Source organism: Urocitellus parryii, chromosome 11 (assembly GCF_045843805.1).
Source record: "Urocitellus parryii isolate mUroPar1 chromosome 11, mUroPar1.hap1, whole genome shotgun sequence".
NCBI lineage: Eukaryota > Metazoa > Chordata > Mammalia > Rodentia > Sciuridae > Urocitellus > Urocitellus parryii.
In genome coordinates this window covers 68782557-68840173 of record NC_135541.1, presented here as the reverse complement: position 1 = coordinate 68840173, position 57617 = coordinate 68782557, and the positions used below count along the sequence as shown (strand labels likewise).

Genomic DNA, 57617 nt, shown 5'->3' with positions numbered 1-57617 from the left:
GGACTTCTATGCACTGAGACCTCTAAAACTGTGAGCCCTCAAAAAAAGTTTCCTCCTCTACAATTGTGCTGGTCTGGTCTTTCACTCCCAGCAGTGAAAAAGCTGACTAAAACACTAAGTCAAGAGGATGCAAGTTCAAGGCCAGCCTCAGCAATTAGTAAGACCCATCTCAAAATAAAGTACTCCTGGGTTCAATCCCTAATACCAAAAGGAAAAAAAAAAGAAATCCTTTTAATCTTGGATGTATCAAATAAGCAGATTAAAAATTGACATTCTAACAACTCTATGTACAGAATTTTGACAATTCAAATACATGAAACAATTCTTCAAAAAGCATCTAGTACTAAGACCAACTCAAGATAAAACAGATAAGATGAATTACCCTATAACTTCTCAAGAAATTGGATTCATAGTTTTAAAAAATCTGAAAAATAATTTTCCAGATCCTGATGGCTTCTCTTACTGGCAAGATTTACTAAACATTTAAAGAAATAAGTTCTATACAACTTTCTTTCAGAAAATACAAGAGGAGGGAGCATTTCCCAGTTCTTCTATGAGGACAGCATTATCCTAGTATCAAAATCAGACAAATAAAAAATCTACAGACCAAAATCCCTCAGGATTATAGATGCAAAACTCCCCAACAAAATTGTTGGCAAAAATCACGCTGGACATGGTGGTACATGCCTGTAATCCCAGCTGCTGGGGAGGTTGAGGCGGGAGGATCTTAAGTTCAAAGCCAGCCTCAGCAATTTAGCAAGGCCCTAAGCAATTCAGCGAGATCCTGTCTCCAAATGAAATATAAAAAAGAGCTGGAGATGTGACTCAGAGGATTTTGAAAAGGGTTTAATCCCTGGTTAACCCCTCCAACCCCCCAAAAATGTTGGCAAACCAAATCCAGCAGCATACAAAAATAATATAGCTCAGTTGAGTGGGATCTTGCTGATATCTTGCTGAATACCACTCAATATCTTGCTGAATGAATTTAACAAAATCATACTATATGCATCTATAAATATACCACAGTGAATTCCACCTTTATGTATATGCAGAGAGCACCAATCAAAAACAAATAAATAAATCAGTAAAAGGAAGATTAGTGGAGTATAGAAAGGAGAATAGGGGGATGGAGGAGGAAGGAAAGGTGAGGGGAATGGGGATTGATATAAAGTACACAATTCCGTGAGTATATGATTTTGTCAAAATGAATCCAAACTACTTTATATAACTATAATGCTCTAATTTTTCTTTTAAAGTGGCTTTTATCCCAAATGCAAGGCTGGTTCAAAAATTAATATAATTCATCATACTATAAAAGCCTAAGAAGAAGAAAAGTATTTAAAAACCACACAATTATATAAATAACTGTTGGGAGCTGCAGGTGCCATTAAGTCCTGATGCACCAGGTTCTGAACAATTATTGCCTTCAGTCTGGCATGGTAGTGCCAGATTCCAGCAACTTCGGTGTTACCCCAGCTTGGATAACAAAGTGTGGCTCCAGGAATAGGTGTTACCCGCTGGGGTTGAGTTACACTCACCTGTTCCCTTGTACTCCTACCTCTTTGCCCTTTTTGGGATAGAATGTTCCATGGAGCTCCCCTCATGTGTCCCCTATAGAAGAATAAATAATTCCAGTGGCCAACTCTCTTCCCACAGACCCTTAAGGTGAGAGAGCCATCATGGATTTTGAAAAGTTACGTCTGTGTGTTTTCGTGCTTTCTTTGTTATTTTCTTAAGTTATTGGAACAGTCAGGTTTTGTGAACCCAGCGTTAGGTCACCAGCTAGGATAGATGGCGATAAGTAACCACATGAAAGCCTGAGAAAATATGACGCCATTCATAGTAAGAAATTCAGTATGTAGAAGTCAAAGTAAACTTCCTTAAGCTGAAAAAAAGGTATCTACCAAAAAAACCCCTACAGCTAATATCATATTTGATAAGAGACTGAATGTGAGCGACTGAATGTTTGCCCCTCAGATCCAGGAACACTAGGAGGTCCTGTGAAGAAGCCAGCTCAAGACCCTCTTTCTAGAGTTAGCCCTGGTAAAGGCATGTGTCTCGCATTGCTTAAGTTCCAGTGGGCAATTAAATATTAAATAAACCTGATGTGTGTCAGGCTTTTTTACAAATAGAAAGAGGAAAAAATATAGCCCAGAATGAAGAATGTAAAACACGGTGCCTGTCAAGCCCACACGTATCCCACTTTCTCCATCCTTTGGGACATCTTTCATAGAAAGGAAGGCATAGAAGACAGGTGTAGGTATTCTGACCGTGGAAATGTACAGGGTGAAGTGTTCCTCTGGTGAGCAAACTCCCAGAAGGTGAGGGAGTGAGGGAGGCGGGGTAACTGGCACTCTGTTTCCTACACTTGGAATGCTTGGCAGTTTCTCCTTGAAGCTAGTAAGATAATATAGGCACAGTATCTAGTTGCTATGGTACTGTCCTTGGAGAAGAGGCTCTGTGTCTTATCAGCCTAGGCTTTGATCTCAGATATTCAACACCTGGGATTAAAGGAATACTAAATAATAATGTAGTCATGGCGCTAATGGCCTAATGTAACTTTTTGATATAAATAAACATGGCTGCTTGGAGGGGCCATTCTTTTCCTGTCTCTGCATATTGTCTCTGCGTCTCCTTTTATTTTCCACAGACAGGCAAACTCTCCTGTTTTTAATTATAGAAATCTTTTTCCTGTATTAATTCCAAAATTGTCCCCCTAGGAAGTTTAATAGGATTTTAAAAATTCACACAAAAATACCCCAAACAAACACAAAACCAGTAATTGCTTAGGCTTAGGGATCCATTCATTCAAGAGACTTGGTTGAATATCTACATGGTACTCTGTCAAGGACTGTGAAACACAGTTGTGGTCCCCCTCATAAGGAGCTAACAGTCTAGTGGTGAGTACAGATTTTAAACTAATAAATACAGAACATTAAATACCCAAGAAATTGGGGTAAGAGAATAGCTCTGATCTAGGAAGGGCTACATCACACTGCATCACTACAACTCCTTAATGTGTGTCAACCATATTTCTGTTTATCAGTTAGAAGAAAAGGAATACAAATCGGGAGGGGAGAGAGAGAATATGAGAGAGAACCTACCAACTCCATCCAAATACAACTTTAATAATATATCATTCACTCAACATCCCTGCCTGGTTGAGTACAGCAAGTACATGAAAGAAATTAAGAAAGCAAAGAGTTCCGTCTACTGGCTAGCCTTTTTTTTTTTTAATCTTTCTTTGCAAAATCTACCACTCCCTTATATTACCCATGAGTGTGTTCATACTTACTCCAGATCTCCCCCAGCAGACTACAAGTCCCAGTAGGCAGGGAGGGTGTTTTGTTTTGTTTTAATCACAGCATCAACATAGTCTAAAAAGGCACCAGGCACATAGTAAACACTTCATACAAATAAATGCTTCTTAACTAATGAACATCTCATATACACGGTTATATAATCCCAAATCCATTCCTAATGCTTATTTCCTAAAGTTTGCCATTTGATTATAAAACATCATATTGAATATTTCAGCAAGTTGATAATAACTTATATTGTCTTTTCCTCTCCCTCTACTCTCCAGAAAACTTTCATCATTATCCCCTCTTTAAGGACCTAAAGAAGCTGGTGTTGGGGGCTGGGGATGTGGCTCAAGCGGTAGCGCGCTTGCCTGGCATGCGTGGGCCAGTCGATCCTCAGTACCACATACAAACAAAGATGTTGTGTCCGCCGAAAACTAAAAAATAAATACTAAAAGAATTCTCTCTATCTCTCTCTCTCTCTTAAAAAAAAAAAAAAAAAAGCTGGTGCTGACTTATACTCCTGACACTGCTTTAGGGATGTACTTGGCATGAAGCATGAAGCATGTAGCAATAATTTTGTTCCTTCATTAATGCCAAAAGGACACTGCTCACTATGACAAATTGAGGGAGCAAAAGGGAAGTCCCCATAGAAACTCTCCAGGAGTTTCCGTAGTTTGCAAACCTACAGAAACCTGTGAGAGAGACCTGAGAGCTGAGAGCTCCATTATGAATGTGGACCAGGAAATCCAGAAGCAGTCATACTGAGAAAGAAACCTGGTACTTTCCTTAGAATAACAATTGTACCAGGTTCTAACCCCACAATGCTCACCTATGTGTTGACATTTTCTGACACTATTAGCCAGAAGCTCTACACCTAGAGTTTTTGCCAAGGACACTTTTTACAATTATAGTTTACATATAGGGCCCATATTTTGAATGCCATTTTCTTACCAAACTGTCTTTCCCTTTTAAAAAATTGTTCTAAGACTACAAAGACAAACTGATTGGTTCAAATAACAAATGCTAATCATTAAGTTGCTATAAATCTACTCTAACATATATGTGGATAAACAAACAGATACTAAATAGACCTTACTTACCCTGACCAGAATTTCTTTTTTTTATATATATATATTTTTTAGTTGTAGTTGGACACAATACCTTTATTTTGTTATTCTTATTTTTATGTGGTGTTGAGGATCGAACCCAGGGCCTCACACGTGCTAGATGAGTGCTCTACCGCTGAGCCACAACCCCAGCCCCCCTGACCAGAATTTCTATGGGGAAATCTACTGAGGTTTTGAAATATTTAAACTAATGTTTATATAGCTATTATTTCCTGGCTATATAAAAGCATTAATTTAATATTCTAATACACACACACAAATACTTTCACTTAACTTACTTACATAAGGTGAAAATCAAATATAATTTTTTAGCGGTATATAACATTTAGATATTCAAATGCAAAAATAAAAATTAACTTTGACAAAAGAACTCACAACTTAAACTAAAATTAAACCAATATAAATTTAAACATAATTCCTTAGGGAATGTTTTACTTAGCTTTTTAGCCACTGGGGCCAAAAAGATCTGAGAGAAACAATTAGAGGAATAAAAGTTTATTGTGGGTCTCCTGGTTTCAGAGGTCTCAGTTCATAGATGGCCTGAGATGAGGTAGAACACCATGGCCCAAGTGTGTGGAGGAAGAAAACAGTTGGGGACATGGCCCCAGGAAGTAGAGACTTCACAAAAACACATCCCCCAAAGGCAAGTCACCAATGACTTACCTCCTCCTGCCATTCCCTGATTGCCTATTGCTACTGCCCAGTTAATCCTTATGCAGATCAATTCACCAATTGAGTTAAAGGGCTCACAACCCAAACATTTCACCTCTAAACCTTCTTGCATTGTCTCACTAGTGAACTTTTGGTGGACACCTAATATTTAAACCATACCAGGGATGAAAGGTGGAAACTGCTTTAGTTTGCCTAGGCTGACCTGGAACTTGCCACCCTTCTGCTTCACTGGCCAAAGTCCCTGGGATTCCAGGCATGTGCCAAAATGCTTACTAAAAACAGTTTTAACTGTCTTTAGACAGTTTAACAGACAGCCTGTTTTAACTGTCTTTCTAGAATGGGTCTCTCTTAGCCCTATTCTAGGGTTATGAGGTAAAGGAAAAGATAGGTTTGCCTGCCTCATTCTTTGAGCCAGAAGTCACAGATAACCCCTGAGAAGCATTTCCAGATAATGAGGCTTGCTAAAATCTTTTATTTTGTTCTCAAGGGAACTGAACAACCTAATGTTGTTGGGCACTTGTCACAGTGTTTCTGGTGAAACAGAGCAATCTCAACAGAATACCAACATCTGATAAAGTCATTCTGTGACCAGGATAAAGTGACAACAAGCAAGATCATTTTTATAATCTTACCTCAACACAGAAAAAAAAAAATCATTGTGCCATCTACAGGACATTCCTTCCAACAAAGATTATTGTCGCTCTTTCCTCTAGGCCTAAGTAACAATGCTGATGCTACCCCCTCTATCATCTAGACTTCTTACAATTAAAGAGAAAGATAGCCAGGGCGTTGTGGCACATGCCTGGAATCCCAGGGACTTTGGCGGCTGAAGCAGAAGGATGGCAAATTCCAGGTCAGCCCAGGCAACTTCGTGAGACCTTATTTCAAAATGAAAAATATAAAAGTCTGGGGATGTTGCTCAGTGGTAGAGCACCCCGATCTTCAATCCCCAGTACAGAAAGAAAAATAAATATATGCATATACATGAAAGAAAATCTAAACATGCAACTTGAAACTTCACAGAAACTCACCTTTCGCTAGCATTGCCCACCCCAAAGAAGTGACCCATGACGTCCTTTTCTTTTTTCCTAGTCCATTTTCGTTCTTAATTTTTTCAAGAGTCGTATATCTGCCTCCTTAAGTATCACGTCCTTCTTTATTCTCAGGTCTTTGATGAAACTCATTGTTCAAAAAGGTAAAAGTTCCTAGTCCCTCATCCCATCGCAGATGACAAACACCTCTACATCTCCAACCCTTTTTCTCACAGTGTTCAGGCTTGTTTATTCTCTCGGCACTTTCCAAACCTAAATCCACTCCGTGACCAAGTTGTGGGGGCAGGAGCCAACCCTCCTTCTAAACCAGCCTTTGTCTTACAGCCCTGCGCAACCGGTCCTGGTCTGCAGCCCTCCCTCTTCAGTCAACCATATCCAATCCGAGCACCGGGCCTTTGGCATTCCTTATCCAATCTTCACGCGTACCCCAGTCCACGCCCCCACCCCGCCCCCTAACTCGGGTCCCCTGCCCCGCGGCCCCATTCCGGAGCCGGGCGGATCTCGCAGCCAATCTGTACCTTCGGTCCAGACCCCGGAGCCAATCCCGGGCCACATCCAGGCCCGCCTCCGCCCCGCCCCCGCCCTCCCAGTAGCTCCGCGACCTCCACCCCCATCTTGAGCTATCCGGCGACTCTAGTCCGGGATCCGCCAACCTTGCAGCCAATCCGGGACCCGAGTTTATCCCTCCTGCCTCCTCCGGGACGTTCAAATCGTTTCCAATATTCCTCACTCCGCTGCGGGATTGGAGCCCCGGGAAGCTAGGTAAGTGTGCTGGATGCGGCCACGCGGTGCGCGGTGGCGGGGCGGCACCGGCTTGCAGAGGGCAAGGTGGGAGCTGGATGTCCATCTACTCGAACTCGCCCTGCAGAACCGAGGCACCAGCGGGCGACTGGACCCTGGGCCCGGATTTGGCTGACTGCCAGGGCGGCCTCAGAGGGTCCGCCCTGGGATTGACCCTTTTCTCTAGAGAAGGAATAATGCCAAGATGAGTGACCTCGCAGTGGGGGTACCCCTGGACCCAGCCAATGTCTTGAACCTTTTACCCTTGATGTTGCCATTCGGGCATTTGGAAAAGCAGTCTGGAAGTACAACACGGACTCCAACTCATTCTTAACCGAATTCTAAAATTTTGAAAAGGGAAACAAAGGCCGTTGACTTGCTACATAAGTGAATCTTAGTGAAATCCAGAGTTTGGAAAGGAGAAAAGCAGACAACCAATCTTGTTGCTTCTGGGGTCCGAACCATTCTAGAGTTCTGAACCTCTGACTATTGCGAAACACCTGCCTCCCACCCCGTGATCTCCTAGGCTGTGTCTAAGAGAGAATTGGGACATCTTGCTCACTGTTTAGAGAATTTTACCTAATGTCTAAAACCTGATGCTTGCTAACTTTCACCAGTCAGCCATGCTTTTTACCTTTGAAGAACTTCATAATTATACGAATCCCATTTCATATAACAGCATTTCAGCAACTTCTGTATGATGCCCCTTAAATCCGTGCCAATTAGCTTTAAATTAAAGTTCCACTCTTGCTGTAATGACATGGCTTTGAGACTTCTTTCCACTGTATTTCTGCAGCCAGCACCTTGTTCACCCTCTGCAGCACCTTGGTCACCTCTGTCGCAATCTGTAAGCCTTATAAGCATTTTAAAAGCAGACTAACAGGTAGAGCACGAAGTAAAAACAATCTCTCTTGGCCAGACTTTTGTTAACATTCTGTACTGTGCTTTAACACTAGTCCTTTCTGCAGTTGCCTCTTGTTACTATTCCTTGAGGTTGTAGTTAGCCTGAGCATTCTGGACTTGGTCAAATTAACTAAGTTTCTTCCTTCCTACCCCATATGCAGTTATAATGTCATAATTTGAATTTAAATCCAGAGCATTAACAACTTTTTTCAAATTTATTTTGATTGTTTGCCTATCTTTGAGCCTTCTCAGCCTTCTCAGCCTTGGATCACCTCTAAATCTACACCTTCTGCCTTTAAACAGTCTATTCCAGTGATAATAAATTGACTGTTTGACTTTTCTATTGACCATGTGTATTCGAAGGTGCAGTTTACCTTATGTACAATACATCATGATAAGGTTGACTAGTTTAGAACAAATAAATAAATAAATAAAATTTTTTTTAAAAGATTGACTCGATCACTCTGATTCACATTTGCCTTGTTTTCTTCATAGAATATTGGTTTTGGGGAGAAACTAGAAAAATGAACTGAAAATATTACTAAGAATTAGACGTCAGGTTCCTTTTGATTTTTTTCTGACTTTTGATGACATTCAAATTTGTTTATTTTGCTTATTGGAGACTAGATAGATAGCAAAATAAGCTAATATATTATATGTATATATATATATATATGTACACATGCACATATGTGTGTATATATATATATTATATATCACATATATGTTTATATATATCCATATATATATATATATATATCCTTTTTTAGTATAAAAGTATAGCCTATAAAATATAGTAGAAATGCTGGAAAGTGTTGAGGGCCAATTTGAGACTGATGACCATATGAATTTGTGGTGTAACCAGAAAATCTATCCATGAGGTTTTCTTCAGCAGTCCACAGCTGAATGGATTATGGGAAAACAGACACTGGTTGAGTTCAACCAGTGCTAGGTTTTTACAAACATGAATGAAAACCAAAAGGACTTAGAGCATTATCAAGAGCCTTGTTAATGTGGAGAAATTGTCATGTAAACTGGGAAATAAAGGAAGGTGAGGCTGATTGGAAAAAAGGAGAGGAAACTTCCTGAAGATGTTGGTGATAGTGAAGAATACTGAAAGTTGGAATAATTAGGCAAGTTGAAGGATAAGGAGTTTATGGTTGTTGTGGTTTAGATGTGAGGTATCCCCCAAAAGCTCACATGAAACAATGCAAGAAGGTGTAGAGAATAAATGATTGGGTTATGAGAGCCTTAACCCAGTCAGTGAATTAATCCCCTCATAGGGATTAACTGAGTGGTAGCTGAAGGCAGGTAGGGTGTGGCTGGAGGAGGTGAGTATGGGGTATGGCTTTGGGGTATTTATTTTGTATCTGGCGAGTAGAGTCTCTCTCTCTCTCTCTCTCTCTCTCTCTCTCTCTCTCTGTCTCTGATATCTGATCATCATGTGAGCTGTTTCCTTCTACCCATACTCTTCTGCCATGATGTTCAGCCTAACCTAGAACCCGGAGGAATGTAGCCAGCTGCTTTGGACTGAGATCTCTGAAATTTTGAGCCACAAAATAAACTTTTCCTCCCCTAAAATTGTCCTAGTCACAGCAGCAAAAAGGCTGACTAAAACAATGGTTGAGGAGAAAAATGCTTCAATTAATTATTTTAAAATTAAATGTATTGGGGTGGCAAGGTACAGAGTATGGTTGTAGGAACGAGTGACCAAAGTGGAACAGAGGACAAGAGCAACAGACAAGGGGAGTGTCAGTTGTTTAATGGGTCATCTCTGAAGGCATTAGAATTACCTAGAATAATCACAGTTCTTGGGGTTGAGAAGAAAACGGTTGCTTAAAGACATCTCCTTAATGAATGATAGGAAGTATCAGCAGGTCAGGAGATAACATTAGTAAAGCCATCCAGAGAATGGTGTCAATGGCCAAACAGCAGGAAAGAGGTAGTTGACTATGGTTAATATGAATGTTTTATAAAATTGAAAATTGCTAAGAGTAGACTTTAGGTATTCTTGTTATAAAGAACTAGTAAGTTCTTGTTTAATGGGTCATCTCTGAAGGCATTAGAATTAATAGTGAGATAATGAGAAAAAAAAAAGCACATAGAGCCTATAAAAAGGCAATGCTGAGAACATAGACTTGGTGTTTTGGGGAAACAATAAAATTCGAGTTAAAGCAAAGAGGTGGAATACTCTAAGAACAAAAATACAATTGAATATGCTGATTATGGTTCAGCTGTTCCAAATATACAATGAAAGGTTTGGAAAGTGAAAGAAAATGAAGAGACAGGTCAGTTAAGCAAGGGGTACATCCGATTATGGAGGTGATGTGCTGTAGAAGAGTAAGGGAGAGGGATGCAGGGTTTTGGCTTTGAAATTTCTAGATTAAAACAGATAGATGGAGTGGCAACTTCCTAAGATGGTTACTGAGACCTGGAGGTTCAAGGTCATGGTGCACCCTACCTGGGGAGAAATCTCATCTTCTGAGCAGCAGCCTGAACCCACAGGTGACCAACCAGTGTGACTTAACAGTATCTTCTGAGATTACCTTTGAGCCAGGGATTCATTGATTGATCTGTTTTGGGGAAAATAAATAAATAAATAACATCAGTGAGGGAGAAGATTGATTTATTTAGCTATTTTGAAGAGGGGGAAAGAATATGAAAAACAGACATCAGGTTCAGCAAGTCAGTGACTTGTGCAGGGACAGAAGCCTTTTTTTTTTTTGAGAGAGAGAAAAAGAGATAATTCTTTAATATTTATTTTTTAGTTTTTGGTGGACACAACATCTTTATGTGGTGTTGAGGATCGAACCCAGCGCTCCGCTCATGCCAGGCAAGCACATTACCACTTGAGCCACATCCCCAGCCCAAGACAGAAACCTTTTTTGAATAGAAGTTGTCCCAATAATCTTAGTCCTTTTCTCCCCCTTTGTTTATCTCAAGAAGTTAAAACATTTTTCTCTCATTTTTCTACTTGCAAGAAAATATTTTGTTTATACTTTGTTTATTTTTTTTTAATTTTTTTATTATTAGTTGTTCAAAACATTACAAAGCTCTTGACATATCATATTTCATTATACTTTGTTTAAATACCAAAGAAATCAGGCTGAACTCAAATGGGCATTTATTTGCTGAAAAAAATTATTGTCCTAAAATTAATCTTATACTGATGATTGTTCCACATAGTTCCTGTTTTTTGGTAATATCTTTCCTGTACAGTCTAGTCCAATTAATATCTTTTTTCCATGCCTCTAATCCCAGATTCTCTGGAGGCTGAGGTAAGAGGATGTAAATTCAAGACCACTCTTGACAATTTAGCAAGACCCTGTCTCAAAATTAGTTTCTTTTTCTTTTGGTACCAGAGATTGAAGCCAGGAGCACTTTTCTACTGAGCCACATTCTCAGCCCTTTTTATTTTTTATTTTAAGATAGAGTCTCACTAAATTGCTGAGGCTAACTTTGAACTTGCAATTTTCCTGTCTCAGCATCCCAAGTGGCTTGGCACCATGGTGCCTAGCTCAAAATACAATTTTAAAAGGGCTGGGGATGTAGCTCAGTGGTATAGCACTTGTCTAGCATGTACCACACACACACATACACAAAATATTTTTAACTTTTTTCCAAACAGCTAGTGTCACAAGAATAATCATGTCTAGATTCATGAAACCTTGCCTTAGTCTTGAAAGACATAAAATGTAATGGGCAACTGTTTACAAAAAGGTAATATTTCAAAAAGAATTTTCTCATAAATAGCTACCTTAAATCATTGATTTTCAATGTGATTTCACAGGTTGATGTAATCATCCAACAATTATTTAGTTGAATGCATAGTGTGATACATAATAAAGTAGTGAATTTTTTTTTCTTTTTGTACCTGGGATTAAACCCAAGGGCACTTAGCCACTGAGCCACATCCGCAGCCAGTGTTATTTAAAGACTGGGTCTTGCTAAATTGCTCAGGCTGGCTTTGAACTTGCAATCCTCCTGCCTCAGCCTCCCCCTCTGCTGGATTATAGGTATGAGCCACCATGTCCTACTCCTCAGTGGTGAATTTAACACACCAGGTCCTTCCTGATGGATTTAGTTTATGTTCTAAATTGGTCAATGAGTAAATTAGTAACCAGCCAAACGATAAATGCTCTACAGAGAATTATTAATATGCTTGTGTAACGCAAAATAGCTGACAGGCTATGACAGGTTACATGGGCAGAAGACCTTTATAGAAGCAATCTTTTAAGTTGAGATTTTATTGATGAGAGCAGGATTTTAGATTCTACTTTTTTTTTTTTTTTTGATGGTGGTAGGGCACCTAGAGCTTCATGCATGGTAAGCACATACTGTGCCACTGAGCTACACCCTCCATTTCTAAGAAACATCTACTGTATTATTTTACACAGCTCAAGCTTCTGTACCCTTAGCTTCAGTGGACCCTCCCTTGTGTAAGGTTTGATTAACTATGAGAAATAGAGGAATGCCATCCACTGGCACAGCAGTCTAATATACTTGAGAGAATAATCTCTGAGTAAAATCTTTTTTCCATCCCCCATATGGGGATTTCAGCCAGGGATGTGCTCTATCACTGAGCTACATCCTCAGCCCCAGCCTTTTTTTCTTTTTTCTTTCTTTCTTTTTTTTTTTTTGGGGGGGGGGTGGTAGAAAGGGTCTTGCTAAATTGCCCAAGCTGGCCTTGAATTTGATCCTTCTGCCTCAGCCTCCCAACTAGCTGGGATTACAGGTGTGTGTCACCACGCCAGCATTTTTTTAAAATATTTTTTTAGATGCTGATGGTTCTTTGATCCTTCTGCCTCAGCCTCCCAACTAGCTGGGATTACAGGTGTGTGTCACCATGCCAGCATTTTTTTAAAATATTTTTTTAGATGCTGATGGTTCTTTATTTTGTTCATTTATTTATGTGCAGTGCTAAGAATCGAATGCAGCGCCTCGCATATGATTTTAATTTGCATTTCCCTGATGACTAACAATATAGAGCATCCTCTAATATGATTTTTGGCCAGTTTTATATCTTCGGTGAAGAAGATGTCAAATTTTCTGCCCATTTTAGATTGGACTGTCTTCTCACTAAGTTATAAAAGTTGTTTGTATATTCTGTATGAAAGTCTCTTGTAAGGTATAAGATTATGTGATTGTAAATATTTTCTCCCATTCTGGGACTCAACTGAAAAAATATCTTTGAGCCCATCAAATGATATCGTACTAAGTTTTTTTTTTTTTTTTTTTTTTTTTACCAGGGATTGAACCTGTGTGGGGCAGAGGGTGGAGTTCACCACTAAGCCACATCCCAGCCCTTTTCTTTTTTTTTTTTATTTTGAGACAGGGTCTTATTGAGTTGCGTAGGGCCTCAATTATTTGCTGAGGCTGGCTTTGAACTTTCAATCCTCCTGCCTCAGCCTCCAGAGCCACTGGGATTACAGGCATGTACTATTATACCCTGTTTGATAGATTTTTTTTAAGTGAAGCAATAATGGTAACTTTTAAAAAAAATTGTTCAACTCTCAGTCCTTGTGGAATAGTAAAGTGGGAATTGCAACTGCTTCATCTATTATGAGGAAGAGTAAACAGAAAGTGTATAAAACAGACATGCAACAAAGCCCCCTAGTGCTCAAGCTCCTGGTCACGGTTTCACATTCATCTGTGAGTCTGACCACATCTCTGCTCTTCCCATGTAACATGAGCTTTCTAATAAAGCCATTTCTTTCTTAAGCTGTTCCAGATTGAGTTTCTGACTCATGCAAAGAGATCTGATTAGTGTAGCGTGGAGCTTCAAAGGAATGGATGTGCACTGTTTCTTCCCCTGCCTTTAGGTAGTCACAGCGCTCACCTGAGAAGTCACAGAATCTCATGGAAACTCGAGCAGCCAACACAGTTATGCTGCACAAAAGAAACACAAAGTAGGAAAGAGTATACCAAAGTTACTTTTTAAAATCGATATCCTTTTTAAATCAAAAAAGACATTTAGGAAGTGATGTAAATGCTAAGGATGAAGAATACTAAGTGTCACTATGGTTGTTAAAACATCAAAATATTCATACATATCCATTTTAAATACCTTGTTGTTTGTATTGTGGCCTTTTCTTGTCCTCCTTATCATTATTAGTTGCCATTGATGGGGGAAGTGGTGTTGTGGTTTTGATCTCTTTGGATAAATATTTGATTTATAGCTCATATTATATAGATATTAATAACTTGATTTCTCCAGCTTCAGTCCAGCATTTGAGAAGTTTTTTTCCAGCACCTCTCCCATCCTATATACCTTCTTCAGGTCTTATGAACGTAGTCCTCAAAATATGTACAGTTTAAACTTAGGTGTACTAGGCTCTCAGGATCATGGGTAATTTTTTTCATTTTTCTAGCACCTTTACAGAAACCAATTTAAAGCTTTTCCTGACCTTTGCCAATTTTGCCACCTAGTGGAGAATCTCTAAAACTACATTTTCAGCTTCAAGTTAATAAAAGTCTTATTAAGGTCCTAGGATGCACTGGCAGCTTGTGTTAATAATATAGCAGTGTGGTCTATAACCATGCCAGGCCTATAATCTCTCTGACAGCAAAAGTTACTTCACAGGGTTTTCTGGGTCCAAAAATGATACAAGCCTTTCAGATGTCCCTTATGTCCGTAGGATTCACACCTACTTATCCCTTGGGTTCCAGGTTCAATTTAATTTCCTGAAACTGGGTTGACTCTAGCAAATAGTTCTCAGCCAGTGAGCATTTGCCTCTACTGCTGAATCTTGGTGTCTTTGAACTTTGCAAGTTGTCTTGTAGACTTTCACCAGTGAATTAATTCCCCTCGGATGTTTTCAAGGACCACAAACTAAGTGATTTAAACAACAGAAATTTATTCCTTTACAGTTTTGGAGGCTGAAAGCCAAAGATCAAAGGTTAAGCAGAGTCGGTTCTTCCCAAGGGCTGCGAGGAAGAATCTGTTTGACGTCTCTCCTGTCTTCTGGGCATTTCGTAGCAGTCTTTGGTATTCCTTGGTTTGTCAGAAGCATCACCCCACCCCTGCCTTTGCCTCACCTAAGTTTCTTAGGGTGAGTACCTGAGTCCAGGCTTCCTCCATAAAGATACCAGCCACAGTGGCTGAGCACCCGCCTCATGACCTCATCTTAACTAACTGCATCTTCAGTGAGCCTGTTTCTAGACCAGGACACATTTTGAGGTACTGGGAATTAAAGAAATTGAAGAGGAAACTGTTCAACCTGTGATCGACACCTATCTCTTAGACCTCCAGACTTCATTCTTGTCTTGGGTTTTTTAAATTATTTGCTACTTTTTACTCTCTGTAGCTTTGCCATGAAATCTCTTTGGAAAATAAAATAGGAGTTGAAATGATGTATATATATATATATATATATATATATATATATATATATATATATATATCAAGCAGAAACTTTTAAGAGGTTTTGTCCTCAAAATGGGTTGTATTCCAGATAGAGGCTATTTCACTAGCCGTGTCTCAGAACAACAGTGACAAGGAATAGCAGCAGCTGAATTTCAGTGTATATCTAGTGTGAACAAGGAAGCAATCTTTGAGATTTTAAGCTACCAAGACTTTGGAGTCATTTGTTACTGCAGCATAAATTAACTTAAGCTGACTGACAAAAGAACTAACTTAACTTGAATGACACCATATATTCAACTGACTTGAGTGATATTTTTTCATACTTATCAAATATATGTTGAATACATGACCTAGGTATAGTAGCACCTGTTGGACACTGTGATGAGATTATACGGGGATGTATAGATGAGAATGGTGGGAACATGAGGTTAAGAGAATAATCCTATAAAATGATCCCACATGCTGACCAACATGCTTTCTTAGCCAAAAAGCAATCTGCCTGCAGCCCCACACAGCCTAAGTGGAAAGGGTAGGTCACACTCCTCAGCAAACTAAGGCAGGGGCAAAGGTCAGGCAGTCAGTATAGGATCCAGAGAGGCTGATGACTGATTATCAGAGAGAACCATGGATTACTAACAGTTAACCTCTGTGCTCCTGCTCCTTCCTATCTTCAGACACATACATGGGAAAAAAAGAGAAGACAATAGTTAAAAGGAGGTGGGTTCCTAGGATGTGTAAGAGAGACAGGCCACTCCCTCCCATGGACACCCAGCTCTGGCGGCCCTTCTCTTCAGTGAAGTCTGTCTCTGTCCCTTTTTAAAATACAACTTGCTTTCTGTACTTGGATCGGCATTTCTCAGAATTTTAATCTTCAACACCTGGGAACAAAGACCAGTTCCAGATCTCCGATGCATTGGTATCAATGTCAACCGGTTAAGGTCACAGCCCAGATATCTGTTTAAACACCAGTCTAGGTGTTGTCACAGAGTTATTTTTTAGAAGAGATTAACATTCAAGTGGGGAGAAATCAGAATACCCATAATGTGAGGAGCCTCATTCAGTCCAAGGCCTTAGGAGGAAAAAAGACACCCCACCTGCTCTCTGGGAGAGAGAATTCTGCCTTCAGACTCAATTTGAGCTGCATCCTCACCATCCCGAGTCCCCACCTGGGGCCTGCACTGCAGATTTCAGACTTGTCAGCCCATACATTTTACTGGTTCTATTTCTCTAGAGAACCTTGACTGATACTGACACACATCAGTGAACAAGTTGTTCTAACAATCTAAGGGCAGATAGAAATAAGCAGAAAATTAGAATATGTAAAAAAAAAAAATGCTGGAAATTACTGAATTTAATGGGAACACATGGGAGGGGCATGTGCTCCTGACTTGGGGAATCTGAGAAGGACTTGCAGGAAACAAAGATTAACTTGAGACTGAAGGTGGCAGGAGGAAGTAGGAGTTTGCCAACTGCAGGGACAGGAAAGTGGGGACAGGGATTGGCTTGAGTAGGAAACCTGCCTTCTCAGCAGAGGCATTATTACCCTTAAGGAAATGGGTGCTTTGCAGAGAGAATAAATTTTAGTTGTGACAGTGTTTTGTAGCCATCCAAAGCTCAACCCTGTCTGACAAGATTTTATTCCTTAATATTTACTTATGTGAAGGGAAGATGATTAGGAAATTTATTGCAAAAATGCTGTCAATCATTTTTTTATACTCACTAGCTTGTGAACAGTGAACTCAAAGTTAAAGAGTCTCCTTAGGGGAGCAAGGGTGAAAAAGAGGTTGAGAAACATTGGTAGAGAATGACGTTTGGGGCAGAGGAAAGATCACATGCAGAAGGGAGAAAATATAGACTACAAAATAGAGGGGCTTAGACGTGGAGTTGGGAAGGAGAGATAGGCAACGGCAGCCGACAGAGGAAAGACTTGCCTAGATACAAATGTTAACGAAAATTAAATCTGAAAGTGCCTTTTGAGTTCAATTATCAAAATTGTACTTAGTGTCTAAAATTATCTATTTGAATCTACTTTGTGTTTGCAGTCACATACTGAATGAATCATTAAGCTCTCGACATTGTTACAGAGATAGCAAAGGGCATTTGTTAAAATATCTTTTTCTCTCTATCATGCTGGGACTCTTTAGTTATATAATTAGAGTCTCCAGAGTAGCATCCTGTTCAGCTGGGACTTCATCGTAATCTATTCTAGAAGACCCTGTAACCTCTGGAGAATTTGTGAGTGATTTACTTCACTGGAGGATCAAAGATTAAAAATGGGAGACTGAGCAAGGTATTTTTTAGTCCCATTATTGGGACTAGAATGAGAACAATGGTCTATTTAATAACCATTATCATTATCTCCCCCCCTGATTGAATTAAAATTGCTTTAATATTCTATTATAAAATTCTTTGGAAAGATGCTGTCAATCATTCTTTTATATCTACCAGCTTGTTAACAATGAACTCAAAGCTAATTTGTTACTTTTGAGAGATAGCATAAACTTAATTTTAGAATTTAAAGAACTAAAAAAGGCATGCTGTATGATAATTATAATTCCTAATATTTTTCTACCATAGCTTTAGCTCGCTTGGCATGAGTAGACCTGAACTAAATTACCAATATACTTTTAAGAGGCAACAGCATCCCAATAATATTTTTAGGAGTTCTTATGTAAAAGACAGGTGGAAGTTGACAGTTCTGAGTACAGAACTGGAGTCAGGGCATGGGTTCAAATCCTGGGCTGAACTATTTGAATGTGAATGTTACTGCTTCTGGCTTGGGCAGATGTGAAAAGTTGTGTAAACTTTATCCTCCCTGTGCCTCCTGTTCCTCATATGTAAATGTGCTCATAATGAAAGGGCAGATGTGAATATTAACCAAGATAATTATGTGAAGCATGAGATCTGTGCCTGGTGCACATGCAGTACTTAATGTTAACTGTTATTAAATTGGAAGCCTTTATTGAGTAGTTTGAGACCACTTGTTGAGTGCTTCCTGGATGACAAACAATTCCTGTCTTGTGGAACTCTTGATGTATCCTATGAAAAACAATCTGATATGCCTCAAAATACTTTTTAAATGGGTTGGTTTTTGTTTTTGTTTTTGTTTTTTACTGCTAAGGATTTAACCCCGGAACAATTTACCCCTGAGATACATTCCCAGCCATTTTATTTTTTTATTTTGAGACAGGGTCTTGCTAAGTTGCTTAGGGCCTTGGTAAGTTGCTTAGGCTGTCCTTAAACTTGTGATACTCAACTTTTTGAGTCACTGGGATGATAGGTATGTGCCACTGTGCCCAGCTAAACTCTCTCTCTCTTTTTTGTTTTTAAAGAATTATTGTTCTCTTTAATGCATTTCAGGCCTTTAAAGTGATTAGCTTTTTAGACTAGGATGATATTTTCTCTTTAGAGTAGGATGATTGTAGGTACTAAAAGCACTCTAGAATGTAGGTAGGAGATGAAATGTTCAGCATCTTGGGTTGTGTTCTAGAACTCTCTGTGGTGGTACTATTGACACAGAGACAATACAGAAAGGGAAGAGTAACACATGATTCGCTGACCTCAAATTTTGATTAAAAAAGTAAAAGATCCTTTCAATGTTTATGCCTTTCAGAAAATGTCTCTGAAATTCAAAAATTCGAAAAGAATTGAAGGACTTGACCGTAATGTATGGTGAGTATCTTAGAATAAACAATAGTAATTTGATGAGATTTTCCAGGGTTTTTTTTTTTAATTATTTGAGGATTTTTACCTACATCCATAGTTGAAAATTTAAGTCATTCATTTAATTCATTCATCAGATAGAAATGAAAGGAAGTTAGCCATCTATGCCTTAATGTGTTCATTTAGCAAATGAAGCGAGCTCTGCTAGGCACTAGGCACAGGGCACCAAAAAAACCTAATTTAATGGATGCCCTCATCGAACTTTCCTTCAAAACCATGAACTTTTCTTTTTTTTTTTTTTCATGAACTTTTCTTATTCATTCTCTCTCTCTCCCTCTCCCTCTCCCTCCCTCCCCCTGCCTTTTTTGAAATAGGGTCTCATTCACTAAGTTGCTGAGGTTGGCCTCAAACTTGGATACTCCTGCCTCAGCCTCCTGAGTTACTGGAATTTCAGGCATGTGACACTGCACCCAGAATTAGTTCTGTTTGCTAACAATTGATAACCTAGCAGCAGTTAGGAATGGTTGAGGGGGAAAAAAAAAACAAAGGAATACACACACACACACGTATTTGTGTTTATATGTGTGTATTTAAAATATGGGAATCTTGGAGTTGGGGTCTGTAATGAACATTAAGTTCATTAATTCAGCCATCATTTTATTAGGTAAACTCAGTTTGTGGGTGATAAAATTGTTGTATGAAACTTGCAATTTGAGTGTCTAAATTTAAGTCTTATTGTTTTAATCTTAGGATTGAATTTACTAAATTGGCTGCTGATCCCTCTGTCGTGAATCTTGGCCAAGGCCTTCCAGATATCTCCCCTCCTTCATATGTAAAAGAAGAGTTATCAAAGGTCGCTTTGATCGATAGCCTGAATCAGTACACACGGGGCTTTGTAAGTGCATAGGGACCCTAAAGGCATATGTTTTGTATTGTGCCATAGGTGTGTGGACTTCTGTCATGTGGCTTTCTGGGATGCCCTGTCCCAAACCAGGGCCCACAGATACTTTCCCCCTTGCCTTTATCTCCTAGGAGAGTCCTTTTAGTCTGGGCCTTTATTTTTCTACTTTCCAATTCTGTATATTAGGGCAACAACAGAAGGAAGAATATTTCATATATATATATATATATAGTTGTTGATGGATTTTTATTTTATTCATTTATTTATATGTGATGCTGAGAAGTGAACCCAGTACCTCACACATGTGAGGTAAGTGCTCTACCACTCAGCCTGGGAGAATATTTCCTTGAAATGTGTGTGTGTGTGTGTGTGTGTGTGTGTGTTTTAATGTCATTAACATTCGTGCACCCTCACCTTTGACCTTAATTAATATCCTATTTCTAATTGGTTACTTTCTTCCTTTCTATCCTCCCTTTTCTTCATTCTTCTGTGGTAAAATGCCTGGAATTTCCACATTTTCTAGATTAAAATGAACCTCTGAACTATAGCTTCTTATCTGTTGTGCTAAAAGCAGTAGAGTCACACAGCTGGACATTTGTTTTCGCCTTTTATGACGGTGTAGAAATGGGAAAAGACAAGATATGGAGGAAGTCATTCTGTGTCTTGTCTCTACTCGTCTATGTCACAGGGTTGAGAGGGTGGGATCCCTGCTCCCCGTAGATCCTCCTCAGACCTGCTCCACATACCTCCTCCCCAGCCACATTCAACTCCATGATGAACATCTAGAGGTGAGGTGAGCAGCCGTAGAGAAAATCAGTTAAACTGGAAGATGGTTCTTTGAAAAGATCAACAAGTGTGACTTTTACCTAGATTCATCAATTTAAAAAGTGCCTTATGAGGAATGAAAAAAGGGATTCAAATATTTAAAAAATGATAAGGAGATGGAAATGCTAATTACCCTTTGATCTTTGTACATTGTATACTTATATCAAATTATCACACTGTTCCCTGTAATTGTTAATTACATGTTAATTAAAAAGAAAATTTTACCATGTTAATTAGAAAATTTTAAACAAGGGAATTTCTACATGCCTCAGACTTTGTACATTTATAATCCTTTCTTTCTCGCTTATGAAAGTGGTTATTGCCAAGCGAAGTAGCGCATGCCTGTGATCCCAGCAGCTCAGGAGGCTGAGGCAGGGGGGTTTCGAGTTCAAACCCAGCCTTAGCAACTTAGCAAAGCACTAAACAACTCAGTAAGACCCTGTCTCTAAGTAAAATACAAAAAAGGACTGGGATGTGACTAAGTGCCCCTGAGTTCAATGCCAGGAAGGAAAGAAGGAAGGGAGGGAGGGAGGAAAAAGAAAAGAAAGAGGGGGGGGATCCAACATGGCGGCCGGCGAGGAAGCAGCGACTCCAACGTCTCCACTTTAAAGGGATAAGAAAGACCCACCTGGACAGCTGCAGCCTACACACGGAGGAACTCCTAGCATAATTCCCTTTAGAGGAGAGCAGCCGTGATCTGGTAGGTTTATTGGAAGTGACAGTTTGTCCCAGAGAAGTGGATCTTGGGCGGCCACTCGGGCACAGAGGTCTAGTCCGCAGACATTAGCCACTCCGGCAAGGGGCTCCCCCGGGAGGCCTAGCTCTCGCTTTGCAAGCAGCCACCCCACCTGTCCGGTTCCTAACGACGCGGCCATAGCTAACCGGCTCCACAGGTGGCAACGCGGCGGGTGCAGAAGTCAAGTCCCGGAGCTAGCAATCGTTTTTGCAGCGGCGGTTACCCTGAGCGGCTAGGGCCGCCCCGCCCGAACCCGAAGTCGGCCTCCGCCATCCGGGCTCTCCCGGAAGGTATAGCACTCACTCTGGGAGCAGCTGCTTCTCCCTCCGGGTCCCTAAACACGCGGCCACAGATAACCGGCCCCTCAGGTGGCACCGCGGCGGGTGCTGAAGTCAAGTCCCGGAGCCACCAATCACTTTGGCAAGCGGCGGTTACCCTGAGCGGCTTGGGCCGCCCCGCCCGAACCCGCGGTCGGCCTCCGCCATCCGGGCTCCCCCGGAAGGCATAGCGCTCACTCTGGGAGCAGCTACTTCTCCCTCCGGGTCCCTAACCACGCGGCCACAGATAACCGGCTCCACAGGTGGCAACTCGGCCGGTGCAGAGGTCAGGTCCCGGAACCAGCAATCGCTTTTGCAAGCGGCGGTTACCCTGAGCGGCTTGGGCCGCCCCGCCTGAACCCGCAGTCGGCCTCCGCCATCCGGGCTCCCCCGGAAGGCACAGCGCTCACTCTGGGAGCAGCTGCTTCTCCCTCCGGGTCCCTAAACACGCGGCCACAGATAACCGGCTCCTCAGGTGGCACCACGGCGGGTGCTGAAGTCAAGTCCCGGAGCCACCAATCGCTTTTGCAAGCGGCGGTTACCCTGAGCAGCTTGGGCCGCCCCGCCTGAACCCGCAGTCGGCCTCCGCCATCCGGGCTCCCCCGGAAGGCACAGCGCTCACTCTGGGAGCAGCTGCTTCTCCCTCCGGGTCCCTAAACACGCGGCCACAGATAACCGGCTCCACAGGTGGCAAAGCGGCGGGTGCAGAGGTCAGGTCCCGGAGCCAGCAATCGCTTTTGTAAGCGGCGGTTACCATGAGTGGCTTGGGCCGCCCCGCACGAACCCGCAGTGGGCCTCTGCCATCCGGGCTCCCCCGGAGGGCATAGTGCTCACTCTGGGAGCAGCTGTTTCTCCATCCCGGTCCCTAACCACGCGGCCACAGATAACCGGCTCCACAGGTGGCAACGCGGCTGGTACAGAAGTCAAGTCCCGGAGCCAGCAATCGCTTTTGCAAACCGCGGTTACCCTGAGCAGCTTGGGCCGCCCCGCCCGAACCCGCAGTGGGCTTCCGCCATCCGGGCTCCCCCGGAAGGCATAGTGCTCGCTCTGGGAGCAGCTGTTTCTCCATCCCGGTCCCTAACCACGTGGCCACAGATAACCGGCTCCACAGGTGGCAACGCGGCGGGTGCAGAGGTCAGGTCCCGGAGCCAGCAATCGCTTTGGCAAGCGGCGGTTACCCTGAGTGGCTTGGGCCGCCCCGCCCGAACCCGCGGTCGGCCTCCGCCACCCGGGCTCCCTCGGAAGGCATAGCGCTCACTCTGGGAGCAGCTACTTCTCCCTCCGGGTCCCTAACCACGCGGCCACAGATAACCGGCTCCACAGGTGGCAACGCGGCGGGTGCAGAGGTCAGGTCCCGGAACCAGCAATCGCTTTTGCAAGCAGCGTTTACCCTGAGCGGCTTGGGCCGCCCCGCCCGAACCCGCAGTGGGCCTCTGCCACCCGGGCTCCCCCGGAAGGCAGAGTGCTCGCTCTGGGAGCAGCTGTTTCTCCATCCCGGTCCCTAACCAAGCGGCCACAGCTAACCGGCTCCACAGGTGGCAACACGGCGGGTGCAGAAGTCAAGTCCCGGAGCCAGCAATTGCTTTTGCAAGTGGTGTTCACCCTGAGCGGCTTGGGCCGCCCCGCCCGAACCCGCAGTGGGCCCCCGCCATCCGGGCTCCCCCGGAAGGCATAGTGCTCGCTCTGGGAACAGCTGCTTCTCCATCCGGGTCCCTAACCACGCGGCCACAGCTAACCGGCTCCACAGGTGGCACTGCGGCGGGTGCAGAAGTCAAATCCCGGAGCCAGCAACCGCTTTTGCAAGCTGCGGTCACCCTGAGCGGCTTGGGCTGCCCCGCCCGAACCCGTAGTCGGCCGCCACCAATTTCCAGCGAAATCGAGGGGCTCCAGACAGATTTCCATCGTGCAAAGTTCGACTGCGGGAGCTCCTTTTCTCCGCACGGAGGGGAGCATAGCCTGATAGGCAATCGCCCTGCGGCTGGAGTCGGTGGCGTGCACTGGGGAGCGGCAAGGTGCCGGAGCGGGGGGAGCAAAGATACCTGCGGCCCACTGGAAAGAAAGGCCAGGGGGTAAATTTCAAAAACACAACAGTTGCACCAAGCAGAAAGAAACTCGAGCAGTATGAAAAGACAAGGAAAGAAAGGACTACAAGCTATGCAGGTCAACTCATCATTAGAAGAGGTAATAGCTGCAACTGATGGAATGTCAGATAAAGAGTTCAAGATATACATGCTTCAGATTATCTGGAGTCTCAAGGAAGACATGAGACAGCAAAATCAGACAATGAAAGATCACATTGACAAACAAATCCAGGAAGTAAAAGATCAATTTCACAGGGAGATAGAGGTAATAAAAAACAAACAAATAGAAATCCTAGAAATGCAGGAAACAATAAACCAACTTAAAAACTCAATTGAGAATACTACCAGCAGAGTAGATCACTTAGAAGAGAGAACATCAGACAATGAAGACAAAGTATTTCAACTGGAAAAGATCATAGACAGCTCAGCAAGTCTACTAAGAAGCCATGAGCAGAACATCCAAGAAATATGGGACAATATCAAAAGACCAAATTTAAGAGTCATTGGGATACAAGAAGGCACAGAACTCCAAACCAAAGGAATAAACAGTTTATTCAGTGAAATAATACGAGAAAACTTCCCAGACCTGAAGAATGAGGCAGAATCCCAAATCCTAGAAGCCTACAGGACGCCGAATATGCAAAATCATAAGAGATCCACACCTAGACACATTATAATGAAGATGTCCAACATACAGAATAAGGAGAGAATTTTAAAAGCTGCAAGAGAAAGAAAGCAGATTACATTTAGGGGTAAACCAATCAGGATAACAGCTGATCTCTCGACACAGACTCTGAAAGCTAGAAGATCCTGGAATAACATATTTCAAACACTGAAAGAAAATGGGTTCCAACCAAGAATCGTGTATCCGGCGAAATTAAGCTTCAGGATAGAAGATGAAATTAAAACCTTCCACGATAAACAAAAATTAAAAGAATTCGCAGCTAGAAAACCATCTCTTCAAAAAATCCTTGGCAAAACATTACAGGAAGAGGAAATGGAAAACAACATTGAAAACCAACAATGGGAGGTAGGACAGTAAAGGGGGGAAAGTAGTCATAGAGGATAACAAATCAGGTTTAGTAACATCAATAAATAAATATGGCTAGAAGAACAAACCATATCTCAATAATAACCCTAAATGTTAATGGCTTAAACTCACCAATCAAGAGACACAGGCTAGCAGAATGGATCACAAAACAAGACCCAACAATATGCTGCCTACAGGAGACGCATCTGATAGGAAAAGATATTCATAGACTGAAGGTGAAAGGTTGGGAAAAATCATACCACTCATATGGACTGCGGAAACAAGCAGGAGTGGCCATACTCATGTCTAATAAAATAGATTTCAAACCAAAGTTAATCAAAAGGGATAAAGAAGGACACGTCATACTGCTCAAGGGAACCATACACCAACAAGACATAACAATCATAAATATATATGCCCCAAATAATGGCGCAGCTGTGTTCATCAAGCAAACTCTTCTCAAGTTTAAGAGTCTAATAGACCACCATACAATAATCATGGGAGACTTCAACACACCTCTCTCACCACTGGACAGATCTTCCAAACAAAAGTTAAATAAGGAAACTATAGAACTCAATAACACAATTAATAATCTAGACTTAATTGACATATATAGACTATACCACCCAACATCAAGTAGTTACACTTTTTTCTCAGCAGCACATGGAACCTTCTCAAAAATAGACCATATATTATGTCACAGGGCAACTCTTAGACAATATAAAGGGGTAGAGATATCACCATGCATCTTATCTGATCACAATGGAATGAAACTGAAATTCAATGATAAAAGTAGGAAGGAAAAATCAAGCATCACTTGGAGAATGAACAATAGGTTGCTGAATGATCAATGGGTTTTAGAAGACATCAAGGAGGAAATTAAAAACTTCCTAGAGTTAAATGAAAACACAGACACAACACATCGGAACCTATGGGACACATTGAAAGCAGTTCTAAGAGGAAAATTCATTGCTTGGAGTTCATTCCTCAAAAAAAGAAAAAACCAACAAATAAATGATCTCATACTTCATCTCAAAATCCTAGAAAAAGAAGAGCAAAACAACAGCAAAAGAAGTAGAAGGCAAGAAATTATTAAAATCAGAGCTGAAATTAATGAAATTGAAACAAAAGAAACAATTGAAAAAATCGACAAAACTAAAAGTTGGTTCTTTGAAAAAATAAATAAAATTGACAGACCCTTGGCCATGCTAACAAAGAGAAGAAGAGAGAGTACCCAAATTACTAGCATACGGGATGAAAAAGGCAATATCACAACAGACACTTCAGAAATACAGAAGATAATCAGAAATTATTTTGAATCCTTATACTCCAATAAAATAGAAGATAGTGAAGGCATAGATAAATTCCTTAAGTCTTATGATCTGCCCAGATTGAGTCAGGAGGATATAGACAACCTAAACAGACCAATAACAATAGAGGAAATAGAAGAAACCATCAAAAGATTACCAACTAAGAAAAGCCCAGGACTGGACGGGTATACAGCAGAGTTTTACAAAACCTTTAAAGAGGAACTAACACCAATACTTTTCAAGCTATTTCAGGAAATAGAAAAAGAGGGAGAACTTCCAAATTCATTCTACGAGGCTAACATCACCCTGATTCCGAAACCAGACAAAGACACCTCAAAGAAAGAAAACTACAGACCAATATCTCTAATGAACCTTGATGCAAAAATCCTCAATAAAATTCTGGCGAATCGGATTCAAATACATATCAAAAAAATTATACACCATGATCAAGTAGGATTCATCCCTGGTATGCAAGGTTGGTTCAATATACGGAAATCAATAAATGTTATCCACCACATCAATAGACTTAAAAATAAGAACCATATGATCATCTCGATAGATGCAGAAAAAGCATTCGACAAAGTACAGCATCCCTTTATGTTCAAAACTCTAGAAAAATTAGGGATAACTGGATCATACCTCAACATTGTAAAAGCAATCTATGATAAGCCACAGGCCAGCATCATTCTGAATGGAGATGCTCTAAGATCTGGTACAAGACAGGGATGCCCTCTCTCACCACTTCTGTTCAACATAGTCCTCGAAACACTGGCCAGAGCAATTAGGCAGACGAAAGAAATTAAAGGCATAAAAATAGGAAAAGAAGAACTTAAATTATCACTATTTGCAGATGATATGATTCTATACCTAGCAGACCCAAAAGGGTCTACAAAGATACTATTAGAGCTAATAAATGAATTCAGCAAAGTGGCAGGATATAAGATCAACACGCATAAATCTAAGGCATTCCTGTATATCAGCGACAAATCCTCTGAAACGGAAATGAGGACAACTACTCCATTCACAATATCCCCCCAAAAAATAAAATACTTGGGAATCAACCTAACAAAAGAGGTGAAAGACTTATACAATGAAAATTACAGAACCCTAAAGAAAGACATAGAAGAAGACCTTAGAAGATGGAAAAATATACCCTGCTCATGGATAGGCAGAACTAACATCATCAAAATGGCGATATTACCAAAAGTCCTATATAAGTTCAATGCAATGCCAATCAAAATCCCAACAGCATATCTTGTAGAAATTGATAAAAGAATCATGAAATTCATATGGAATAATAAAAGACCCAGAATAGCAAAAACAATACTAAGCAGGAAGTGTGAATCAGGTGGTATAGCGATACCAGACTTCAAACTATACTACAGAGCAATAGTAACAAAAACAGCATGGTACTGGTACCAAAACAGGAGGGTGGACCAATGGTACAGAATAGAGGACACAGTAACCAATCCACAAAACTACAACTATCTTATTTTTGATAAAGGGGCTAAAAGCATGCAATGGAGGAAGGATAGCATCTTCAACAAATGGTGCTGGGAAAACTGGAAATCCATTTGCACCAAAATGAATCTGAATCCATATCTCTCGCCGTGCACAAAAGTTAACTCAAAATGGATCAAGGAGCTTGATATTAAATCAGAGACATGGCATCTGATAGAAGAAAAAGTTGGTTATGATCTACACGCTGTGGGATCGGGCTCCAAATTCCTCAATAGGACACCCATAGCGCTAGAGTTAACAAATAGAATCAACAAATGGGACTTACTCAAACTAAAAAGTTTTTTCTCAGCAAAAGAAACAATAAGAGAGATAAACAGGGAGCCTACATCCTGGGAACAAATCTTTACTCCACACACTTCAGATAGAGCCCTAATAACCAGAATATACAAAGAACTCAAAAAATTAGACAATAAGATAACAAATAACCCAATCAATAAATGGGCCAAGGACCTGAACAGACACTTCTCAGAGGAGGACATACAATCAATCAACAAGTACATGAAAAAATGCTCACCATCGCTAGCAGTCAGAGAAATGCAAATCAAAACTACCCTAAGATACCATCTCACTCCAGTAAGACTGGCAGCCATTAGGAAGTCAAACAACAATAAGTGCTGGAGAGGATGCGGGGAAAAGGGCACTCTTGTTCATTGCTGGTGGGACTGCAAATTGGTGCAGCCAATTTGGAAAGCAGTATGGAGATTTCTTGGAAAGCTGGGAATGGAACCACCATTCGACCCAGCTATTCCCCTTCTCGGTCTATTCCCTAAAGCCCTAACAAGAGCATGCTACAGGGACACTGCTACATCGATGTTCATAGCAGCTCAATTCACGATAGCAAGATTGTGGAATCAGCCTAGATGCCCTTCAATAGATGAATGGATAAAAAAAATGTGGCATTTATATACTATGGAGTATTACTCTGCATTAAAAAATGACAAAATCATAGAATTTGGAGGGAAATGGATGGCATTAGAGCAGATTATGCTAAGTGAAGCTAGTCAATCTTTAAAAAACAAATACCAAATGACTCCTTTGATATAAGGGGAGTAAACAAGGACAGGGTAGGGACGAAGAGCTTGAGAAGAAGATCTACATTAAACAGGGATGAGAGGTGGGAGGGAAAGGGAGTGAGAAGGGAAATTGCATGGAAATGGAAGGCGATCCTCAGGGTTATACAAAATGTCATATAAGAGGAAAGGAGGGGTAAGACAAGATAATACAAATGGAAGAAATGACTTACAGTAGAAGGGGTAGAGAGAGAAAAGGGGAGGGGAGGGGAGGGGAGGGGAGGGGAGGGGGGATAGTAGAGAATAGGACAGACAGCAGAATACATCAGACACTAGAAAGGCAATATGTCAATCAATGGAAGGGAAACTGATGTGATACAGCAATTTGTATACGGGAAACTGATGTGATACAGCAATTTGTATACGGGGTAAATGCGGGAGTTCATAATCCACGTGAATCAACCGTGTAATATGATGTATCAAGAACTATGTAATGTTATGAACGACCAAAAAAAAAAAAAAAAAAAAAAGAAAAGAAAGAGGAGGGCTGGGGATATAGCTCAGTTGGTAGAGTGCTTGCCTCACATGCCCTGGGTTCAATCCCCAGCACCACACACACAAAAAGAAAGAAAGTGGTTATTACTGATAACTCCTGCTGTTTTGTTTTTGTTTTGGTTTGGTTTTTGGTACTGGGGATTGAGCCCAGGGCACTTAAACATTGAGCCACATTACCAGCCCTCTTTTGTATTTTATTTAGAGCAGGGTCTCACTGAGTTGCTTAGCACCTTTCTAAGTTGCTGAGGCTGGCTTTAAATTCCCAGTTCTCCTGCCTCAGCCTCCTGAGCTGCTGGGATTATAGGTGTGTGCCACCTTGACTGGCAACTCCTGCTGTCTTGACAATCAATATGAGTAATACTCTGTTTTCCTCCTAACATTTGCTATCACATCAACAGTAGTGTGCATGTCTTTACCACAAGTAATTAGGTTCCTTAATCAAATTCAAGGTTTTTTCTTATTTTGTAATCTCACAGGGTCATCCGCCACTTGTGAAAGCTCTGTCCTCCCTATATGAAAAGTTTTATCAAAAAGAAATCAATCCGAATAAAGAAATCCTTGTGACAGTAGGAGCATACGGGTCTCTTTTTAATGCTATTCAAGGGTTAATTGATGAAGGAGATGAAGTAAGTATATCAACATTGTAATACTGTATTAATCATTTTCTTTTGTCCCACCTTTGAATCTTTTACTTACTCTGCCTTCTCTTCTATTTTAAATTACTTTTAAAGTCTAGTGCCCACATAGTGAAGTTCACATTATCCTGAATGTGGAGCTGGGTAAATTTCCCCATAACTACAACCTAGAGAAAGACAACCTGCATTCTCAGCAGCCCAGAAACTTCTTCCTGCCCCTTCTTAGTCTGTATTCTCCTGGAGAATCTTCTATCACAACAGGTTCACTCTGGTTCCTCTTTTATCTAGCATAAATAGAATTATACAGCATGTACTTGTTTATAGTTATATCTGAGAGATTCATCCATTTAATTGCATTAGTTTTTTTCTTATTTTTATAACCTACTTAGATAAGAGTGGGTGGAAAAGGCTAGCAATGATGAGGGAAAAGAATCCTTTGTTTTTATTGTTAAAAATGACCTTTAATCTGAACTCATTCAGCGAGTATTTATTTGGTCTTCTTTTTTGTGTTCAGAATCAAGGTCGCAGTGCAGTGTGAAGATAAATAAATCAGGATGTTCTAGTGCTTTCTGCCGTTAGTACCATGATGCAAGATCAACATGGGGGCCCCTGTCTCCCACTGCCTCCCTGATGTTCTTCTAATATTCCTTGCTTTCATGTTTCTTGACCTCTTTCACGTATTCAGAAATTACCTAGAATCTCCTATGTGTTAGGCATTGTGAGAAAGAACATTTTAAAAGACAGTTCTTACCTAAAAGGGATTCACTATGTGTAGAGGAGACAGATTTGGAAATGGATTAAGAGGAATGCTGTGTTAGTCAGTGGTGGAGAATGTATAATTTATAGTAGCGACAAAAGGGAGAAGCCATCAACCCGGGTAATAAAGATCTAGAACGCTCCACAGTAGCATTGCGTAAGCTGGTCTGAAGTATGAATATTTATTCTGCTCTATATTGTTAACTTTCTTTGAACTCTGATAGCTCTTCATCATATCACCTTTATACAAGATACCACTCCCTGTCTTGAATTGTTATTTTGCAACTGAAATTCTCTCCACTGAGCCAGACAATGTGATACTTCAAGAAACAAGTTGAGGACCGCAGTCACACTCTCATATACACAATCTCTTTTAACCTTTAATGTAGGGGAAAGTCTCATCTCGTGTCTTGATGCTGTTGATCCTTGGTTGCTTTTTCAGACTCTGTGTTGGAGTAGCCACAGGTCAGCTCTGGGACTTCTTTTCTCTCTTTCTTCCTTCATCACTTTATCTAATATTTTGAAACCACATTTATGCCCTTCTCTATTAAACTAACCTATTTTATTTTCTTTATAGTGTATTGCTATCTAAAATTATCTCGTTTATTGACTTGCCTTCTCATTCATTGTAAGTCTGTCTTAGTGGATATAAGTTCTGGGAGAACTTGGCCATTGCTGTGCTGCCAGCACCCATGATAACGAGTGCTCAATGTGCACTTTCCAAAAAAGGGAATTAGTCCATCAGAAAGGTAAAGGACATGAGGTGCACCCTGTCCGCTCTACCTCCCTTCTTCCTGGTTTATTTTCTTTCATGGAGCTCTCACCTTGTATTGAGCACTGAGTTTCGCACCAGGGTTGCACAGGTGATCATCTTAGTTCCTGAGAACCTCATGGATGGACAAAGAGTTTATTGTCCACTTGGAGGAGGATTCATTCCTGCTCCGTTTCTTTTTCCTCCTTTGTTCCTGACACCAAGCTTATCCCACTGTACTTGGCAGGCTGTACTTAGCCTGAGTTGACTAACGCCAAGGAGCTTTTAGGATATATGACTCCCATGTGAAAGGCACACAGCACAAGAAATACAGACAGTAAAATGTGCATATTTAAAACAGCAACTGGGTACCATTACATTTAATCAGCAAAAAGTTAAATGAGATAAGTTATAGATTTGTGAAATTATACATTATTGTCAGGTTTTTCAAAAATAATTTGTCTACATTTTTATCCATAAAAATATTTTTACTCTTTATTCCAAAGATAACAATTATTTGAATTTATGCAACATATTAAATAGGGAAACTATAATAAGATGAAATTTTCATGAAATAGGGCTGGGTTTTTAAAAGGTAAAAAGAAAAGTTGAATGTAATGATGGTTATAAATTATGCATTCGGATTCTCCTTATAAAAAGTCAAAAAGTTAGGGGTGCTGGCAGGTGGGCCACTCAACCTGGGAGCCCAGCCAGGAGTGACTGGGAGAAAGCTTGTAGGAGCGGAGGGTAAGGAATATTCTAAAGGACGAGGAGAAAAAGACTCCAGATACTGTGTCCCTGAATGGAAATCGTGGGTATCAGACAGGAACAATAGCATTCTGACTGATCTCCCTGCATCTGCTCTTTGCTACAAGATACTTTTGAGAAGAAAGAACATCTTTACTCTCAAGGTAATGTTTGTAAATCAGCAGTCCAGGCCAGACAGCATTGCAGTGTTCTCTTTCCTTATGATCCCATCACTATCTAATATATCAATTATATTCTGGATTGTATTTTTTATCTTGAAATATAAAGAAACTCTTGGCACTGTCTGTCATCCCAGCACTCTGACAGCTGGGCAGAAGGATCCCAAGTTCAAGGACAGTTTTAGCAACTTTGTAAGACCCTCAGTAACTTAGTGAGACCCTGTCTCATAATAAAAATATAAAAAGGACTGAGTATATAGCTTAGTGGGTAAGGACCCTTGGTTCAATCCACAATTACAAAAAATAAAATTAACAAAGAAAGAAACTCTTAACAGTTTTTCTTAGAATAAATATCCCTTTAAAAAATGTAATGAGAGGTATGGTACTTTTCCCCTGATAAACCTACCTATGTACATGTAAATTTTATATACATCTTAATTGTCCCCACTGCAAGCCCATGTATAGGTTTCCCAGAAATACTGAGGACAGCAACTTAGACTCCATGAATGAGTTTATATCAAAGTCTTTTGCCCTTACACATTCGTTTCCTAAAGGCAAATCTCACCCTTTTCACTCTACATCTTAGAATATAGTATAGTGCCTTGTAAGTACACAATATTTGTACCATGAACTAAGGATTCGCATGTTGTGTTCTTATTTGCTTTTATTTCAGGTCATAATAATGATCCCTTTCTATGACTGCTATGAGCCCATGGTGAGAATGGCTGGAGCAACACCTGTATTTATTCCCCTACGATCTGTAAGTTTGCCATTCAGCTCATATGCTTTAAGAATTCTTGAAAATAGGGCTGGGATGTGGCTCAAGCGGTAGCACGCTCGCCTGGCATGTGTGCGGGCTGGGTTCAATCCTCAGCACCAATAAAGATGTTGTGTCTGCCGAAAACTAAAAAATAAAATATATATAAAAAAAATCTTGAAAATACCAATTACTTTGTCAAAAGGAACTATGAAGTTTCTAAGTCTTTTCAAATAATTAATACACTAAGAGGAATCACAGAATTTCCATTAGCCTTGTAGTATCACACATTAACCTTAGTTACGGCTGGTCCCTGGGGAAGAAAACAGGCATGTTAACAGCTGTTAATGTTGACAGGTTCATTTTTCCTTTAACAGGTGTGCACATAAGACTCTGGTCCTCTTGAGTTCTCAAGGCAGAACTAAAGCCCTGTTATTTCTATTTATGTTCTTTGTTAGTCATGTAGTCAGTTATCTTGACCAGGCCTTTCTCTGATTTTTTCCTTATTAGAATATTTATTTGTAAGATAGCAACATGAATTCATTACATTAAATCACATCTTTATTCTTCGTGCTTAGAAACCTGTTGATGGAAAAAAATGGTCTAGTTCTGACTGGACATTAGATCCTCAAGAATTGGAAAGTAAATTTAATTCTAAAACCAAAGCCATTATACTAAATACTCCACACAACCCCATTGGCAAGGTAAGCGAGTCTCTCAACTCTGTACAGTCTTTGACCTGTTGTTTTCCCACATGTGGAATAATAATTGGCTGCGCTCTTTCCTTTAATATGTGTAGGTGTACACCAAAGAGGAACTCCAAGTAATTGCTGACCTTTGCATCAAATATGACACACTCTGCATCAGTGATGAAGTTTATGAATGGCTTGTATATACTGGAAATAAGCATTTAAAAATAGGTACTGATGATGACACAGAGTCACAAATCTAAATGTGTTTGGGCACATGTAGAGCAACTGATGGGAAAGGATCCCATGCCAGCTTTAAAATAGACCTTGTAGTGGACATCTGCCTGAGCCCTTAAAAATAGCTATTTGAATGACTCTTCTCTCCTGAATTAATGAACCGCATGACAGACTAACAGTACAAACTTAAACTTAGGGAAAGAGATTTCACATCACAATGAAAAGCTGAGAAGACAACAGAGTAGTGCTCTTTGGCTTCTTAGCAAGAATCCTGCTGTTCCTCAGTATCACAGTACATTAGACAGAAGGGGCACAATTGTTCCTGAATGGTTCTATACTCAGTGCTGTGCAAGATGCCAAATGCCAAGGCAACCAGAAGGAATTATGGGACAGTAAGTCACTGCCTCTCTGTCCTTGCCTGGGATGCTGCCATTGCTACTGGGCCATCTCACAAATGCCCGTGTTTTCTGGGGCCTAAACTTGTAAGCTAAGCTGCAACATTTTTGAGTGTTTGCACTTGCCCTTCCTTTGCCTAGAAACACTTTCTCCCAATTATTCCCTCCTTCAGGTCTTTGCTCTGATGTCACTTTTCATGACCTTCACATTTAAGATAGTGACCCTTCTCTCCTTGGACTTTGCTTTGTCCATTTTCTGCCTTATTTTGCTTTTCCCCCCTTTATTGTAAATATCAGAATCTACGTATGTTACTTGAAAACTACAAGATGGTAGAGATTATTGTTTACATTGGTTTCTCAATCTCCACTTTCCAGAATAGGATCTTTCAGGTGGTAGACATGAGAAAGTAGTTGTTGAATAAATGAATAGGAAATAGAAAAAGAACAAGGAAAGGAAGATTCAAAGATTCTGTGAGAGAAATAAATTAAGTTTAAAAATTAGTGCACGTGTATATAACGAGTCGTGGCACGAGTTGTGACTGTTTCTAACATATATTCCAAACAGATGTAAAGGTGGGAGGAAACCACAACTCCTGGAGTGAATCAGAAAAGCAGTGGGCAAAAGATGGAATGAAATAGATGAGAAATGAAAACTAAATTCCTATCAGATAATGAGCACATCCTTAGACAAGGAGGCATGAAAGATCAATATAGACTTAGAAAGATAAATGATTTGATTTATAAGGGTGTGCTACAGTGGCTGGCACCAATGAGGATAGGGAAGAAGGGCATCCTGAAGGACTTTTATATGAGAATAAAGAGTATAAACTTGGTTGCAGAGATCATGTGTTCTAAAACATTCCTCGGATAGCACCTTGAAACCACAGCATTCTGTGCATCATAAAATAGTGACATGATGAAATTAGGAGCAGTTCTGTCTTGAAATTAGAAGTGATTCTTCCTGACAGAAATCTGACAATTAAAAATCAATATGAAAATCACAGTGCTATTCATACTTGTCAGTAACAAAGACCTATTGAAACCGACACATTCGAGATTTTCTGATTTTGCCATTAAGATCCATTCACCAAGATTCATTTATTCCACAGCACATAGCATTCACTGTCAGATAAATCGCAGCAATTGCCAAAAGCTTCAAAAAATTGTGTGGAAGAAAACAAAATTGATTTTTTTAAAGTCCTGTACATTGACATGATCACCAGGGTGTCAGTTAGCATACTTTGAGAACTATTGCAAAATGTATGACAAGGCAGATGAATTGGTTCCATGGTTGGATTTTTTTAAGTAAAAGAGTCAGGTGCAGATGAGGGCCCCTGTGGGGGTTAATTGCTAATACATATCTGAGGGCTGAACGAATAAATAAATGAATGATTTTTAAAGATTTTATCAACTTGAAAACCTTTGCACAGTTGATTCTCATTATAAATTCTTTATTTGCAAATTCATCCAGTCCCTAAAATACATTTGCAACCTCGTAATTGATACTCACAGCACTTCATTCAAAGAAGGACCAGAAATTTGCCTCACCCAACACATGCATTCCCAGTCGAGGCTGAACAAGGTGATACTCTTCTTGCTTTAGCTCATCTATAAGAAGCATCCTACATGGTGATTTTGCTGTTTAAAATTGCCCAAAAGCATAGTGCAAAAGTGCTGGCTAGTGTTCCTAAGCACAAAAAGGCTGTCATGTGCCTTTCAGAGAAAATGTGTGTATTTGATAAACTCAGGTACAGCTTCTGTTGTTGGTGGCATTGGAGTTATTAGAGGGTGAAGCTAAAGAGTACAGAGCTCCCTCTGAGGTGGAAAAGATGTTTTAAAATTGATTATAGTGATGGTTGCACAACTCTGTGGGTATATTGAAAACAACTGAATTGTACACTTTAAGTGAGCAAATTATATGATGTGGAGTTTATCTCTCAATCCATGAGACATAAGCAGAACACATACACATAGATTAATAGGCCCACCCTCAGAGTGTCTGATTCAGTGGTGTGGAATGAAGCCAAACAAAATGCCTTTCTTACAGTGATGCTGGTATTGCTGGTGTGGGGCCACGTTTTAAGAATCATTGCTCTGAGAAGCTTAGAGAAACAAACTCAGAAAATGAGCAGAATAAAGGGAGGCTGTGCAGTAATCAGGACTCGATCTCAACTAAAACCATGCCAAAGGATCATTGTGTTTGACATACAGCTTCTCCTAGCACTGAGCACTGGTTGCCACAACTCGTATGACAGCTGCCACTTGGCCTGGCCTGGATTGCTGCCTACTGATATCCCTGCCACTCCTGCCCATGGGAATAATTTTGCCACTTAAAATTATTAAATCTATTTACATGTTATTTTGGTACAACATTGTATATTCTAAAGCATTGCAACATTTTCAGCTGAGTTTGGACTATCTGAAAAAAACCTATTGATATAACTATATTAACTTCTCTGTAATTAATATATTTGTTTTCATTGAATTCGTGTACCTTTGTTTTTAGATTCTACTAAATGTAGATTGATTGGAAAGCAGTTTTTTTTAACCTTTTTTTTTTTCCAGCCACATTTCCAGGTATGTGGGAAAGAACAGTCACAATAGGAAGTGCTGGGAAAACTTTCAGTGTGACCGGCTGGAAGGTAAGAGGAATAAGAATTTAGGGATGTAACTCATGGTACAGCATGTGCTTAGCATGTGAGAGGCCCTGGGTTTGATGCCAAGCAGCCCCAGATTTTTTTAAATTTATTAAAAATAGTCATGTATTATATTTTTGTAGTGGTTTTTGTGTTAAATGTATATATATTCACATTACATAGGTTTTTATACTTAATCATCTTTTGTTTATTGATTTACTCAACTTTCATGTTGAACTTCATTCTGTTTTGGTACTGGGGATTGAACCTAGGAGTTCTTAGCCACTGAGCACATCCACAGGCCTTTTTATGTTTTATTTTGAGACAGGGTCTCACTAAGTAGCCTAGGGCCTCAATAAGTGGCTGAGGCTGGCTTTGAACTTGCCATCCTCCTGCCTTAGATTCCCCAGCCACTGGGATTATAGACCGGCGCCACTGTACCTGACTTTGAGCTTCATTCTTATTGAGATCCAATAACATCTTTAAAAGTAAGAAAAATTAGGTAATTTTTTATTTTATAAGTGATCAACTGATGCTATTTTTTCTTTGCAAAGGAAGTTCAGCATAAAAGAAGAAAAATAATAATGATGAATATTTTGGCATTTACATGTACCAGACTCTAAAGTGTTTTACATGTACTAATTCTTTTCATTCTTATGAGTACAATTATTATCCCTGTTTTACAGATGATAAAATAAAACACAGAAAAGTTAAAATATCTTGCCTGAGATTATACTGCTGATGAATTCAAGCCATGGCAGACTTGAATTCAGAATTCATGTACTTAACCACCATACTGTTTATTAAAAAATAAATGCATCCAATTGAAACTCAGTTCTCTTCCAGCCTCATCCCTACTGAACATGGCCAAGATGCAGGGAGCATCAAAAGGAGGCCTCCAGAATCAAAGGCTTTGATGTTTTGATGATGTGAGAGTCCTCTAGGCCCTCCTTCAGAGTTACATGTATCTATAATTCACACAAGCTTTCCCACTGGAAATACCAGAAGACACAAATTAGTAGAGGGAGGGAAGGTTAATAATGATTACAGGCTTTGTTTACCTTCCAAAGGCAGAGCTCAGTGAAGAAGGCATTGCTTAGAGACTCCAGTTGGAAACTCACACCAAAAGGATGGTGTTGAAATTTTAAGTATGAATGCCTGCTTTCATAGTGTGAACATTTCTTTCTTTTCTTTTTAATTTATTCTGTGTATATGTATGTATACAGATGCAGTACAAGGGATGGAACTTAGGGGTGCTCTACTACTGAGCTACATCACCAGCCCAATTTTGGAGCTGGGGGCAGAGGGTCTCAGGAAGTTCTAAGCCTGGCCTTTAACTTGTCATCCTTCTGTCTTAGCCTCCTGAGCTGCCAGGAATTATAGGCATGTTCCACTGTGCCTGGCTTTAACATGAACATTTCTGAATTGCCTGTATTTAACAATTGCATTAACTGCTGTCTCCAATTTGATACACATTATTAGACAAATTTTTGAAACCTGTTTTTATTTTTTTCTTTCCCAGCTTGGCTGGACCATTGGTCCCAATCATTTGATAAAACATTTACAGACGGTTCAACAAAACACTGTTTATACTTGTGCAACTCCTTTACAGGTAGGTGTTAGAGCAACAGGGGGTTGAAACATGGATTGTTGGTGGAGGTGTCACTTTTATTTGCATGTTTGAATTGACTTTATTCTTCCCTCCAGGTCCTTCCTGAGCAGGGCCTTCTAATATAATCTGGGAATTGAGGAGCAGATGCATAGTCACTGTTATGGGGCTAGCTTTGTTTTGTTTCTTTTGTTTTGTTTCTTTGAACACATGTACATTGCTGTGGGGAATACAAAGTGCTACCAACTCTCTGAAGGATGGTGGCAGCACTCAGCAAATTACAGATTGCTAACCCTATGAACAGCAATCCATCTTCTGAGGATTTATGCTAGAGCTATTATCAGCACATGCAAGATAGGGATAGATGTGGCTGTTTATTGCAGATGATTGGGTTTAGTCCACTACCCATCTATGGACAGGTAGTTAAATAAACCTTGATCTAGTCAAGTATCAAAATATTATATGATTTTATTAATTTCTTCTTGCTGCTATAACAAAGTACCACAGATCTAGTGACCTAAAACAAAACAAATTTGTTATCTTACATGTCAGAGCTGGAAATGGATCTTATAGGGCTAAACGGTGGGTGTCCGCATTGCTGTGTTCCCCCTGGAGATGTAGGGAAGAATCAGTTCCTTGCCTTTTCCAGCTTCTAAGGTTGCCCGCATTCCTTGGCTGATGGTCACATCCCTCCAACCTCTGCTTTCTGCCAACACATAAACTTTCTGGCTCTTCTCTCTTCTACCTCCTCTTTCCCTCATAAGGACCTGTGTAATTACATTATCCCTGTTGAATACTCTCTCAACCCAAGACTCTTAATTTAAATTACATCTGTAAAGTTTCTTTTACCATATAAGGTGACATTTACAGGTTATGAGTTTGAAGATACAAGCATCATTGGGGGACACTATTCCATCTACTGCAATAGCTATTTAAAAGAAAGGAAAAAAGAAAGAGAACAAGAAACTTTAAAAGTACTGATATGGAAAAATTTCCAGAATATATTATGAAGTTAAAAAAACACAATGTATACATATATTTATGCTACATTTTGTGTAAGAAAAGGGGGACTTCTTATGTTTTTCTGGAAGGAATTCTGGAAGGATCCTAAGAAACTAGTAAAAGTGGCTATTTGGGAGGTTAAGAGAAGTGGATGAAATTAGTTGATAGGGACAGGAGTAGGTACCAGAACTTTTAATGTATATTATTTCTACTTTTGTTTTTATTTACAGAAACAAATCTATTTATCATTCTGTGAATAACCAAAATGTGGAAAAAATATTCTATTTCTAGAAGGCAGTTAAAGGACAAAAGACTAAAGTATATTGGCTTCACAGAATTGACTTAATTTTTTTGCTTCCTTTGAACAAATACCTGCTTAACAGGAAAAGGTTTCATTGAAATTCTCCTTTCTTTCTTTCTTTCTTTCTTTCTTTCTTTCTTTTTCTTTTCTTTCTTTCTCTTTTTAAGTAATACTATGAAAAAGGCCAGATCTAATATTTGGATCCATCTGATACTGATAATTGAACGCAGGAGCTCTTTACCACTGAGCTCCATCCCCACTTCTTTTTTATTTTGAGACAGGGTCACACTAAATTGCAGAGGTTAACCTTGAACTTGTGATCTTCCTCCCTCAGCTTCCTGAGTAGCTGGGATTGTAGGAATGTACCACTATGCCCAGTTTTATTATATATCAAAGTCATATTATCCTTTTAATAAATCCATTCAGTTATTTAACAACTGTTTTCTGAGTACTGAAGTTCTAGAGAAGACAAAATCATACACAAGTATTTTTAAAATATAAGATGCCCAAAGCTGATAGAGGCAAAGAAAAAAAGGTGAAGCAGAGAAGAAAAGGATTATAGAGTGCCAAGGGAGAAATATACAATGTTATATACGGTAATCTTTGTGAGCCTCACTAAGGTGACTTTAGGAGGTTTAGCAATCAGGTGGTTACCTAGAGAAGAACGCTGTGGACTGAGAGAATGGCAAATGCAAATGCCCTGACAATCTGACTGGCAGTTTGTATCAGTGACCAGCATAGAGGCTGGGATGGGATAATTAGAGAGAAGAGTAGGAGGAGCTAAGACCAAAGGGATAGCTGGGGGTCAGATCAAGCTGAGCTGTGTATGTCACTCTTAAGACTATGTTGCTTAAGACAATGTCACTACAGAGGCAGCCACTGGAGAGTTTTGAGCACAGCAATGACATATTCTGGCTTGTGTCATCAAGGAGATCTGGTGTGTTATGAGTGAGAAAGACTTTCCAAAGATTCAGGAGAGAAGTGCCAGTAAATTGAGCCAATAAGGCGATGGGAGACTTGGCGAAAAGTGATTGCATTCTGAATATATTTTGAAGTTAAACTAACAGTTTTTGTTGATGGATTCTTTATGGGTTTTGAGAAAAAGAGAGGAGTCCAGGATAATGCTGCAGTTAGACTGCGTATGTCTTTGCACTTTGAATTTTCTAGGGCACTATCTTCTACAGTGAATGAATAAGAAAAAGATACAGCTGAGAATCTCAAGCATCTTTTTTCTCTGCATCACCTTATTCTCCATTTCAGCTAGGTGTCCTGTTTTTCCCTCAGCCATGTTTGGAAACTGGTTCCTGGTTTCTTAATACTGTGGAATTATTAATGATATTTTATTGCTAATTCTTTTGCCATGAAGCCTGCTCTGTGTTCTCATCTCTTGTCATGTCGGACCTCTTGCTGCTGTTCAGCCGCACTGAACTTCTCTCAGTTCTTCCAACAAAACAAATTACATCTTGCCATTTTCATTTATTTGTTTTCTCCTCTCCACCCTCATCCCTTCCAGACTGTACTAATTGGAAACTCTATAAAACAAGGATTATAGCTTGTTAATTGTTTTATTTCCAACTCTTATCTGAACTCCAAGCTTAACATTTATATAGTTCCTCAATATATATTTACTGAGTGAATGAATTTATCCTTTAGTTCTTGACATCTTTTGCTTCTGGTTCATCTCCTTAAAATTTGACTGCTTTGCTTCCTGTTCACAGAGTGACATTTATTTCTTTATGTATTTTCCTCCCTAACTTATCTGTGTATCCTAGGCTCAGAGCCTAACACATAGTGGGCATTTAAATGAAGTTTGTTCATTTAGTATTCAGTACAGAATACTAAAATACAAAAATAAACTTTATGAACTGAGAGAGAGAGAAAAAAAAATAACTACTCTTCTCTCTCTCTCTCTCTCTCTCTCTCATAGCTATTCCAGTTCTTGGTTCTTTGCCTAGATCTTATTGGCTCCGATACCATCCTTTCTAAGCCATCCCTGTTCATTTTGCCTGCTGAGCTTCTGCTCTCTGCATGTGCAGATCTTTGTTCTTTTTGTGTATCCTGGTTTTGCCCTGTTTAGTTGTTCCTGGCCTGTTGCCTCCTTCAGACACTGCCTGATCCTTTACATCTTGGTCTGTCCAGGCTGCTATAACAAAGGACCACAGACCAGGTGGCTTATCAACAAAAGAAATTTCTTACAGTTTTGGGGCTGGGAAGTGCTAGATCAAGGCACTGGCAGATTCTGCATCAGATGAGGGCCTGTTTCCTCATGAATGTCACTTTTTCACTTTGTCCTCCCAGTGGACACAGTAGTGGGAGGGGCAAATTAGCTCCCTTTTATAAGGACACTAATACAATTCCTGGGGGCTCTGTGCTCTTGATTTAATCATTGCCCAGAGGCCCAGCCCCGTCATACTATCACCTCGGGGATTAAGAAGTCAACAAATGGGGCTGGGGATGTGGCTCAAGCGGTAGCAGTAGCGCTTGCCTGGAACGCGCGCAGCCTGGGTTCGATCCTCAGCACCACATACAAACAAAGATGTTGTGTCCGCCAAAAATTAAAAAATAAATATTAAAAAAAATAAATTAAAAAAAAAAGAAGTCAACAAATGGATTTAGAGGACATAAACATTAAGTCCATTGCATTTAACATTAACTTGTTTCTTGACCCGGCTTCTCTTCCTGGCTTTTCTGATTTGCTTAGATAAGAGAGGTAGAAGAATTTCCCACATGCTCCAGAAACTCATTGCTGATCCTTATTTCATTTAGACTACGTTTCAGGGTTATCAGTGTTTATAGCTAGGATTTCCACGCTATGGGGAATGGGGAGTACATGTTCTCCTCAACACAGTGGGTCATCTCTCAGGTCCTGTGTCCTCCCAGTAATGGGGAAACCTGAGTGCTTTATCATTTCTCTGGTCATTTTTCAGACTTAGATTTGGCAAATCATTCTGCATCTCACCTCAATCTTAATGATTTTTTTTTTAACCAAATAAACCATCTTTAGATAATACTTACTCTTTTCAATTTGGACTTTCATGACTCAGAATGAGTCTGTCAAGTTACATTTAATCATTTTCTTATAACTGATTCCTCCATATAGGTTCACCAGAATTTCCTGAATGATCTTTTTGCCAATAATAGTACTCAGATGATCTTTATTTATTATACCAATAAACTGAGCAATGACTAACATTACCATATTTCCTCTCCACATTTTTCATCCTTAATATACAGGAAGCCCTGGCTCAAGCTCTTTGGATTGATATCAAGCGCATGGATGACCCAGAGTGTTACTTTAATTCTTTGCCAAAAGAATTAGAAGTAAAAAGAGATCGGATGGTGCGTTTACTTGAAAGTGTTGGCCTGAAACCCATAGTTCCTGATGGGGGATACTTCATCATAGCCGACGTGTCTTTACTGGGTTTGTAAAGGTTTTTATTACTTCAATTATATTATGTTTTAAATTATAGCACAATTATGCAGAAAAGATTGGGATCAAACCCATAGCAGCATTTTAGAAAAGTTTGGATTTTCACCATGTGAACTTTTATGATTATCTTTATTTTTAGAACTTTTACCTGAAATGTGGCTGTTGATAAGTGTTGGTGTTTAGTAGAGTCAGTGTTGTTCGAGGTATTCTATTAAACACAGAATTTGTTCTCATCTTGTTCTGCATGTAATTTAAAACACCAGTATATGAACTAACATAGGTACCTGTATTCATTTAAACAAAATTTTAATTTCTTTTTTGCTTAACTTAAAAACTCCTGATAGTTCTATGTCTAAAAAACAACAGTTATTACTTAAAGCTGATAGATGTAATTCTGATATGCCATCCACAATCTAGAAATTAAAAACATGATGTTCTCTATATAACTTACTTTCCTTTAAAAAAATTCCTATGACGAGCTGAGGTTGTGGCTCAGCGGTAGAGTGCTCACCTAGCATGTGCAAGGCCCTGGGTTTGAGTCTCAGCACCACATAAAAATAAATAAATAAAATAAAGGTATTATGTCCAACTTCAACTAAAATCAAAATATTTTTTAAAAATCCTATGAGTAATAATAAACTATACACAACTATTCTAAATTTAGTTTTGTTTTTAAAATCTAGTTACAAAAAAGCTATATGCCACTCAACTTGAAAAACTGAAATTTTTTATTTATTGCAAATTTTAGAAAACTGGAGAAAGTAAAAGAAATATTCAATTTTATGACAAAACAATGATTATATTTTTGAATTTATATTCCTCACGCAGGAATTATTTTCTAGTACACAAATATGTGACAGCACCAATTTCCGTGTCTTGTAATGGTTCACTATCACCTTTGGGGAGCAAGGTGTCATGGTTTTCCCGTGCTTTGGACTTGAGAGAGTGGTTGTAAATCCAGATGGGGCAGCAGGGGAGGTGGACGTGGATGTCTTTCCCAGAACGTTCCTTATCCTGGTGAGCAGCCCCATGCCTCAGTGTGTGATCTGGGAAGCGTTGTTTATACTGGCTGACACCCCTGGGGCTCTTGTCTGACCTGTGTCCAGTTTATTCCTACCAAGATAGCCACTTTGTAGGAAAGCTCTTTTCAGGAGGAAAGTCCATTTTGGTTCTTTTGGACAAGTAGGACACACCAGAGGCAGAAGAACAAACCACGTGAAATGAAGAATCCATGTATTACTTACACATCCCAGGGAGAAGAGGCCAGTGCTCCTGGTAGAGATCACAGGAAGTGTGGGCCCTCTGGGAAATGCACACTCAACCTGTGGGTAGAAAGCAAGAGAGAGAAGGAAGGACTTGTGGGTCAAAGCTGGGGTTTTTTTGTTTTTTGTTTTTTGGGTTTTTTTTTTTCTTTTTGTGGTATTGGGGATTAAATCCAGGTTTAAAATTATGCCATGTAGGAGGAGAGGAGGAAGTCAATAGTTGGGTCCCCTGAGTTCATATGGTATTGTAATTAGCATTACAATTGTAATTACCACTGAACTACATCCCCAACCCCCATGTCCCCTTGTCCCCTTCAGTTTACAGCAGTACAGGACTGCACTGGGTGTGCCAAAGTCTTACCCCAGCAGGAGCGTTAACCAGCAAACACAAGCTGGGTAGAGTTACACTTTGACTGAGAGATTGTAGGTGTAGTGGATCTTTACAATCTTTGCGGGGGTGGGGGGAGGCAGTTAAGAGGGCAAGTCAAATGGGTTGTACCTGACTGTCCCACAGGGAAGTGGTCACCAGGAGGTGATTATACAAAGAAAATATCTGAGAGGAACAGAGGAGGTAGAGAAGTGGAAACTTTGAGGGTGTTGAAGTCTTGCTTCTGGTATGAGAATGTCCAACTTAGGTACAGAACAGATACTGAGATAACATGAAAATATAAGAACTTACTACATAAGGTTTGGCTCAAACTGAAACAAGTTTATCTGTCTTCATTTGTTGTGAGAGAACAAGAAGCTGTGGCAAGCAGAGGTTCTTGTGGTCCTATTGCCAGAGAGCTGAACTTGGCAGGTTCCCAGGCTCCATATGTACATAAAATCCTTTCAGATGTTCTGTACTCGGAGGTTTGGAAAGCAAACCTATATTGGGTCTAAACTGGCAGCTTGTTTTATGAGATGAGAAAAAGAAATAGCACGGTCTTCATCACTTATATTTTTGCCTTTGAATCAGAAATCCACAAAATTCTCCACATGAATTATTTTAAAGAAAGTGATGTATACTTCATGTTTCCAAAAGGAATTCGAGCCTACTCACATTAAAAGTCTCTTACATAGTAACGTATGAGTAGAAATGACCACATATTATAAATTAAAAAATTATGCCATGTAGGAGGTGGAGGAAGTCAATAGTTCGGCTCCCTGAGCTCATATGGTATTGTAATTAGCATTAACTTGAGACTTTCGCGGCAACAGAGGGAAATTGAAAAATGGAGTTGATTACATAATTCCTGGTTAAAGGAAACTTCATAGTTTCTTAGATAAAAATAGGTCTTGTCTGGATTCAAATTTTTCCAGATAGTAAATTCTAAAAAGGATTTCTCACACTGTGACATTAATTATCAAAAGGGCAATGATGGAACTCCAATTATTGCACTAGAGCTTTTAATTAGTTTCCAGTGCTTTCCTCAGTCAATCCATAAAGCAGACGACACCCTTTTAGACCTTGAACTAGTGTAGTTAAAATAAGAATGGAAAGGATTTGGGAGAGAGAACCTTTCTTCAGGGGATGTGGGTGGGGGTGGAGCTTGCTTCTTTATGGTCCTCACCTATGGGGGAAATGTTTATGTCTGTAAAATCCTCCTACACATGAAGAAAACTTTGTTTTATTTTATACTTTTACTTATTTTGATTAATTTTCAGTGTATAAGTTCTTCTATATACTACAGGTTTGTTCTATGCTTTACTAAATGTAAAACAAAAACCTTCATTTGATGGAAAACGAAAGACAAAAATAAACTATAATATTTGTGAACATAGAAAACATTTCACTTTATAATTAACAACAATTGTTAACTGGTTAATATTTATTGAGCATTTGTGATATAGTAGGTATTACATTAAGAGTTTTGCAAGGCCAGGCACGGTGGCACACACCTATAATCCCAGCTGCTCAGGAGGCTGAGGCAGGAGGATCACCAATTCAAACCCAACCTCAGCAACAGCAAGGCACTTAGTAACTCAGTGAGACCCTGTCTCTAAATAAAATATAAAATAGGGTTGGGGATATGCCTCAGTAGTTGAGTCCCAAGTTCAATCCCTGGTAAACCGCCCCCACCCCCCAAAAAAGAGTTTTACAAACATCACATTTTCAAGAGAGTTATGAGATTGGTGCTATCGAGTCCCCACTATTAGATGAGAAAGATAGAGGATCAAAGCTGCGTCAGGGGGGATATAGCTCAGTTGGTAGAGTGCTTGCCTCGAATGCACAAAGGCCTGGGTTCATCCCTCAGCACCACACAAAAATAAAAAGCTGGTTATGGTGGCCCACACTTGTAATACTAGCAACTCTGGAGGCTGAAGAAGAAGGATTACAAGTTTAAAGCCAGCCTCAGCAATTTAGTGAGGCCTTAAGCAACTCGATGAGACCTAGTCTCAAAATAAAAAGGGCTGGGGATGTGACTTGGTGGTTAAGTGCCCCCAGTGCTCAATCCCTAGTGCTCCCTGCCTCTCCCTAAATAAAGAGACAGAGTATCAAATTAATTCACTGAAGTTAATCAACTAATAAGTAACGGAACTGGTTTCTGAACCTAGAGATTTATACCCTGACCGATGAACTTCATCCTAGAACTTAAAAACGGGAATCTCCTGCCATTGCTTCTACTAAGAATCAGAATTACTTAGTAAATAAAAGAAGTAAAATATCTGCTTTTTTTTTTCTTTTTCTTTCTTTCTTTTTTTGAGTAATACATGTAAATTTCATTAATAAGAGTACCCATCAACATTAGCTATTTTGGGGTATGCCAGAAAATCTAACAATATAAGTCAATAAATTTAAAGCAATAGGAAATATAATGTCAAACTAATGTCAGAGAAATAGCCTGCCCAGACTTTAAAGCAAGGTTGATGAAAGGGATAATAATAGGGATGCATATTTGAAGGTCTTTTCCCCAAATTTAAAATATTCAAAACAGTGTATTATATGGAATCAAGAAATAAACAATAAGTACAGCATTTGGAAGATCTAAACAGACATTTTCAGTTTGTAAACAATAATATGTACTGATTCAACAAACTTTTTTTTTTCAAAATTTATATGCTAACTATTCACCTAAGTGTTCGGAGAAACAAAAGATTAAAGAAATGGACAATTTGCCCTCATGGAGCTTAAAAATCAATTAGGAGATATAAATATCGCTTATGAATATATTTAGTTGTTATTTCATTAGTAGTTGCTATGGAATCTTATTTCTAGATGGAAAGGCAACACTCCTCTTCACTTCCCCTTTCCCTTCCCCAGCCTCCTGTTCTAACAGCTGCGTGTGTAGAAGTGTGGTTGGTGCATGTGAGTGCTGCTCTGAACTTCTCACTTTGCACCTCGCCATGCAGTTCAAGTACCAGCATATTCTGTGAATATCCTCTAAGAAAGTTCTAAACTAAACCTATTTAAATCAGAAAAAAAAAATTGAATCTTGATAGACTTAAGTGAAATCCATGTTGTTTTAGATGCTGATCTCTCTGATATGAAGAATGATGAGCCATATGACTATAAATTCGTGAAATGGATGACTAAAAATAAGGTATGTTTATTGGCCTTGGAACATTGTGTGTATTTTATAGATAATTATGAAGGAAACTTGCTAACATGCTTTGGAAATTATTTTGTTACATGTTACTGTACTCATGGCTTCTTGAGGGATTTTTTGGGGGGAGGGGGCAGAGTACCAGGGATTGAACTCAGCGGCTCTTAACCACTGAGCCACATCCCCACCTTTATTTTGTGTTTTATTTAGATCCTCCTGACTCAGTCTCCTGAGTTGCTGGGATTATAGGCATGTGCCACTACACCTGGCTTCTTAAGGGATTTTTAAAATATTCTTTTTTGGAAATTGTGAATATTCAGAAGTGTGTATTTATTTCTCAAAATTAATATTTGAAATGTAAATAGTTTTCCTACTGGATCATCCCGTTTGTTTTTCAGAAATTATCAGCCATTCCTGTTTCGGCATTCTGTAACTCAGAAAGTAAACCACAGTTTGAGAAGTTTGTGAGGTTTTGCTTCATTAAAGTAAGTTCCCTGTTATACCCAAAAACACATTTATAATATTCTTCCTTGCACTTTATAACACACTTTTACTCTGTTGCTACAAATTATAGGTTCATATGCAGTTTTTACATTTTTGACTTGTTGCCATGAAATTAACTGTGTACCAAAACTAGACACAACCTACTTTGAGGGAAGGAACATAATCCAGAAAATTTATCTATAATATAACAATGTCCAGCCTATAATAAAAAAAAATTACTAGATGTATGAAAACACACACCAAAAAAAAGTGACCCATAATTTCTCAAAAAGTATTCAAGAAAAAGGAAAATATCATCATAAGGAGTACACAGAGGAATTTAGGACTATAAAAAAAGAAACACATGAAAATTTAGGACCTTAAAAGTATAATATCTAATCTGAAATATTCATAGGGCTTACTAGAGGATTGAAAATATCAGAGGAATAAAGGTCAGTTTATATACAGAGTCATAGAAATAGATTCAGTCTTTAAAAAGAAAAGAAAAAGTTTTGGGGTTTTTTGGGTTTTTTTGGTGGGGAGCAGTACCAGGGATTAAACTCAGAGGCACGTGACCACTGAGCTATATCCCCCGCCCTATTTTGTATTTTATTTAGAGACAGGGTCTCACTGAGTTGCTTAGCGCCTCACTTTTGCTGAGGCTGGCTTTGAACTTGCAATCCTCCTGCCTCAGCCTCCTGAGCCACTGCGATTACAGGCATATGCCACCATTCCCAGCTGGGAAAAAGTATTTTAACGAATAAGCAGAACCTCAAATATGTGAGATAACATCAAGTTAGAATACAAACATGATTGGAGTACCCAAAAAAGAGGAAGAAATATGGCAGAAAAAGTATTTTAGGAAGTAATAACCAAGCAAGGCTCAGTGACAATGCCTATAATCCTAGCTACTCAGACACCTAAAGCAAGAGGATCCCAAGTTTGTGGCTAGTCTTTGCAATTTATTTATAATTTATTTTAAATATTTACTTTTTAATTATAGGTGGACACAATATCTTTATTTTATTTTATGTGGTGCTGAGGATCGAACCCAGTGCCTCACGCATGCTAGGTGAGCGCTCTACCTCTGAGCCACAACCCCAACCCTAGTCTTTGCAATTTAGTAAGACCGTCTCAAAACTTGAAAATAAATAAAGCAGGCTGAGGACATAGCTCAGTGGAAGAGTGCCTCTGTATTCAATCTCTAATATGGAGGAAAAAATAAGTCACAGTTAGATTTTTCCCATTTTGGTAAAAAGCAATTGAAAGATTTCAAAAGCTCACTGAACTTATATAGCAAGATTTATAAAACCAAAACAACAGGAAAAAAAAAAAAACACCTAGGCATATCATGATTAAACTGTTGAAAATGTCAGCCTTGTAGCCTGTATTATCCAGGAAAATGTCCTTCAAGAATGAAGATGAAGGACATTCCTGAAAATGAAAGCTGAGAGAACTCATCACCATCAGACCTGCACTCAAAGTTTTCTGAAGGTATCTTTCCAGTTTTTAAGATGTTACTGCTCTGGGCCTTGTGGTGCACGCCTGGAATCTGAGCAGCTAGGAAGGCTGAGGCAGAAGGATTGCAAGATCAAAGCCAGCCTCTGCAAGTTAGTGAGGCCCTAAGCAACTTAGAGAGACCTTATTAAAAAAAAAAAAAATTGAAATGACTAAGGATGTGACTCCGTGGTTAAGTGCCCCTGGGTTCAATATCTGGTACAAAAATAAAATAAAATAGATGTTACTGCTACTGAAAATAGCCTTACTGTGATCAAAGCACTCTATATCAACTGACTCTGCCATAGTCCTAGTCAGAATAATGTAAACATTGTTTTCCACCTCTAGAGATAACCTATAAACAAACTGAGGAAGAACTGTTCAGAATAAAAACCTTAGCAATCTTACAATGTAAGTATTCAGTTGATTGTAATGAAAACGAAAAAGTAAGGCAATTAATACTATCTTACAGTGGCTCTAGAAACAGGTACAAGTGCTCCTTCACTTAACAGTGTGGTCACATCTGGATAAACACAGTAGAAAATATGTATGTCAAAAATGCATTTAGTACACCTAACCTACTGAACCTCATAGCTTAGCAACACAGTACGCTGTGGAGCACCAATTGTTTACCCTCATGACCACATGTGGGTTCACTGGGAACTACAGTTCATTGCTACTGCCCGGCATCTATCATTAACCAGGGAAAAGATCAAAATTCAACATCTGATTTCTACTCAATGCCTGTCACTTTTGCACCACCCTAAAGTCAAAATAATCCATCTTAACTCAGGGACCCACTTTATAAGTTTAGTATTTGAGTCTATAAACATAACCAACAGGGGAAAAAAAAAAGAGTAGTACAAAACTTCAGTTTTAAAATGGTAAACACAGACCTTTCCCTTTCTCTTTTGGAAAATATTCAAAAACAGCCAGGAGAGTGGTAAACTAATTGAGATTCCCCAGTGGGTGAGGGTTAGGGTTACCAAATACAGTGGAAGTGATGGCAGAGAGAGGATACCTATGGATGATCCTGCTTAGGCAGGATAGAAAAGAGATTCTGGTTAGGCTGTAGATTTCCTCTTTAAGCCATGTCATCACTGCCAGAATTATGTTGATTCAATGTGGAGGAAATACATGAAATTAGGGGCAACCATTTAATTAGTTGGGAAGAAATGAAGTCTAAAAGACCTTCCCCTAACAGAGTTCTCCCTCAGTTGTATTAAACTACGCTGTGAGCCAGGAAGAATTTCTGCTGTCTTCTAGTAGTGTCCTTGCTCCTCCCTTACACAAATCTGCAGATATATCTTCAAATCAGACAGAGGCAGGGGGTAGCACCATTGTTATGTACAACCCTGGGAACAGTGTGTGTGCTGGCAGTGAGAGCTTACCTAGGAAATTCAGTAGAAAGTGATTAATAATTAAAAAGGACCAGCTATGAATCTTTTAAAAGGATGCCATAAGGAAAAGAGAAAAGCACAAGGAAAAACAAATGTCAGACAGACCATTCACTGGGAAAATGTTGCCATGGAACTAATAAAAATTGTGACATTTGAAACTCTAAACTTTTAGAACAACAGACTAAAGCAGAGAATTTTAAAGTTCAGAGAAGATAGGATAAGATAATATAAGAAGATGAGATGGTACTTGTCAGAGCTCAGGCAGGAAACTGAAGGGAAAATAAAGCTATTGGGAATTATGGGTGGCATTGGTAATATCACAAAGGACAGTAAAACTATGTGCATGTTAAGGATTGAGAAAAATAAGGAAAAGGAAATGGAAAGCAATAAAGAATTTTATAATTTTAGAAAAAGTATGGAAGTGGGGGCTGGGGATGTGGCTCAAGCGCGCTCGCCTGGCATGCGTGCGGCCAGGGTTCAATCCTCAGCACCACATACAAACAAAGATGTTGTGTCTGCCAAAAAACTAAAAAATAAATATTAAGAAAAAAAATTCTCTCTCTCAGACTCTCTCTCTCTCTCTCTCTCTCTCTCTCTCTTAAAAAAAAGGATGTGTTACATATAAAAAAAATAAAAAAGAAAAGAAAAAGTATGGAAGTGGAAGAAAAATGAAGTATGGGGAGTCCATTTGTAGAACAAATGGAACCCGAAAAGAATGTTATAGCTTTATTTTCAAAATGTTTTCCATTTTAAAAAAATGAAATAAAACACAAATTAAAGATTAAAGAAAGTGCCTGGTCTCAGGAAAATGTGGGAAACAATGAATGACATGGAGTATGCCTTGTTTGATATACTGAACTTCAAAGATAAATAATTCTTTGGGCCTCCAGACAAAATCAGCCAGGCCTCCTGGAGGGCCAGAGAGGAGGATCTCTGTAAACTGAGACTCTCTATACCAGCATCTGATTTTGGAGGAGAGTGTAGCAATAGCTGGAAGTCCTTAGAGAAAGATGACAAAAACATGCCAAGAAAATGGAAATCTAAAGAAAACAGGTTGGATTCAGAGTTGATAAAACTAATAAGGTAGAAAACAGCACTTTACAATGTTATGGGTAAAATCCTCAGTAGCTGTCAAACTTCTGAAAGAAAGGACACTCCACTTTTCTCATAACAAGAGAAATGAAAATTAGAACTGCAGTGAAATTTTATTAATGTATTAGATTGGCAGCAACTAAAACTTCATAAAATACTTGTCACGCCTTAAGAGTAGGAGTACAATTTGTAAAATCTCTGTGGTGGTTATTTCAAATGTTTCCATCCAAATGCAAATTCATATGCCCTTTGGCCCAGAAATTCTACTTTTATGATTGTTTTTCTGTGGATTTTTTTTCTTGAACATTTTGACTCATGTTCATGGATTTTCAGTGAAGCATTGTTTGTAATAGCAAAAGATTACAAATATTCACCAGCGGGAGCTGCTTGAATAAATTGTAGCATATTTACATCAAGAAAAGAATGATAGAGCACAAGCAAGGAACAGAACAATTTGCACAGAACAGTATCATGTATATAAAAGGAAGAAATAGACGCTTATAAATACCTGAGATAGCTTTTGAAAGATACATAATAAAATCTCAGCATTGCCTCTGCAGAGGAGAACTAAGAGAGCTGAGTGGCTGGTGGAGATAGGTGGAGACTGACTGAAGGAAAAACATCAACTTAATTACTTACAGTGTCCCCTCACCCCAAATACTTTATTGCATATTCCCCATAAACAAGAACATTTTGCAAAGCTACAATAAAACCCTCAATGTCATGATGTTAACATTGATATATTATTATCTCCATCTAAGTCTCACATCTAATCCATGTTTCATTAATTGTCCTAATAAGGCCCTTTTTATAACGAAGAAGTAAATCCACGCCAGAATTATGTCAACCTTTTTAGGCTAGTTTATTCATTGCATTTAGTTATCATGTTTTCTTCAAACTGGAATGGCTCCTCAGGTTTTTTTTATTTTCATGATCTTGATGTGTGTGTGTGTGTGTGTGTGTGTGTGTGTGTGTGTGTGTACCCATTATTTTGAAGAAAGTCCCTCAATTAAGTCTGATATTTCTCTATGATTAAATTTGGGCTGTTTACTTTGTAAGAAAACCACAAAAGTAGTGCCTTTATTGCAACAGATGACACATAATTTCAATTGTTCTTTTTATTGCTGGTGTTAACTTCAATCACTTAAAGTGGTACTCTTCTACCTTGTCTATTGTAAAGTTATACTTTTTCCATTAAAAAAAAATCTTAAGTATTTTGTGGTAAGGTACTTTGAAGATCTGAAAATATTCCATATCTCATCCAATAATTTATTCAGTTTACCTGTTCCTTAGTATTAGTAATAACCCACAGCTTCCAGTTTTATTCAATGGGCTATAATGGCTGTAATTTATTATCATTATTGTTACTACTACTACTACTACTACTACTGCTGCTGCTGCTGCTGCTGCTGCTACTACTACTATCCTTGGATATTTTAATAGTCATATTTTCCCAGACTTGGCCACTAGGAGCTCCTTTAAGCTGCCTTCTATTTCCTTTGATGCATCTCCATCATTTTGGGGTATCTTCTTACTTTATGGCCTAAGAAGATGTACTAGTTCATCTAATCATTATCTACCACAATCTGGAGTCAACTATTTCCAAGGAGGCCTGGTTCTTTTAAGTGCAGAGTAGTGTTTAAAAACCAAGATCTGGACATTAAGAATGTCACTACTGTTGGGGTATTGCTAATTCCAGACCCTTCCTCACAGTGGACAGAGGTTGGGAATATGTGAGTTTATACACATAAATACATACACATTTATACATAATACCCAAGGGAATTGGTTCCAGAACCCCTACAGATACCAAAATTCACAGATGTTCAAGTCTCTTATATAAATGGCATAGTATTTGCACATAACAAATACACATCTTCCTGTATACTTTAAAATCACCCCTAGATTATTTGTAATCTAATATAATACAAATGCTATGAAAATAATTCTTATACTATATTGCTTAGAGAATAATGATAAGAAAAATCTATACATGTTCAGTATAAAAGTAATTTCTTTAAATTATTTTCAATCAGCAATTGGTTGAGATGCAGAACCAGTGGATACAAAGGGCCAATTGCACGAATACCTACATCTAACATGTTAAAAGCCACAACAGGGTTTATTATAATTTTCTCCCTTCTCATATTTGAACTCCCTCCCTCAATAGTGATTCTCGTTACTTAATTACTTAATTAAGCAATACCTCTGCATGTAATCATTCTTCTGTTGTTGTAACTACTTTCACCCAATCCCCAAGTCTCTGAGTGGATGCCCTTTACCCAACTTAGGCTTCTTCTACCAAGCTGCTGTCACCTCCCCCATGTGGTCATTGTTCTCACCCTATCTTTGCATCCACACCCCATGTTGACCTGCTCTGTCACCCGACTGGAAGAAGTGCCCTCCACTAGGTCTCCAACAGCCTGCACCACACTCCCTCTGTCATTCACTACATAGGAACCTCCCTGTCCCTTTCTGGGCTGTGACAGGCATGCTGTGTGCCTGCCTCACCACATCCAGGGCACAGAACCCTGCATGGGGCCCACTACCTCCCGGATGCATTACTTGCACTACCCTATTTCAGGTCATTGCCACCATTGCTCCTGCCCACCTTTTGCCATCCAAATTGGTCACCCTGCTCATCCTACTCTGGCTGCAGCATCCTGCACTAGGCTGCGCAGGTCCCTGGCCTCCACACATGGACTTCCCCTGCACCCAGCCCCACCTATTAGCTTTCATACTGAATCATTCTAGAAGAGAGGGAAGAGAAAGAAGAAGCACTGAAGAGGAAACCCCAAAGCTGATTTTTTGCTGCTTACTCTTTAATTTTATGTCATAGCACATATAACCAATTCAAGAACTAAGTGGATTATTTTTTGATGATCATAGCTGAAATTTTGATAGGAAAAGGCAAAGTCTTGTTTAAAATAAACTAAATATTTTTTTGACAATAAGCAATTAAGATAAGTTATGTCAAATCTATAGTTCATATTCTATAAGCAAATTGTATGGTTAATCCATTAAACTACATAAGCTAAAATATTTTAACTGAGAAGTCTATGTATTATATACCATAAAATGGTTATACTGAACAAGTAAAGCACTCTTATAAAATTTTTTAAAAGTAGAAAAAAGTCAAATAAGCTACTCAAAGAAATTCAAATGCCTACTTTACAAGAAAAGGATCAGTTGCACTAATTGCAGTTTTAAGCATCAGTAGCACATTCATTATTTATCTGATCATCAGGTAATAGACACTTGAATTGTTTCCATTTTTAGCAATTATGAATAATGCCACTATAAACATTTGGACACAAATTTCTGGGTGGGCAAATGCTTTCATGAACTAAAATTTTTGGTCAAAGTGAATTATAATGAAAATATGTTAGATTCACAAAGAAATAGAATAATAAGCATATTATTTAGATTTTGTTGGCAAGCATTAGAACTAAATCCAGATATTGCTGTAAAAGGTTGGTTTTTTTGGGGGGATTAATAAGGACAAATGGAGATGGGAGAAAAGACTGCTATTAATTTTCAGTGTAAGCTCTTCTCTATGATTTAATTCTATAATTAATTTAACTACTTTCCTTTTTGAGGGTTCTGCATTTACATTTTAACTTTGAAGATTTTTCTTCACCTAAGATCAGTTATTCACTGAAATCTTCATTTTGTGTTATTATGGTTTATATCTTTTGTATTTAAATCTTATTCATCTTGAATTTATGTTGGTATGTAATGATTGTAATCATTTCATTAATTTACAGAAAGACAGCACCCTGGATGCTGCTGAGGAAATCATCAAGGCATGGAGTAAACCGAAGTCTTGATGTATGCAAACCACGCTGAGGGTTCCACTACATGGCCTAGTATGGACTTGTACTCAGTGCTGCCCCCTGCTGTGTGTTAAAAAACAAATATTTCAGCACCAATGAATTTAAATAAATATTTCCATTGTTTTCCAAAGTTAACCTCATTGCTAACAATATACAGGAGATCTAACTTTTTTTTAAAGTTGAAATGTCTTAAAACACCTTTTATCATTTTATGACAGTCAACCCAACATAGTAGATGAGAACTGGGAGATCTTAACCTGCAAAACCTCTGTTTCATTTTCCTCATTATAAAAGGGGAGTAGAAATAGCATCAGCTTCATATGAAGGTCGTCTGATGGCCTAATCTATGTAAAACCTGGTAAACAATTACTCATAATAGCCGATTTCATTTCTCCATTGTGGGAAAACTTCTAGCCAGTTACACCCCTCTGTCTCATATCTTTATGCACCTGTCATTCTCTACCCTTCATTTACCAATGCCCTTGAACTTTGTTCATGGTTTGTTCTCTCTATTCCAAGTACTGCATCATTTGGGGTGGCTTCAAGGTCTACATGGACAAGCTAGGTTTTCTTGTACTTTGACCTCTTCACCTCTGATGATATTCACCTCCACTCCACTTCAGCCACCCACTCCTTTAGGCACACATTGAGGCTTTCACCATTCAGACAGAGATATTTCAACTTTGAGATAATAAATTCATCATCACACTACAACCACCTATCCTTCCAGCTCATGCTTATAGTCTCTCTCTCTCTCTCTCTCTCTCTCTCTCTCTCTCTCTCTCTCTCTCTCTCTCTCTCTCTCTCCCTCTCCCTCTCCCTCTCCCTCTCCCTCTCCCTCTCCTTCTCCCTCTCCCCCTCCCCCTCCCCCTCTCTCCCTCTCTCCCTCTCTCCCTCCCTTCCCTCTCTCCCTCCCTTCCCTCTCCCTCTCCCTCTCCCTCTCCCTCTCTCCCTCCCTTCCCTCTCCCTCTCCCTCTCCCTCTCCCTCTCTCCCTCCCTCTCTCTCTCTCTCTCTGTCTCTCTCCCTCCCTCTCAGACCCTCTCAAGACATAATTTTTTTAAACATAATATAATTTCAAATCCACCATTTCTCAAAAACTGATCCATGCCCTTATTACATAAGAATCAACAGGGTATATGTTAGAAATAGATTTTGGTGTTCACCACAGGCTTAGTGAACAAAAATTCCAGGATCTGGTTCTGATTTTTGCACAGGTTAAAGTTGGATAATCACTGCTAATA

At 39.4% G+C, this 57617-nt stretch overlaps 1 protein-coding gene across 5 annotated transcripts; it reads left to right on the top strand.

The window, feature by feature from the left end:
• The first annotated feature begins 6666 nt into the window (after window positions 1–6666).
• On the top strand, window positions 6667–56467 carry Kyat3 (kynurenine aminotransferase 3). Of its 5 annotated transcripts, XM_026403326.2 has the most exons (14): window positions 6667–6918; window positions 14710–14891; window positions 18819–18877; window positions 19619–19763; window positions 29631–29780; window positions 32896–32982; window positions 33558–33683; window positions 33779–33899; window positions 36866–36942; window positions 38459–38548; window positions 43083–43269; window positions 47991–48064; window positions 48466–48552; window positions 56307–56467. In XM_026403326.2, exons 3-14 carry the CDS (start codon window positions 18822–18824, stop codon window positions 56367–56369), a joined length of 1263 nt encoding a protein of 420 aa, XP_026259111.2. In that variant the 5' UTR covers window positions 6667–6918; window positions 14710–14891; window positions 18819–18821; the 3' UTR covers window positions 56370–56467. The 5 variants fall into 5 exon arrangements, with proteins under 5 accessions (XP_026259111.2, XP_026259109.2, XP_026259112.2 ...); XM_026403324.2 differs by lacking the exon at window positions 14710–14891; XM_026403327.2 differs by lacking the exons at window positions 14710–14891; window positions 29631–29780.
• The last annotated feature ends 1150 nt before the right edge of the window (window positions 56468–57617 follow it).

What these genes read in the sequence shown, in the direction of transcription:
- Kyat3 (XM_026403324.2), top strand. Translation starts at nt 18,822, where the DNA reads ATGTCTCTGAAATTCAAAAATTCGAAAAGAATTGAAGGACTTGACCGT. An exon ending in ATCAGTACACACGGGGCTTT is followed by an intron (nt 19,764 to 29,630) that starts GTAAGTGCATAG and finishes GTAATCTCACAG; the next exon opens with GGTCATCCGCCACTTGTGAA. An exon ending in TAATTGATGAAGGAGATGAA is followed by an intron (nt 29,781 to 32,895) that starts GTAAGTATATCA and finishes CTTTTATTTCAG; the next exon opens with GTCATAATAATGATCCCTTT.